This window comes from Aristolochia californica, unplaced genomic scaffold (assembly GCF_029961685.1).
Source record: "Aristolochia californica isolate CCGP_79_NKW_82.1479 unplaced genomic scaffold, dmAriCali1.0.hap1 SCAF_14, whole genome shotgun sequence".
NCBI lineage: Eukaryota > Viridiplantae > Streptophyta > Magnoliopsida > Piperales > Aristolochiaceae > Aristolochia > Aristolochia californica.
This window is the reverse complement of record NW_027181815.1, coordinates 23,480,953-23,553,041: the sequence shown is the minus strand read 5'-3', so window position 1 is coordinate 23,553,041 and position 72,089 is coordinate 23,480,953. Positions and strand designations below refer to the sequence as shown.

General features: G+C 37.3%; 3 protein-coding genes across 8 annotated transcripts in view; 1 reads left to right on the top strand and 2 right to left on the bottom strand.

The window, feature by feature from the left end:
• The first annotated feature begins 12,174 nt into the window (after positions 1-12,174).
• Positions 12,175-39,124, top strand: LOC137950571 (TOM1-like protein 5). Of its 3 annotated transcripts, none has more exons than XM_068797118.1 (10): positions 12,175-12,390; positions 13,437-13,603; positions 23,887-23,965; positions 30,127-30,225; positions 30,334-30,447; positions 31,776-31,942; positions 32,741-32,816; positions 32,912-32,997; positions 36,495-36,656; positions 38,180-39,124. In XM_068797118.1, exons 2-10 carry the CDS (start codon positions 13,503-13,505, stop codon positions 38,493-38,495), a joined length of 1,200 nt encoding a protein of 399 aa, XP_068653219.1. In that variant the 5' UTR covers positions 12,175-12,390; positions 13,437-13,502; the 3' UTR covers positions 38,496-39,124. The 3 variants fall into 3 exon arrangements, with proteins under 3 accessions (XP_068653219.1, XP_068653220.1, XP_068653218.1); XM_068797119.1 differs by having other exon boundaries at positions 12,175-12,507; positions 31,776-31,933; XM_068797117.1 differs by having other exon boundaries at positions 12,175-12,507.
• An 18,208-nt stretch (positions 39,125-57,332) lies between these two features.
• On the bottom strand, positions 57,333-60,524 carry LOC137950394 (uncharacterized protein C57A10.07-like). The gene is made up of 4 exons (XM_068796838.1): positions 60,460-60,524; positions 59,570-60,244; positions 58,115-58,239; positions 57,333-57,780 (listed from the first exon to the last, which is right to left on the bottom strand). The coding sequence occupies exons 2-4, from the start codon at positions 60,156-60,158 to the stop codon at positions 57,460-57,462; spliced, it is 1,035 nt and encodes a 344-aa protein (XP_068652939.1). The 5' UTR covers positions 60,159-60,244; positions 60,460-60,524; the 3' UTR covers positions 57,333-57,459.
• Positions 60,525-69,686: 9,162 nt separating this feature from the next.
• The window catches only part of LOC137949987 (zinc finger CCCH domain-containing protein 38-like), a 16,088-nt gene continuing 13,685 nt past the window's right edge, over positions 69,687-72,089 (bottom strand). For all 4 annotated transcript variants that reach the window (XM_068796292.1, XM_068796293.1, XM_068796294.1 and 1 more), the window contains 2 exons: positions 70,417-72,089; positions 69,687-69,861 (listed from right to left, as the gene is read on the bottom strand). The exon at positions 70,417-72,089 is cut by the window's right edge and continues 278 nt beyond it. In XM_068796292.1, the coding sequence (XP_068652393.1) occupies positions 69,832-69,861; positions 70,417-72,089 (1,703 nt within the window). In that variant the 3' untranslated portion in view covers positions 69,687-69,831. The remainder of the gene's footprint in view (positions 69,862-70,416) is intronic.

The following is a 72,089-nucleotide window of genomic DNA, read 5'->3' as shown; positions in this document are numbered from 1 at the left end:
TATTGGAAGATGTGCCACATTATACAAAAAAAATATTTTATACATCATTCGCAGCAAGGTGGGAGTTCATGTTTGTTCTCTCACCCCCAACATGAGGGGGAGTGTTGGAAAATAGGGCCCAAGCCTACACGACCAAGGAAGGCCCACATATCCAAGTGTGTTAGAAGATGGACCCAAGCCCATAAGACCAAGGAAGACCCACACATCCAAGATATGTGAAAGATGGGTTCAGGGTCCATACATCAAGAAGAAGGCCGACAAGCCCATACAATGATGGTAGGATGGTAAATAAAGAGTCATTTCATAGAGATGGCATTGATGTAATTAGATTAAAGTTGAGGGTTAAACCCCTAATCCCTAAATCCTAAGTTTAGGGGTATTATTGTAATACAGTAGTTTCATTAATCTATAAATAGAGCTTCAGGGGGAAGGTTAGGAAATCAAATCCATTACCCTTCTTCCTCCAATTTTCTCCCAATGGGTTTCTCTCCCTTTTTCTCCATTAGCTAAATTCACGGAGTCCTGAAAATCAACATGGTATCAGAGCAAACCACTCAGTATGTGAGCATCCACCTAAATTATCCACTTGTAGAACCACAAAAGAGAGCGGGCCTACACGTGAGGAGGAGTGTTAAGAAATAGTCCCACATGGATTAGTGAAAACAAAGATCTTGAGTTTATTAGCTGGGAAAAAGGTTTTCTAAATGGCTAGTCATTTTGGGATAGGGCCTTCGACCCAATTGCAGGAAATCAGGTGGAAGAATTGTATTCATTGGACACTTAACAATATCCGATTTTTTTTTTATCTTTATGCATTAGACTTTTATTTTCTTTATCACTATGTTACTTCATGTGTTAGTGGCATTAACTATTTTTAAGTGTTAAGGTAAAGGGAGGGGGGATTCCCACTCCCTTTTTTTCTTCTCCTCTCCTTTCCTTTTCCTTATTTTATCAAGAACAAATTATGTTTGATTCATTTTATACTTTTTACGAGCTTTAGATGGCTGGAAGGAGGAAAGGTAAAGACATAATGGATAAAACTTCAAAGAGAACGTATGACTCATGGACGTATCAGGAAGATAATAAATTGTTTGATTTTCTCATTAAGGAAGTCAATTTGGGTAACAAATTACCCAATGGAGTCCGGAAACATGAAGTTTTCAAAGAATGTGTCAATATGTTTATTTTGGACACAATGAACCAAAAGACAAATGAACAGTTGAAAAACCGCATATGGACTTGAGAAAAAAACTATGAGATCGTGACAACTTGCCTCAACACTAGTGGTTTTGGGTGGGATCCAACAACTCAAAAAGTCACTGCAAGTAAGACAATGTGGCAAGATTACATAAAGGTTTGTAAATGTAACATAGAATGTTATGTTTCTTGCATTATTAGTCTGGATTTTAAGTTTTTTAAGCAATAACTTTTCATGTAGGAGCACAAAGAAGTTGATAAGTATAGGCGGGTAGGTTGTTCACTATATGACAAATTGACTTTAGTTGTTGGAAGTTCTATTGCTGACCCACATCTTCTAAACACATTTCATATCTTCCTTAATTAATAAAGAATCTTAAAATCAAGTCAAGTTTCAAGAGAACGTAGACCAGATCAAAATATCTTCTAAAAAATGAAACTTTCCTTCTATATACCATGCGCCAAGGAAACTTTGCCAAATCATAGCTATCAAAACTTTCCTAGGTTACAACCTTTGACTCTTGAAGAATTTAGGTGACAAATCTCAGAGTATAAACCAATATGGGAAGCCTTTAACGTGAAAAATTACAACAACTAACTTTCCCAAAAAAAATCCTTCTTGTGGCAATTCGAGAAATCACCACAAGTTCAAAAAATCAATGAAAAAGAACTCAACAATAAACTTCAATCTTCAAGAAGGTCAACACATGTAGGCATGGATTTTTATCATAAAACACCACGATTAAAACAAGTAGATAGCAAGGCTTGATTCAAAAAACTAATTTCAAAGACTTGACAACAACATAAAACATAAAATTGTTCCTTTTACTAAAGCTAGCATGAATTTGACTAAACTGAAAACAGCAGGCATATGCTAATACATAAGAAATTTTCATTCAATTCTGGATTGAGTCATGCTCAGTTATAGTCCTCCTTTCCAAGATTTAGACTAGTAATTATCTGAAATAAAAAAATAAAGAAGAATTTATCTTTCCCATGAGCATGAGATACTCTTCTTCGAACCTTGTTCAAGTAACAAACCTCCACCGAGAAGATTGATGGAAAACTTGATTAACTAGTCACTTAACCTTGGGATCCTAAACCCACAACTCTGATATTGTTAACGTTCTATTTCCTTGTACATAATAGATTGTAATCTCTTTAATTCTGTGATCACGGTCCTAACTTTAGGATCTTACTATGTATGGATGATTACGATTATGTACAGTGGCTATTTATGCCTGACGATGAGAAGAGAAATATATAAATTCAATACCTTATTTTTTACTTGGTATTAAAGCGTCCATTGAAGGCAGATACAATTCTCTGATCCACATTGAACAGAGTCTTCAACCAGTGCTTTCAGCCATCGGTGAAACGGAAGGAAAGCTTCCGATTAAGACATGCAAACCAGAACTCTGTTTTTTCTGCCGCTTTCGGAGAAGACGAGTTCTGCCATAACCCTTGAAACAGCCCCTGCACGAGCCATCATTTGCTGAATTTCCACCGTCGACGACATTGGATTGATCGTCGTAACCAGAACTCTGCTTTTTTTCTGTCGCTTTTGAAGAAGATGAGATCTCTCGTAAGCCTTCGTAATCCTTCGTCGTAACCCTTGAAACAGGCTCTACACGAGCCATTGACAATTCGACTTCTGGGGAGTGAAGAGAAATCATTGTGAAGCTTGTCATCAGAGAGAAAAAATTTCAGACGTGAAGTGAGAGGCGCGGGGAATAAGAAGGTAAAAAAAAATTAACTTAGGTTGGCTGATTTTTTAGCCAATTGACCCAAACCGGGTTTGGTCTCGCCGAGTGACCCAAATGGGGTCTCATCTGTTCCACTAGGTCAAGTTCTCTGCCGAGTGACCCAAAGCGGGTCTGGTCTGTTCCACCGGGTCAACCCAACAGCAGGAAGAGGTCCATTCTGCAGTGACCCAAACCAGGTCTGGTCTGTTCCATCGGGTCAACTCAGTAGCAGGAAGGGGTTTGTTCTAATCACCGCTGATCTAGTCTTCTTGAATCATGTCGATGGAATCAATACCAATTATTCATGTTCAATCCAAAAACTCTGGTTTTATAACCAACTTCATTCTTACGGAAGTTAACTACGATGTATGGTCCCAGATCATGGAGATGCACATTGCAGGATATGAGAAGCTTGAATATATTATGGGAAAACACCACTCCCACAAGATATTGATGCTTCTTATGCGAAGTGGTATGCTGAAAATCAAAAAGTCAAAGGGTGGTTGCTAACCTCTATGTCACCGGACATCATGAAGCGCTACATTCGACTATGCACCGCACATGAAATTTGGAATGCTCTAGCCAAAGCTTTAGATGATGGATCAGATGAATCACAACTCTTCTCATTGAATCAGAGAGGTTTCTCTACCAAACAAACCAATATACCTTTATCAACATATTATGGTGATCTTGTGGAAATTTTTCAAGAACTTGATCATCGAGACAGGATTGTGATGAAAGATCCTGATGATGTTATTGCCTATAGAAAATTCGTTGAAATATTGCATGTACACATCTTCTTGAATGGATTGGATGTAGAATTCGAACAAGTTTGAGGCAAGATTCTCACAAAGGACCCGATATTGGATCTTGAAGAAGCCTATGCTTACGTACATCGTGACTCATTTCGCAGAACCGCTCTAAATGGTGAAGTTGATCATATTGAGTCTTTTACAATGGTGGCACTTCGAGCTAAGCCTAAAATAGCTCAATCAACTGGTCCTACCGTTGATCAAAATTGGGCATTAGGATCTCAATATCGTAGCTATGAATTTGGAATAGCAAAATCAGAGCATATTTGTACTCACTGTGTTGAAATTGGGCATATGAAGTCAGATACCTAGCCAATACAACCCGAAAAGACTAGCCGTTTTAAGGTGCGGAAAGCCAAGTACCTAACTCAGACCACAAACTCTAACAAGAGTGGACGGAACCACTCTGACACATACGAAATCCTAAACCAAATAATCAGGCTTCAGTTTGCGGTAGTTGAACCTTCCACCCCCAACACGCCTGAGGATGCCTCAGCCTTAATTGCTACATCTGGTAAGGTTCTTCACACTTTCGCTCCTAGTAGTAATAGTGAATGGATAATTGATTCTGGGGCTACTGACCACATGACCTTTGATAATCATCATATTCTATCTATGAGACCATCAAAATAGCATATTGTATCCACAAGTAATGGTACTCCCTCTCCTGTTGTTAGAGAATGCTCTATTACCCTCACTGAAAATCTGAGTCTTGATTCTGAATTAGTTATCCCAACCCTCAATCATAAATTATTGTCGGTGGCTCAAATAACTCTCACTCTGTATTGTACTATGATTTTTTGGCCTAACATTTGCGTTTTTAAGGACATTCGAACTTGGAAGACAATTAGTTATGGTACTAGAAGGGGGAAGATCATTATGTTGATATGATGTCGGCAACTTCTCATCAGTTAGTTCAAGCATTTTCCGTGAATAAATCTGTAGATTCTAAAATTTGGCTATGGCATAAATGGTTGGGTCACTCATCCTTTGGATATTTAAAGAAATTATTTCCAAAACTCTTTACTCGATTATCTATTTCTGAATTTAAGTGTGATGTGTGTGAATTGGCTAAAAGCCATCATGTTCCATTTCAAATAAGCATGAATAGGAGTCCAGCACCCTTTACGATTATTCACTCTGATGTATGGGGTTCAGAAAATATTCCATCTCTTAGTGATAAACGGTGGTTTGTTTCCTTTATTGATGATCACACTCATATGACTTAGATTTACTTAATGAAATCAAAGAGTGAAGTCACTTCATTGTTCAAACAATTTCACATATTGATAGCCACTTAGTATTATTCTACAATACAAACCCTCCGCAGTGACAATGGTAGAGAATTTTTTAATCAATATTTTAAAGAATATCTAGATGATCATGGTAATACTCATCAAATTACTTGTTCTTACACCCTTCAGCAAAATGGGGTTGCAGAGCGCAAGAACCGCCACCTTTTTGAGGTTGTTCATGCTTCCTTATTTGAAGCTCATATTTCAGCTAGTTATTGGGGTGAAACCATCACATCTGCAACTTATCTTATCAACCAAATACCCTCGAGTGCTTTAAAATTTCAGACCCCCATGAGTGTTCTTCATGAGATCATAAGTTCACCTGCTGCGCCGAATCTGTCACCTAGAGTTTTTGGGTGTGTAGCTTTTGTTCATCTTCATAAGCCAATGCAAAATAAATTGGAACCCCGAGCTCTCGAGTGTGTCTTTATTGGTTATGCTCAACATAAAAAAGGTTATCGTTGTTATCATCCTCCCTCTCACAAATTGTATGTCACTCTTGATGTTGTATTTTACAAAGATAACATGTATTACACTCCCGAGTCTTCAATTCAGGGGAAAAACATGATTGAATTGCAAGTCCTTAATCATCATTTGGACACCTTGGATATTACAAGTGGTGAGTATTTAGATTACAATGAACATCAAAATGATACAAATGAGCATGATTCATAGGATGGAAATAGTCAAAACTAGATGGAAGTGGTGCAACTAGAATCTCAGCTAAGATATTCCCAGTCGATCACTTCCCCCCTTCATAATGTACCAGTGGATCAATTGCTTCCTGAGTCCGAGTCCATATTTGAGCCTCAGGTAAATTCTGAAACTCAACTAAAAGTGCTACCTAATCGAACTACAAGAAGAAAACCTAGAGTTAACTATGAACCTCTTCCCATCTCTAAGTCTCAAGATCCCATGAATAATTTTGTGTCTTATCATAGATTGTTAAAGGAAAGTGAAATATTTGTGAATCAATTATCTGCTATATCTATTCCTAGTAGTGTGCAGGAAACCTTGAAAGATCCTAAGTGGAGAGAAACTAAGAATAAAGAAATGAGGTCCCTCCAAAAGAATTCAACATGGGAAGTAGTTGACTTACATGCAGGAAAGACACTAATTGGATGCAGATGGGTATTTACCATTAAATATAAAGCCGAAGGCACCATTGAAAGATTAGAAGCTAAACTTGTTGCCAAAGGATATACTCAAACCTATGGGATTGATTACATGGAGACATTTGCACCAATGGCCAAGATCAATACTGTTTGAATTCTACTATCACTAGCCGTGAATCTTGACTGATCCTTATATCAAATTGATGTTAAAAATGCATTTTTGCACAAAGTTCTCCAAGAAGAAGTATGTATAGAATTACCTCCCAGATGTATTATGAAAACCAAAGGAAGCAAACAAGTATGTAAACTGAGGAAGTCTCTATATGGTTTGAAACAGTCCCTGAGGGCGTGGTTTCGAAGGTTCACCAATTTTATGAAGTCTATTGGATACAAACAAAGCAACTCAGAGTACACTCTCTTCTTAAAATCTAACAAGGAAACAATCCCAACTCTCATTGTGTTTGTTGATGATATGATAGTAACTGGGAATGATCCTGAAGAGAAGAAAGCATTACAGAGTCATCTTGCCAGGGAGTTTGAAATGAAAAATCTCAGTGACTTAAAATATTTTCTTGGTGTTGAAGTGTCCATATCGAATGACGGAATTTTTCTATCGCAACGAAAATATGCTCCGGATTTGTTGAAGGAAACTGGTATGACAACATGTAGTTCAGTTAGTACTCCCATGGAAGAAAATCTAAAACTGGGAACACGTTTAGATCAAGTCCATGCTAACAAGGAATGTTATCAGAGACTAATTGGGAGGTTAATGTATCTTGCACATACCAAACCTGATTTGACTTATGTACTAAGTGTGGTGAGCTAGTTTATGCACTCTCCAAGTGAAGAACATATGAATGTCGTCAACCATATCTTGCGTTACTTAAAATCATCTCCACAAAAAGGAATTTTGTTTAAAAAATGAGGCGACTTGAAAATTGAAGGTTATACCAATGCTAATTAGGCGGGGTCAATATAGGATCGACGATCTACATCTGGATACTTTACATTTGTAGGTGGAAATTTGGTCACTTGGAGAAGTAAGAAACAAGAAGTGGTGGCTAGTTCATCAGCTGAAGCTGAATACAGGGGAATGGCCAAGGCAATATGTGAATTATTATAGATCAAGAATCTGATGCAAGAACCACACATTGATCAGACAAGTCCTATGAAATTATATTGTGATAGCAAGACAACATATGATATTGCCCACAACCCAATACAACATGATGGAACTAAACACGTTGAGGTTGATAGACACTTTATCAAGGAAAAGTTGGAAGCAAGAATTATTGAAGTCCCTCATGTTCGGTCTCAAGATTAGCTTGCTGATGTGCTGACTTAGGCAGTGTCTAACTGAGCTTTTAACAATTATCTTGACAGGTTGGGCATGAGTGATATCTATGCACCAACTTAAGGGGGAGTGTTAACATTTTATTTCCTTATATAGAATAGATTGTAATCTCTATAATTTTGTAATCACGGTCCTAACTTTAGGATCTTACTATGTATAGATGATTATGATCATGTATAGTGGCTATTTATGCTCGACGATGAGAAGAACAATATATGAATTCAATACCCTATTTTTGACTGATACTATGTTGGATTTAGGATCTCGTGATGTTTAACATAAAGAAAGCAAATCTGGTGAAGAGAAACTGAAAAAGAAGAGAAGAGATAAAGGAAGAAAAAAGAAGAGGAGGAGAGAAAGTGGACGACTAAGAGAGACATTGAGAAAGAGGGAATGAGGATTAGGATTGAGTGACTTACCTAATCCTCCCCCTCATCATCTATTTTATAATAGTGAAAATTTAACTATTTACATCAATACCCTTACCCTAAGAAAGATGGAAAAGGGGTAAGAAAAGAATAGATATTATATCAATGGCACTATAAGTACATTACTTCTTCCAACAAAAACAAAGCTTTCCAACTGGGGATGGGGACTCGACCCAAGTTCTTCAAAACCCAGGCGAGGCCAGTTGACTCAAGTTGGCTCAACCCAAGGCCAAAGTTGGACTCAGATGGTGTGGGAGGGGACTTGTCGAGAACAAAAGAGGCAAGTTTGAGCCCTCCCCATGAAAATCTGGATTAACCTGACAGAGTCGTGGGTTGACCCACTGGTCGGAAAACCATGGTTAAAAAGCACTTGTGGATTAATTACCCATGTAGCCCTAAAATAAGGCATAAAGATCAAAGTACCCTTGGGTTTCAAATTGATACTTATGTCTAACTGTAATATCACCAAAAATAGCATTTGTCCTAAGTAATAAACTCCATTCATGAACTCTAAAAATTTGCACAAATTGCTAGAAATGTTCCTATAAAATATTGTCCTAGTGTCTTCTGAGTGTGAGTTAATCAGAATGACCCTACACACATAACATGGGCCCCATGTCATAACTGTTTAGATAATCCCACATTTAAGTGAGTCCGACATCAATTATACTCATAGACCTATATAATAGAGGATTTGATTTCTAACTGAGAAAAATAACCTGTTCAAACTTTCATGAAACATGACAAACAATTTTGAAGAGTGAATTGCTTTCATATGATATCATTCAACGACTCTACAACGAACGTTCTAAATGTATATAAACCAAACCCGTTCAATTAATGATGATTGTAACTATTTCCTAAAAAAAAAATATATAATGACTTAAAAGTTGAAAAAGTAAGTATATGTGAACCATGATTAAAAAAAACATAAAAAAAGGGGTTGTTGGGCAAGGCAATGAGACATGATTGATTTCAACAATGGATGAAAAGAGGAAGAAGGCTTGTCTCTAACATGGAAAAAGAGAGAATAGGTTTTAAAAAAGTAAGAGAGAGTCTAGCCAATATGACATGACATGAGAGATCAATATTAACAAAAGTACATGAAACATGATTAATTCAAAGTGCATAATAGACACAAGACCTTGACAACAAACTTGCCAAAAACTAACATCAAAATCAACTTGAAGATTAACCATGTATTTGACCATTTTATTTACCATCAACTTGCCATAAAATTTAACGACAAAAATTGTCCATGCAAGCTAACGAAGAAATTAGACCAAAAAAAAAAAAAAGACCAAAGATAAGATAAATCTCGCCAATATCCCCATGAACACTACATTAGTAGATGTGTTTACAATGATGGATGTTGGTCACACCAAAACAAGCGTGATCCTTTGTACTAAGAGAATCACAAGGGCTCACATGCCTTCTTTCAAGACATATTGTGTATGCTCCTTCCCCATTTCAATATAACCCTTTTAAGGTGTTATCACGTCACCACCATCCACACCCAAAAGGACAACAAATTGTTCAAGTGAAAAGCATCCTACATGGCCACGAAACCCACTCTTTTATGTTGGATCCAGAATTTGGAAGTTAGAGAAATCAACAAAAAAAATTTCCACAAGTCCTCTAAAGAGACATCAATAAACTCTAACAATCTCATTTGCTAAATTCCTATACTTTTGCTTAGCAGCAGTTTGTCCAACAACTTCATCTACAATACTCATTTGCTCATGTGAAATACCAAAACAATAAACATTGAGCCCTAGTAGGAGATTGTAGTTGCAAAGTAGAGCAATGACACCAATCCCAGTCCCAACCTAGTTGGTACACATAGAGCGAACAAACTTACAGTATATCTAAGAACCGAATTAGATTCCTCTCAATCTACCCCAACATTGCTTTCTCATTCTAGGTAGGGAATTTCTGTTGCTCTTGTTGCTCCACACTTAATGCACCAAATTATGCTCTACCAATGACAATGCTCCTAGAAACAGTATTAGGGTTTTGATGTTGTGGCATTTGTGCGCCATTTGAGTAACTCATAGCAAAGGGCTATTATCAAGGTATAATTACAATAATTATTTCATAGTTGAAGGTGGGGAACCACTCAACTGTCAATTGGGGTTGAAGTTGCCCGATGGAAAAAAGCTAAGGAAATATAAATCAAAACCCCAATAAAGGACAATTGCTTGGTATCTACCACCTCTTAGACCTTTCTTTGCCAATTGCCACTTGAGATCATAACATGAGAACAACTTTAGAAGACTTGAAAGACATGGAAGAACAACTTTAGAACTTATCTCTTATGGATCAAATCCTTGTGATATTACGTAAAATCAAATGATCGAAGTAATAGAAAGAGAGGAGAGAGTTTGAGAAGGGGAAAAAAAGAGACAAGAACTACATGAAAGAGAAGTCTCTATACCTCATCCCGTGATCCCCAAACTACTTTTATTAATAACTTAATAGAGGCAACAACAAAAGGATAAAAATGCCCCTCTATAGACCGAAGTGTAAGACAACTAATAAGCAATCGAAAAAAAACATGAAAAACTAACCTTTAACCTTATAATTCAATTTCCAACTACTAGAGACTTTTTAGTGCCAACATATGCTAAGAAAATTACTAAAATACTCTTGAAATCTAACATAAGCTATGTGACATATTTGGTGTTCTCTATTTGCATTGAAGTGTGGGCTATATGGAAGTAAAGAAATAAGAAGAGATTCGCCCAAGAGTAATTATATCCTTATTTTGTCTTCTCCTACATCAATGATCAACTAATTGAATATGTCCATGAGCCATTCACCTCTTCGTTGGCAAAAAAACATTTTTTTTTGCAAACTGGAGGCTCCATTGACAAATTCCTCATTAAAGAGACCTTGAGTGGTGAAATAGATTCAACCTTTGGCAAGAAGTTTAAATGGCAATTTTGATGGGTCTATTCTAGGGCAACAATCTAGTGCGTTTAGAGCATAGTTATCGTCCAAAATAGTGATGGCTAGCCTATAGTTTGGTTTGTTGTGCTACCTACTTTAGTGTAACAATCGTGTTGAGTTTGCATGCACTGCCTTTGTATCCTAACACACTATTAAGTTAACAAGCACAATCTTGTATCAAAAGGTAGATTAATTAGTTGTAATCTTGCCATGTAGGAGAAATCAATGTTACACTAGGACCAACTTGATCTCCTTTTAGAGTGCATAAAGTCGTTGAGTTGCTTGCTAAGAGTGCACTAGGTAGAGTGCTTAATTCAAAACTTCATACTTTTGTCTAGTATGGTGGAGCCCCATATTTCATATATGATGCCCTCAAAGAGGATGTGGGTAAGCAAAATCCTACCAATTATATTCCTTCTCAAGTTTAAATTATAGATAATATTAACTATTTGTACAATTGGCATGAGATATTACTTTTTGTGCATAAGCATAAGTGTGGGTGTTAGGTAAAAGCTATACCAAGGTTTGGACCTGTATTAAAATGGTTAGGGTACTAGAGGGAGCTTGTAGGGTTATCTTAAACAATGTGGTGTGATCCAATGTTTCGTTTGACGAGTTCTTTTATTGGAAATTTGAGTTTAAAACAAATAGATGAAAGTTTATAAGCCAGTTGTTATAATTTAGAATCGGGATTGAACTTGGGTCCCTAAAATTCTTGATTGGTGGCTTAGAATAGAATCAGAATTAGGTGAGTTACGGAAAGTCAGGAGGGAGAAGATGTTTGCCTAGAATTGAAGGAGTGAGTCCAACCTCCCTATCAATTCTCTTATTGAACATCGAGTTGACCCAACAAATTCATGGATGGATTGACCTGGCTATCGATTCTCTTGTTGAACATTGAGTCCACCCAACAAATTCATGGGTTGACCAGCATAGTTAGAACTCTATATGCTTGTGAGCCAATAGTGAAAATTTATTTATCAGGTGAATTTAATGTCAATGGAATATTTACTATTTAGAGCATAATTAGAAACATATCCTTAAATATTTGAAACACTATGGAGTATAGAGTAACATTTAATTTCTCACAAAAAAACTGCTCTCTATCCTGCGCTGTTTTCCAGCGTTAAAGAGAATCTTACGTGCCCCCATCATAAAATCCTCGTTATCACGGGGACCCCACAAAATCCACCTGTCATTCATTATTTACGTCGAGACAGGTTCATCAGGTTCCTGCCAGCCGTGCATCGAAGACTTGACTTGTAGCAGCTAAACCCCGGGAGTCGACCTTCCTTCCTAAGTACCGCAAAAGGCGCTCCAGCGTGGCGGGGAGACATCGGGAAACACTCTGTCCTGCAGCTGTTTCCTCCTTTCTTTATTTGCTTTTTCCTGCTCTCACTGTCTTCTTCGTGGCGGTCCGCGGCCTACCGATGCGATGGGCCTCTTCCTTCCTCTCTCCGGCTCTGAAAGCCGAAAGATAACCCTAGCTGAAGTATGAAATTGCATCAAAGCTCGATATTTTGGGATTTTTTTTCGTGTTAGTTAGAGGTGTTTGTTTCGAAGAGTGGAGATTCGGGCGACGCCTTGATTTTGAGCTCCGTATTCTCAGGTGCTTGATAGTTTCTGATTGCGATCTGCGGACTAGTGACCTTAGTTGTTATGCTCGTGTATTGTATGGAGTTGGTTTTTTCCAGGTTATGATGGAACAGTTTTTGAGTGTGGGCTTATGTGCTCGGATTTGAGTAGAGTATGTCCGATTGCTTTCCAACGTGGCTCCTGAGTTTGAATTTCGTAAATTTGTCGGAATTTGGTGAGATGTCAAATTTTCTTACTGGCATCGGGGTACCATGCGCGTGTACTTATTGTGACTTTTTTTTTTTTATGTTTATAGAACTGATACTGCTTATGTGTTTTAAAGTTTTGACAATCCTCGGTTTATGTGTTTGCATTCCATGATTTGCATACTGGATCTGCTGCCTGTGCTGATTTATCTTATTCATGATTCTCGAAACCGAAAATCTGTACCTTATCTGTTCAAGTTTCCTACTTCTATTAACAAGAAGTGCACTGTCAATTTGTTTGTGTATATACCTTATGGAAAAATTACCCGAATCCTTACAGTCTTACATTCTACTAATTAGCTCACTTAATGATGCAACTAGAATAACACTTGGAAATCACTTTTCGAGCTACATCATTTTAGGTGAAAGTTCTATATTAGTTGATGACACATTTCAAAATCCTGGGCTCCAGTTAATGTTTTTGAAGTTAAAATGATTTTCCTTCTTTTGAAATCATTTCTTGCACGAGCATTGTCTCTCTTGCCTCACTATTAATTTTTAGTGATATCTGGAGTGTTTATGTGTACTAATTTAGTGTCACTTTTGAGATCAGAATTCGTTGTAGCTTTCATTACCTTCTGCGGAATGCATATTAGGAAGCCAAATCTTAGGTCTTATGGATGCTTGATGTACTCCTTTAGTGATGATATAATTGAATTTCATAATTTCGTCTTATTTTATCGTGTTCTTGATACAGAAATAGTTTGCCTCCAGTGTATTTGGTGGTTCTCATCTACATTTAGGTGGTTCGGGGCTTCAAAAGATGGCATCAGAACTTGTAAACTTAGCAACTAGTGAGAAACTGAAGGAGATGGACTGGACAAGAAACATTGAAATTTGTGAATTGGTTGCTAGTGATCACAGGTATGTTCAGGATGTTTACTGCTTTTCTTGTTTTAATTCTCTCATTCGTGAATGAGATGTTTGCACAATTTGTCTTTTCCACCAACTGCTGGTTGGTGTATTAAAATTTATTTTTAGCTGGTTTCTTTTAAATATGTGCTCCAACTTGAGGAGGAACGTTTGTGAAGATTCTGCCTATTTTTTGTTACTTTTGTATGTGTTGTGATGCACCACTAACCATACCACCATTAGTACACAGACATGCACACAACCATTCCCATAGTCTAGGAATAAGTTTGTGTTTTGTCTCTTTTCCTTCTCTATATTCTTACCTTGTCTCTCTTATCTTTGTATGGAATCTTGATTTCCAATCTCCAATAGGATACCATTTTAAAGAAATTGTGCCCTCGGGCATTTTAGTCAAAGGGTATTCTGTGGTATATTTTACCCTCTCTTATAGGATGTTATATGAGTCATTGTGTATCTAGCTTAATGCTGCACTACTTACTTACTGTACCACCATTAGTATACACACACATGCACACCCCTTCCCATAATGTAGGTTTACTTTTTGTTTTCTTTTCTCCTTCTTTATGTTCTTACCTTGTCTCTCTTTCTTTTTTGTGCCAAAGTTTGATTTCCAATGTCAATAAGCAAACGTTCTGAAAAGCTCTGTTGGAAATTGTAGCTTTTGGGCATTTTAGTCATTTTATTTGAAGGGTATTTGTAGTACTTTCAGCCCCTCTCTCTCATAGAATGCTATATGAGTTGCTATGTATTTAGTTTATCCTATATTTATTAGGCTATACACTTTTTTTCAAGTAATTTGGAGAGAGAGGGGCATTTTTATCTTTTTGTTTTGTAATTTTCACACATGTAATTTAAAGGAGAGATTGCTTTTGGAATTCTTGTGCCATCTCTCTTTCTCCAACCTTCTTCTCCTTTTTCTTTCTGTAATATTTTCTCTTTCTTTCCTGTAATCTTTCTCTTTTACATGCTATCAAAATGGGGAGCAAGCGTTTGGTGAGGCTTTTCAAGAATTTTTAGCTCTCTCATTCTGCATCAACTATTCCTGTGAGCAAGATTAAATTTTTTTTGCTGTTCTAAGGAGTTTCTAGGTAGTTTTTGTTAGAAATTAGATGCCCAAATTTCAAACTAACGAGAGTAATAATAATAAATACGGAAGAAGGGAAAAACAAACACGAAATAAAGACAACAAGATTTATACAAGTTCACCTCAAGGTGAGACTACATCCTGTCTTCCGCCGTTGCAGTAATCAATTATGAAGATGAAATAGTTTATAAGAGAAATCGCATACTTATAGGTGTTTCTCTTTGACCTCTTGGGCTGCAACTCGAGACGCTCCTCGGATTAAGATGATAAAAACCCTAATAGTAGCGTCCCTCAATTATAAAGAGAAAATTAGGGCAACCGTGATACAAGAGTAAAATTCCCAAATTGCCCTTAATGAAACAACAATCAATATATTGAAGATTTTTTAGCTCTCTCAATCTGCCCCAACTATTCATGTGAGCAAGATTCAGTTTTTTCTGTTGTTCTAAGGAGGTTCAAGGTAGTTTTTGTTAGGAATTAGACGCCCTAATTCTAAACTAACGAGACCAATAATAATAAATGTGGAAGAAGGGAAAATCAAACACGAAATAAATACAACAAGATTTATACAGGTTCGCCTCAAGGTGAGACTACATCCTGTCTTCCATCGCTGCAGTAATCCACTATGAAGATGAAATAGTTAACAAGAGAAATCACACACTTACAGGTGTTTCTTTCTAACCTCTTGGGCTGCAACTTGAGATGCTCCTCGGATTAAAATGATAAAAACCCTAATAGTAGTGCCCCTCAATTATAAGAGAAAATTAGGGCAACTGTGATATAAGAGTAAAATTTCCAAACTACCCTTAATGAAACAATAGTCAATATATTGTGGATTGGACGGGGGCTCCGCCCTCGCATTCCCGGGAGAGGGGCTTCCTACCCCCATTCCAACCCCCACGACGACCTGACCGCGCATGTCGATCCGCGACCAACTCAGCGTAGGGCGTTAATTAGGTGCCACAACTTAACAGTTTTTTCTTATTGAATCACGACCAATCAGTTGCCTGTCTAAGGTGGATAAGTCATCCATGTATGACTCTTAGGGGCCCTTGTTGGGTTAAATTAAGCTTGTGAAGGGTGAGCTGTACAGGTCTCCGAATCTCTGTTTTACAGACAAGATGCAGCTATTTTACTGCTTTTGGATGAAACTTGCTTTTGGATTCTGTTTCATGCAGCATGGAAGAGTTATATGTTTGGTTAGGTGAATTGTGTCTTAGATTAATACTGAAATTATATTTGAAAGTCGCATGTCTGTTGTGTGTAAGCTTGGATGTGAGGGGGTGTGTTGAGTGGGAAAAAGTACCACATTGAGAAGTGTTAAGAAAAATGATTGGGTTATAAGGTTGCGTAATAGGCTTTCTAAGTGGCTAGTGATTTTGGGATATAATTGGGTTCAACGCAACAAAGGATGAAGTTATATTCATGTTCTGGCCACCAGCAATACACTGGATGGTAAGGACTAGCTATTGTGGTCTTGGGCTGTTAAGATATACTTTGAAGAATCATCTCATATGAGGTGACTCCTTATATCTTCCTACTGGATTCAAAAAGAAAAAAATGCATTAATTATAATATTATTCTTAAACAACATGGAGACTAATGAAGCACTCTTTTGGACAACTGAAAAATGCATTAATTATAATGTTGGTCTTAAACAACATGGAGCCTAATCAAGTACTCTTTTGTAGAACTGCTAAGGGCATTTGAGACACACTCAAGAAGAGGTTTCCACAGGACATGGAATCTATCAAGAATTTATGACCTATATGATAATTTTTTTGCTTGCTAGCAAGGGAACATGTCTCCTTACAAGTTCATCCGAGAAATGGCTGCAATTTCTGTCTACCATCCATTTACTAAAGATGTAAAATAAATTTGAAGATAGCTAGAAACATAGCTTTTTTTTTGCTTGCCTTGGCGACTTGAGTTTGAGGCCATTAGTACTCAAGTGCTGGTTGGTACTGAGGAGCTCTTGGTTGAGGACACTTGTGCTTGGTGATGTGATTTTTATTGTGAAAGTTAGATTTGATGTTGTGAGGGGGTCATTTGCGCCATCCTTTCCATCTCTTTATCTTTTATTTTGTATGTCCCAAAATTTCCCATTTGTCTGATTCTTGTTAGCTAACTAGCTAAGTGTTTTTACTGTTTTATGACCTTATTTCCCACCTTTTCTGTCTTTTAGAATCTCAAGACAAAGATGACGATTAGTTCTGGGTGTGAGTGCAATAGCCTTTTTCTATTTGAAAGATGTTGCTGAATAGAATCACAAGAGATTGCAATTCAGCCTTTCCGTATGAGTGTTTGTTAGCCCAAGATTTTATACCATGTAATCCCTCTAGTTCTAGTGATAACGAAATGATAGCTTGAAAAATGGTTTAATTGAGTGCATTCAGCACAATCCTTCTGGTAGTAGCTTTGGATCTTTGGCTGGACAACAGAGCAAAACAACCAAATTTTTTAATGCTGATGAAAGACCTCTATACCCCCAAGTTGAAGAATTGTATTGCTGAGAAGAAACCTAGTCTAAGTGGAAGAGGACCTTTGAAGATCAAGTTGTGTTTATAGTTTTGTTTTATGTTAAGGTTTGGCTTCTCATTCCAAGACATAGCGAGCTAGAACCTTTAAGTTTGTGGAACAACCTTTTTGGAGCACTTAGATTATTGTTGTTTACAATAACTAAATTAACTCTAGACCCACGAAAGCAAGTTTTGTGGATATTTAAAATCATGAAGTTGCTTGTTGGCAGGGGCACAATTGATTCTACCTGAAGCAAAATGGAGCAATAGCTCTTGAGTTTGAAGTGGAGTAGACTCTAGTTGGCAGAGTTGACTTTTTTATTTAGTTTGCTCTGTTTAGAGTAGAGTCAACTCTTGGTTTAATTAGAGTTGGCTCTACCTTCCTGCCAAACTGGCTTTACTCACTGTTTCATGTAGAGTTCACTCTAGTTTTACCTAGTGTTGACTCTAGTTGTCGACCCCTAATATCTTTTTATAGCTTAAAACATGTACAAGGACAATAATGCCCTTACTCAAACCCTTTTTAACTCCTATATTACACCTCCTAATTACATAAAACTTGAATTACATGAACTAACAAACATACTGAATAAGATAAGACTATTCCTAGGAGGTGCAGATAGTGAGAAATTACCAAACTACCTTTCTAAAATATTTTCCAACATTCCCCCTCAAGCTGGAGCATAAATATCCATGAGCTCCGGCTTGTTACAAAAGTTCCCAAATTGCTTTTTTTTCCTAGTTCCTTGGTGAACATATCAACAATCTGGTCATTGAACCGAATATAGGTTGTGGCCACTTCCTTCTTTATAACTGCATCTTTGAGAAAGTAACATTCCACTTCTATGTACGCTTTTTTTTTTTTTTTTTTTTGTGAAAAGTTGGGTTTTTAGCAATGAAAATAGTTGTTTGATTATCACAGTACATAGTCATAGGCCCATTGTTCTGTAGATTCAATTACCGTACAAATGATCTCACCCACATCAGTTCATTGACTGTATGAGCCATACCTATATACTTAGCTTCGGCATTGGAGCGGGCCGCCACATTTTGTTTCTTAATTCTCCAACTTATGAGGTTTCCACCCAAGAACACAATGTTGATTTTGTGTTCAATTTAGACCCAACATAGTCAACATCTGAGTATGCTTTATCTTAAGATGATCATGAGGCTTAAAGAATAACCTTTTTCAAGAGAACCCTTTAGATATGTTAGTATTCTCTAAGCGGCTTCAAGATGTACTTTCCATGGCCGATCCATGAATCGGTTGACCACTCTAACTGAGAATGATATGTTAGGACGGGTAACTCTAGCATAGATTAGTTATCCTACTAACCGGCGATAAACAATCTTATCTTTAAGTTCATCAACCTATCCTCTCTATAAGGATCATGACCCACATCCATAGGAGTCCCTACTGGTTTCACTCCTAATAGATTATTCTCCTGTAACATATCAGTGAAATATTTTTTTGAGTGAGTACAAGTCCTGCTTTGCTTTGGTCTACTTCTATGCCAAGAAAATACTTCAGGGGAGCCAAGTCTTTCATTTGAAAATGTTGTGAGAGATAGAACTTTACTTCTTCAATTCCTTTCAATCACTTTTAGACAGAATAATATTGTCCACATACACTAGCAGGACAACAACCCCAGATGATCTCTTCATTATAAACAAAGAACGGTCTTCGAGAGAATTCATAGGACATAACCATCTTGTTGAATTTCTCAAACCACACCCTCAAACTCCGTTTAAGTCCATAGATTGCCTTTATGAGTGCATACTTTCCAAACTCCCCTTGAGCAACAGACTCAGGAGGTTGCTCCATATACACCTCATCGAGGTCGCCATACAAAAAGGTATTCTTGATATCAAGTTGAAATAACGGCCATTCTTAGTTAACTGTAATAGAGGCAAGAATGTGTACAAAAGACAGATGAGCGAAAGGTGAGAAGGTCTAAAAAATATTCACTCCACATGTCTTTGGCTATTAGTGGTGTCTTATATCGTTCAGTAGAACCATCGGCCTTGTATTTGATAGTGTAATCCAGACGATACCCAACAACAATAGCTTTGGAGGACAAGTCGCATAACACCCATGTGCCTCTATCACATAATACCTCCATTTTAGCATCCATAGCTGCTTTCCATTGAGGTGATGATAGAACCTCTTGTATAGAAAAAGGAACAATACATGATGACAAAGACAAGGCAAACTTTTTGTATTGATGAGAAGAAATCAAATGAGATAAAATTGAACAATGGATGTCTAGTGGATTTATGAACATCTTTTCGAAGGGCATTAGGAAGGTCCGAGTCACTTACCTCAAATTAGCAGACGAAAAGGATTTTGGGTTCAGGGAGAGAATTTATCTGTAGGAACTGTTGGTGAGTGAAGGACTGTCCTCTACAGAATTTGGTGCAACAAATTCCACATTTGGAGGGAGAGGAGTATCTCTAACATCAGTAGAGAAGATGGGAAAATTTTCAAAGAATGTCGCATCAGTGGATGCAAAGGTTTTCCTCGTGGAAGGACAAAAACACTTGTATCCCTTCTTTGTAAGAGAGTATCCGAGGAAGACTCATTTCACGATATGGGGAGATAATTTATCTGTGGTTGAACCAAAAACATGTGCAAAACATACATACCTAAACAATCCTGGGGTCAAGTTATGTATGGAAATTGATGATGTAAGCATCTGGGTGGGAATTTTTCCTCCAAGGACAGAAGAAGGCGTTCTCTCGATAAGTAGCACAATCAAAATTGCATCATGCCAATACTATTAGGGAACATTCATATGAAGGAGCATAATAAAAACAACTTCCAACAAGTGGCAGTTTTTACGTGCAGCTATCCCATTTTGTTGAAGAGAGAATTTTCATTGGTAGAATTGATAAAGTATTGTAGAATCTAGTTCTTGAAAAGTTTCAACTAAGCCTTTAACTTGAAAAGGGAACATGATTTCAAAGTCGGTAGATTGATCATGTTCTAGTCTTGCTTATCCTGTATTCTTGCCTATTACGTATCCTTCTTCACTGCCCAACCAATGTTGGCAGCTATATCAAAAAAATTATGAGAAAATTCCTCCAAAATGGGTACTTGAGTTGCATAGGTTTCCTTTGTCAGAGAGAAGATGGGTGAGCTTGATGCATTATGGCATCTCGTAGGTGGCTAGCTCAGATGTCTATCGATGGTTTGGAGATACATCCACAAGAACTTCAACCATTTCTCCTTAACTGCATTTAGTTTTGGTCTGACCTTTGACTTCTAAATGCTCCTAAAGATCCAGTACTCTCACTTTTACAGGTTGGCCAGCAATCCAGATGCCCTCCTATCCAGCTTTCTTGTGAATGGTTCTTTTCAAGGTGTTAATTAGAGTATGCACTTCCGTTGTGAGTTCGATGTTTTGGAGGCTGTCAAAGTCAGCAACTTAATTTTCCAGCTGGACCAATTGTAATCAGTTCTCAAACGAACAAGTTGATTTGGTGCCTTTCAACTGATGGGAAGTTCATTGTTTCATCATGTTATGGGTTGTTAGCGCCTAATGACTCATCTTCTTGCATAGCAGCCATAACCTGGTCTCTTTCTTGACCTCCAAAACTAAATTATTCATGTAGAGCACATCGCATGGAAAAGTCCTTACAAGTGACAATCTGGTCTTACGAGGAACTTACATTCCCAGCTCTTCATGTTTATTGTGCAGCCTCATTGAGGTGGTAATTGATCATCTTCTCCATCGCTGTTTCTCTTGGCAAATCTGGTGCAACTTCTTCAGCTTGTTAAGGATGCCTTTGTGCTTACTGAATTCCCTTGATGCATTAACCTCTCTTTGTGCCGGTTTGCTTCTTCTTTTGCTGGTAAACAATGCTTAAAGCTTGTATGACCTTCATTCCTTGGGTGTTTGGAATGATACGAATTGACAATTTTTCTAGCAAATTTCTTCCCCCTATTAGATAGTTGCTTAGAAGATCTTCTATCATTACCTTGCATTTGTTTGTGGAAATTCCGAGTGTGTTGTTTGGTTTGCTCTTGCATGTCTGGCCTTCCTAGATGGTTATGTGGAAGCCCCCGAAGACCATTGAACTCAATTTTGATGGCTCTTCCATGGGCAGTCCTAGTCCTTCGGGATTTGGACGAGTTTCTAGGAACCCTTTCGGTGATATTTTGGCTTCCTTTGCTGGGGCCCTTGGTTCCACTTCAGCCAAGTTGCAAGCCGTTAGGCATGACTTCAATCATGATAGATTTCATGGGAGTCTCCATGTGGAAGGTGATTCCAACTGTGTTATTAGTTGGTGCATGGGGAAAAAGTCATTGTTTTTTTGAAATTCAAGATCTGTCCAACATCGACTAATAATGTTATTGATTCTCTTGATAAAGAGGGGGTTTCCCTCCAATCCCTTATTATAAGGGATCACCTGTTCTAATGTATTTTGCTTTGCCTTCGGGCTTAATGAAATCACTCTTTTTCTTAAAAAAAAAACAATGAAAAAGAAAAAGAAAGGTACACTCGTAGTTGGGTAGCTTTACTATGATTTGAATATGGATAACATTATCTTTTCCATATCCATTTATAAATACATGGGCAAAGCGAAATATTGATAATCAAGGTGAAATTGCCACTCCTATTTGCAAAGTAAGCCTTGTTGTTTCCATGGTCGAATCAAACTATGGATGAGGAGATGAGTGCTTGGATGTCCAGGCAAATGTGGGTATGAAACCCATAAGATGTTTGAGAAGAAGAGAGTAAGTGAAGTAGGAGAAGGGAAGAAATTGTGTCAACAATGCAAGTCTCATGAGGGTCTAATTTGACTCCTAATCCTTTTATTAGCTAACAAGTTTATTACTTTGTCATGACCATTATCCATCTTCCCTTACTAGTCATATACGACCTATAATAAAAAAAAAGCATAAAATGTGAAACTCTACCAACTTAAGACATAAAGTAAACTATGAGGGACAAAAAATTACTGAAATGGAAAATGACTAAAATACCTTCAGAATTGTTAATAGTGGGCTTTATGTAACCACCTAGTTGGAGTAGTTGTGGTTGGGTGTACGCAAACTTTACCAACTTAAGGCATAAAGTAAACTAAGAGGGACAAAAAATTACTGAAATGGAAAATGACTAAAATACCTTCAGAATTGTTAATAGTGGGCTTTATGTAACCCCTCGATGGAGTAGTTTTGGTTGGGTGTAGACTAGTCTATATCATTAAATGCAATCTCGGAATTGTAAACAGGTATTGGGGAAGACTGGTAGTCCAAGGGGTACATATGGGGTTTTAAATATTTTGACACATTCTCCCAGGTAGCCTGACTAAGTTCTGTTAGTATTCTCACTTGTGTGCAACAAATAATGTGTTCCAATTGGATGTGGAAAATGCAATTTTTTTATTGAGATATTATAGATGATGTTTATATGGAGCATTTTTGGGGTATGTTCTGGGGGAGACTAGGACAGTTTGCGAGTTGAAGAAGGCTATATATTACCTTAAACAGAGTCTGGGTGCTCGATTTGAGAAAATTGACAAGGCAGTTACGTTATTTGCATTTTGGCACAGTCATTTGGATCACTCTGTGTGTACTTTAAGACAAGATAATGGAGTCGTGATCCTAATTGAAGATGGTGTGGCCATCTTGGGCAGTGATACTTAGTGGATTGAGGAAGTGAACAATCACCTTAAGGGACATGTTCAGACTAAAGATTTTATGATACTTTGAGATACTTTGTAGGGTAGCTGAACTTGGCTTTTGGGGAGCTTGTTTTAGCTATATTAATTTAATTTTTATGTACTTCAATCTTTCCATGAACCTCAAAAAGCATGCCATTTATTAAAATGAAGATAATTCAGTGAGCAGTTCCTAATAGAGAAGGGTTAGCTAGTGGAATTACTTTTGCCGGCATGCCTTGCATCCTAAACCGAGTAGTCTCTACATGGTGAACCCATAGTTTGGTCAAAACTAGAGTGCCAACAGTTTCCCTTGCAGATTTTGGGATTCACATGGGTTTGGAAATCAGTAGACTGCGACTTTTCATGCTTTCTGCATGACAGTTCTTTTGTAACTCTGAAGTTGAGGAGATTATTCATGGTTCATAGATGTTGTGTTAACAACATTTTGAAGAGCATATTTGGACTTCAATATATCACCAAGCTTTGAAATGGTTCTATTTTTTTGTAGAAGTTTATGTCACTTCTTTTTTGCTAAGCACCAACTGAGATATGATTTATTCGCTTTTTGTCTTGTTTATCTCTGCCATCTTTTCTTTGGCGTACTGCCTCATAGGAGTCTGTCTATTACAACTCCTAAATTGCTTGTGGTGGGTGGCTTTTGGTCATTCCTAAAGCTGGGTAGATGTGTTACTGCTTAAAATATAACTCTTATCTACTGCTTTATCATTCAGCTTGACCTAGTTCATTTTTCTGGTAAAATACTTGTCTTCTTCATATGTATGCATTTGTTGTACTCATTTCTTTTTCTTTTATCTATTTTCCTTAGACAAGTTGGCTAGCTTCTCAATTATTTTCTCAAAGTTCTTTTATACTCGTTATTGAAGATTTATCATACTCATGAGTGGCTCAATCGATGCCAATTTTTTTTTCGCAATAATCTATTCCTTATCGTTTTCCATCTATTATCACTTATTCAAAAGACTTGCTTTTTGAATTGTCAGGCAAGCTAGAGATGTCATCAAAGCAATAAAGAAACGGTTGGGGAGTAAAAATCTGAATTCTCAGCTTTTTGCTGTCATGGTAGGTGCTAGTTTTGATTTTATGTCCTTCTGTTTTTTTGAATGTTGAATATGCATGCACATACAACCCGTAACCCCTGGTGATTCTTGAACCTAAAACCTCACTCTGGAAACCTTCCCTCCCTCATGAGACTATTGGGCCAAAGGCCTTATTATTCCTTTTTATGTCCTCATTTTAAAATTATGATAGAATTCAGAATGTCTGAAGGGCACATAATTACAAATAAAGTAATAGGATTTATGAAAAATAGGTGATTTGGGGAGAAAATAGAAGAGAAAATGGATTTCTGAGAGAGACAGCTTTGTTGACTTGGAATCCGAGCCAGAAAGGCCCTTCCTGCTTCTTTATAATCAGGGTTTAAGTGAAATTTTACAATAGGACAAAAATGCCCTTCAATACTCAAAATTACATATCTCCATGTCTAAATTGAATGAAAGTTTAACTAGAGATAAAATAAGACATTCTCTATCTAATAGCTATACTATAAGAGAAAAATGTAATATTGAAAATATAAGAAATGACCAAAATACCCCTGAACTTGTATTTTAACAATTTATTTATCAAGTACACTACTTACAGAAGTATTTTTTTGTGTAGTATATTAAAAATTTAAATAAAATGAAGTTAATCTCATCTAACAAGGTTCATTAACCGAATCATGCAAAAGATATGGCTGAAGTTAGCCCTTGATCCATTACTATTACTGGAAAACAAACTATGAATCCAGACCTCCTCAGTCAGGATTAGCAAAATGAGTATGTAAAGAAGCAATCACAAATATTGGTCCAATGCGTGCTCATTGGCATTGCAAAGCATACTGTGGGGTTTGAAATTGTAAAAAAGCCTTGCCTGTGAAACTGATCTATTACGGATTGTGTCACCCAATGAAGAGGGCTGTAACTGATTTCAGTGAGTTTTTCAAGAAGAGGTAGAGAGGGACATTCAATTATATGAAGTTGTTTGGAAGATGCTACTGTGTACCAACCTTGATAGCCCAGAGAAGTTGGTTTTACCAAGCCAACTTGGGGATGATTGGCAACTGTCACATCATACTGATTAAATTCTTTGTTATAATCTTATTCGTGCTCGCAACAACTTGTGATGCTTAGAGGAATAATGGTGAGATCGGGATGTTGATTGAGGCATCCAACAAAGAATACAAAAAAAAAAAAAAAACATGCTAAGAACATTAATTTTGGATTTTAGAGCTGTACGAGATTAGGAAAATTGGCATTTTTGATTTTCAATCTCTCTGACCCTGGAAGTACTGCTATTATTCCGTCAAATTTGATATGTCCAACTTAACGAATTATGCTTGGAGAGGAAAGTACTAGTTTCTGTTCAAAATTTGTAACTGAAATGACAAAGAGGTTTAATTCTAGGATATGAAACCTAACCTCCTCAATGAAGGAGAGTAGTTACCTCTCAATTTTTTGTCCTATCTGAAATTAAAGAGAGGCATCTTCTCGCATAATGGATGATAGCTTCTCACGACAATAGCATAACTATGGCAAATAAATGGCTGACTACCAAAGGCAAACGAGTATGATACCCTTTTTTTGGAAATTAGTTTTGTGAAGTTGAGTCCAAAATGACTAGCCAACTTAGGAAGCCTTTTTTTCAACTAATAAACTCAACATCTTTTTACTCACAAATCCCTTAACACTCTCCCTCACGTGTATGCCCTCTTTTGTGGCTCTACATGTGAATAATTTGGGTGGAGGTCCACATATGCTCTGATACCATCTGAAGTTGGGTCCAAGGCCCATCTCAAAATGACTAGCCAACTTAGGAAGCATCTTTTCCAACTAATAAACTCAACATCTTTCTACTCATTAATCCATGTGGGATTATTCCTTAACAAGTTTTTTGTACTTTTTGGCATAATATAAGGGTAGTACATTCAAACTGTTCTTTTGAGCTTGGAAGCCACCCCCTTAATCTAACTGCTTCTTTTTTAGAACTTGTTTTCTCAAATTGTTCTTTTACCATTTCACGTATAGCAACTCTTTTCCTCATGAGGGTTTTGGTTCACATTTAGCTCCTTGACAGAACTTTGGGCTACATCTGATATGCTTCCCTGCAGGTGACATCCACAATGTACATATACATTTCTTCTAGAACTTGTGGGCATTGATTTCATCTTGACCATCAGCCCTAGGTTGAGAGTTGATCTAATATTTTGAGTTAGTTTTTATAAAGCCAAAATTCTATTTTTATCTAGACTTGCTTGTCAGAATTATATGGCGTAAAGTTACTTTTTTTAAAATTTTCCCAAGAAGGTGGTAATTTTATTTAAGAACTAAAATATGAAGGACTTAAAGAAGCCTGAATAGTCAAACAAGGCTGTACAGAGGGAAGACCTTACGAAGCATATTAATCAAATTAATGACAATAGCTAGCTGTGAATGGCCCAATTTTGTTAGATTATCCACCTCAGAAGTTGCAGATCTTAGGATTTCTGATGAAGTAATGTCTGGAGTAGTAGTTATATCCCTGATTTCTAGAAACTGCTGATCAAATCTTCAAGGATACTCCACTCCCTCCTTGGCCTTAGTTATTACAGACTTGGGATCCTTCGTGGCATGGAGAAATAAAATAACCTTGTACAGTCTGAACATAGTCAGCATTTACTGAATCAGCTTCACCAAGATCTATAGGAAGATAGGAGGGGTGATCTGGGGCTATCCCAAAACCTGCAGGCACTGGATTTTGTTTTCGGGGGTGGGGTGGCGGGTGGAGGGTGTGGTGATGGTGTTCAATCCATGAGGTTCTCAGGTCTGCACTGACCAAAAACAGCAAGTGATCTCAAGATTCTGCTTTTAAATACAACAGTTGATTCTTTCTGTTGCTTCATAGTGTTGAAATACCAAACTCTGTAATGAGGAAAGCTCTGTTGATTGCTTCGATTCTTCTTATCTACTAAAATGCTTGAGCTCTTTGGCATGGAACCTCCCTCCTGTTTCTGGAGTGACACATGAGATTATCACATGACTATTCATAGAAATCTTCACAGTTTGGCTGCACCCCTGTAAATGATACCTAGAGGAGCTGGTTTAATAGGTTAAGTTGGCTACTAGAAAAAGAAGCTTGCTTTTCCAAGACCAAATGTGTTTGTCAAATTTCTAAAACAGGTTCCTCAAAGATTTGGAGAATCAGTCAGCAAAACGGTGGGTAAAATTTTAGGCATTTGTGAAAATATTCTAGAATTAGTTCTTTAAAGATTTGGAGAATGTGTCTCAGAGAAAGAAAGCCACAGTAGGAAAGAAAAAGTGAAGGGTGGACTAGGAGCCTTGCAGATTGACATCCAAGGGTGATTAATATCTGACACATGATCTTTTATGGGATGCTGCAAGCAAGAGAATACTGGATCAGTTCACTGTTTGCCTGAAAATGATTTTATTGATGGAAGGGTGTCGAAAGAAGTGTTACAATGTGTAGAACGAAGTTTTTTGTATTTCTTTGATGGGCATACTTTTTGGAATTTAGCTTCAGTTCCATTTGTTTCTTGTAACCTCTTCGGTTTGTCTTCTATCCTGGGATCTGCACATTGATCATGGAAATAGATACATTCAGGGATGGATTGTCTATAAACTGGATAGGAGGATCTTAAGAATTAGACATTTAAACATTGTTTGGAATATTTGTTTTGGTATTTGAAGTCCTAGAGTTTATTGTTGTCTTCTGGGCTGTTTCACAGATCTAACACATTTCGTTCCTTGCAAGGGCTCTCAACAAATAATTCTTTGGAGGTGCTTTTCTCTCTTCTACTACTAGAATGTGTGTTTCAGCTGATGTGCAACTCCATGCATCCTTGCACTTTAAGGAAGCAGTAACAGACATCAAGAAATGATGGACCTCTGGTGAATGGAAAATTTCTGAAGCTATTGACATGCTTCTGAGTTTCCTTCTAGTCCATGGTACTATGCTAAAAAAATAATTCATGTTGTTATAGTAAAAGTGAGGGTTTTGTTTTATTTCATTTTTGAATGGGTGGAAGATTCTATCACTTACAATGTTTAGCAAAAATACAAAAGAGTGAAGGCCTAAGCTACAATGGGGATGAGTCTCCAACTAACAGTGAGGGCTGGTCTCTCCTTCCTCTGTTAGAACATCCGAGATATTATTCACAGCACCAAGTGTATGCTTCCTTGATACAACTGCATAAGTACATAAATCGGTTTTATAAAAATATAAAAAAAATTCCTCTGGGGGAGGGGGTGTCCTATTAACTTTCATTATGTAGAAATTCTACTTGTGTTGTCAGCTGAAGGCCTCATGAGCTGTTTGTGTAGTGATGCTATTGAGTAGTAACCAGAAGAGTCTAAGTGTTCATATTTTTTCATCTTTACCTCCATCTTTAAGGAACTAATTATCCAATTTTTGCAACAGGTTGACATTGTCAGTGATTTTATGGTCTTTTAGGGATAGCCTGAATTGATGATTCCAATCGGAACCTGAGGCCCCTTGGCCCTTAATCTCATTGATGTTAGCACCTTAGAGTCTTGAGATTCAGTATAGTCTAGGGAACTGGTTTGGACTGGAGTTTCTGCGGCATAGGTCAGTCCAGAAGTGGTCTTGAGTACCTGCTCTTTCATGATCTCTGATATATGATGTAAATTGAGTCGATTTTAATTATGACATTTCATTGGCTTGATGCTCTGTAGTGTGGAATGTCATGTGGAATCCAGCATTGTGCTTGCTAATCATATGTCTTCTCCATAGAGAAGATTTAGATACTTAAAACTGCTGCAGCCACTATGGTAGAAAAGCTTCATTCAGGAGCCTGAATCTCTTGATATTCCTGACCTCTTTTGCATTTGATCAACTTCCTCCCACTTGAGAGTAATGGATGGTGGTACCTCTTTGAAGCAACCCCCCTTGAAAACATTCCTCTAAAGAGATGGCAACCTGTCAGCCACACTCACACTGCCAGGGCAGGGGAAACAAAAGTAATTTGGAATGCCTGCCAGTGAGGACTTTACCAAGGTGGCCTTTTCATGAACGAACTGCTCTCCAATCTTTCAACCACCAGCTGCCAAAGAGATTCATTAGGTCTACTCCTGAAGGCAGGAGGACTGAGAAAACTTGAGGGCAAAGATGAAAGGCTACAGCCAAGAAATCTTGCGAAGCCTTCATTTGATTGATTGATATTCACTCCATGAATCCCAGATTTTGACCAGTTTATTTTTCTGTCCTAATATTAATTAACAGACGGAGAGCAAGACTTTCACATTTATTCCTCTAGGGAGTTACTACAGAAGCAGATTGTTGTCTGCAACTGAAACCCGCCTTTTTTGCAGTGTCACTTCAAAGAACGAGTTTGAGCTTCGCTTACAATGTTGAAATGCAAGGGGGATAGTGCAGCCAACTGTCTTAAGCCCCTCGAGTCCTTAAAGTACCTATTCTCTGTGCATTTCAGGTGGAGAAGAATTCTGGCTGTTAATCCAGCTCATCCACTACTGGCCAAAGCCTTTTTTTTGCCATTAAAAAGTCCAAGAAGCTCTGGTTCAGCTTGTTAAGTGCGTTTTCTGTGTATAATTTGATGAGAATTTCTGGTTTCACCAATTTCTTGTACACATCCACAAGCTCATATGCGAAGAATGCTGAATCTAGGATCTGCTTACCCTCAATTAAATCACTTTGAGAATCGCTAATAACCTTTAATGTGGCTGCACTTTTTTGAGTCTTCTAGCAAGGACCTTTCCCAACATCTTGTAAGGACTTGAGACCTGTGCTGATTGGTCAGTATCCATTTGGCAGTGCGGCCCCCTTCCTTGGAATTAAGGTTATAAAGTGAGACTTGTTTATAAATTTGCAGAAAAGATATATTCTAACATGCATTGGTGCTCTATGATGCTGTTGTTTAAGTTAAGGGGCTTGTTAGCCTAGAAGGGACTCATTTTTTGTCTCAAAGTTGTAATTTTGTGCCTTCTCTTTTGGAGGTTATTTGTCCAATAATGTAGCTGAAATTCAGAAATAGATGATGACTATTAGTAAGATCCACTGTAGGAATCACTCATATAGCCTTATTCTTCTTACAAGTGCATTGGGATCATGTAGTTTTTAATACAAGTGAATAGCTGGATAATGTGAATTTCTTTCATTTTATAGAACAAAATATGGCTTCTTCCACTGATTCACTTTTTTGAGTGCTGCAGTTATTAGAGATGTTGATGAACAATTGTGGGGACCATATTCACCAACAGGTGATTGAAACTGGTCTTCTCCCTATCCTTGTGAAGATAGTGAAGAAGAAGGTGAGTCTGATCCTAGAATAATCAAGTTTTATATGGAGCAATACGTGCTTGAGTTTTCGCTACATGCTTTACAACTCACAATAATTTGGTCTTTCTTCTGTTTTGCAGACTAATCTCCCTGTGCGGGAGAAAATATTTCTTCTCCTTGATGCAACACAGACATCCCTTGGTGGAGCTTCTGGAAAGTTTCCTCAGTATTATGCTGCATACTATGACTTGGTGGTGGGTATAATATTTACTTCTTTGCCCCTCAAATTTTCTCTTGATATGGTCTTAACATATGTTGTGTCATATGAATTTGAACTCGTGAAGACCTCAGCTTTTCTAACAAATCCATGTCCTGAATCTTACGTCACAGGTCCTTATAATATGTATACAATGGGATGAATCCATGCTCTCATTAAAGCATGAAAATCTCTAGATTGAAGCACTCGCACATGGTGGATGATCTTACTAATGAACTGAGCAGCTTTGATTTGATTTCACATCATGGGTCCTTAAAATATGTAAATTATGGTTCTGCTGCCATATCATATGCCTCTTGGCCTAAGGCATTCTAAAATCCTCAATATGGGTGTTTTGTCTCTTGAATATTGATGCAAGAACGCAATGACTCAACAGCTTGGAATTGTTTGATGAACAGTTACTCTCTGAAACAAGTGCCATGATTCTGATGCCAATGAATTTAATTAATTTTTGGATTGCATTAAACTACATTTCTCTTGGGATAAACTTTGTAGATGGATTTGTATAATTCTTGATTTGTGTTCAGAGTTGTGTCATTTCAAAAGCATGAAAATCTCTAGATTGAAGCACTTGCACATGGTGGATGATCCTACTAATGAACTGAGCAGCTTTGATTTGATTTCACATCATGGTCCTTAAAATATGTAAATTATGGTTCTGCTGCCATATCATATGCCTCTTGGTCTACAGGCATTCTAAAATCCCCAATTTGGGTGTTTTGTCTCTTAAATATTGATGCAAGAACACAATGATTCAATAGCTGGGAGTTGTTTGATGAACAATTACTCTCTGAAGCAAGTGCCATGATTCTGATGCCAATGAATTTAATTAATTTTTGGATTGCATTAAACTACATTTCTCTTGGGATAAACTTTGTGGATGGATTTGTATAATTCCTGATTAGTGTTCAGAGTTGTGTCATTTCAAAAGAAAAAGGCTCTTTTTTAAATGAGAAGCGATCTTCAATAACTTGTAGTGTTAATTTGAAAACTCTGCACTACCATGGCACATCAGGTGAATCTGAGGGAATCAAAGACGTTTGATCCCCTTTAGTAGCCTCTTGGCTCACTGTGAGGGCTGCTATATTATCTCTGATGTATTAGCTAAGGAGCGTGTCTCCTGCCACCCTCCACTGTGGTTGGTGACTGCTTCCTTATTGTAGTGTGAGGGGTTTGCTTCTCCTTCTGTTTGTTTCCTATAGTAATAAAAGCCATCCAGCATTTCAAAAAGAAAATTGTTGTTGTAAATTGTAATATGTTATCTTGACCAAGTTGTTGAAGTTCATGACGAGTGGTTCTACTCAGTGTGCCAGGGTACAATTTCCACAATGTCCTCCTGCCCAACCTGCAGACCAGTCATCTGAAGATGCTAATTTGAATAATTTGCCATCTGTGAGATCTGTGCCTCCAAAGCTTGATTCTGCGGTACAACAACCAGTTCCTCAGTCTGGGTCTGACTCAAGGTATAATAGGTAAATTGTCATTTTACTGTACGTGTCCCAAAAATCTTTCTTTGGAGTCCATGTTTTAAAGTTAAAAAGTATTTGAAAATATTTGTTTAGTTATAGTAAGGTTTTCTTTCACACCCATATAAGCATGCTTACCCTCCTCCACTTTTAAATAAAATCGAGGAAATTATAAGTGCCCCCTCCTAGTATCTTTCTGGCTGTCATCCTAAATTAAAATGTCAAAATGTCTGTGAAATAGTTATGATTTCTCTTCTGAGGCATGGCCTATGGGTGATGTGGTGCTGCTGTCTGATGTCTCACCTGCTCCATTGATGTTGAAATGGAGAGCCATCACTGGACTAGTGGCTCACCTTGAAATGATGAAATATCAAAACATGGAGAGCTGTTTTCAGGCGCAATTTCGTCTTTTCCCCAATCCAACTTAATTTAACCGTGTGATGGAGATGGTCAGGGCTGGCTATAACTTTTTCTATTTTTAAGGTCAGGTTGTCATTATGTTATTCTAAATGGCGTTTCTATAGAGATCTTGATTCTACAAAAAATTTAAAAGATCTCCTGCTTGTAAATAAGCTTGTTATTTGTGTGCCTTTTTCATTTAAGATTAAATCCAACTTTATGCAAAGAACGACTTTTGCTGAACAGAGTTTGTTGTGATCTGCTAGGAAACCAATTGTATTGGTTCAAGTTATAGCTGTTTCAACTTGCTTTGTTATCTAGAGAAAACTTGAAAACTAATTTAAGTATATACCTAATTCTCCTTGCAGTTATATTGTTTTCCCCTGTTGTCTGTTGTTTTTTTAGTATCATTCTCAAAGCTACTGCTGCTATGGACGTTTTAAGAGAAGTTCTGGATGCTATTGATCCTTTGCATCCTGAGGTATGTGTTGGTTGTCTGAGTTGAGCAATTGTGATTTGCTCATATTACCTAATTTTACGATATAAAACTAACATATGACATCAAACTTTTTGCAGGGAGCAACTGATGAGTTCACACTAGATCTCGTCGAACAATGTTCATTTCAAAAGCAAAGAGTAGTGCATCTTGTGATGGTCTGTAGGTGAGTCCTTGACTTTTGTTTTTTTTTCCTCTATAGATATATTCTGAAATACAGGCAACAAAGGTCGCATATGGGCTCTGTTAGAGGGATTATCATCATGTAAGGTTACAGGAGTTGTTTCACTGCTTTCTGGGGGAAGCAGTTCTTAACTCCTGAAGGGAACAGCTCCTTGCTGCTGTCTTTCAGAGCATTATTCAGGAGCTTGTTTGTGAAATACCTGGTGTGTATGAGTACCCACAAAAGTTGAAATGCTTAGGAGTCATTGAAATGCACAGGACTGGCACTCAAAGTGCTCAAAGTTTGAGCACAGTGCTGATATATGCAGGTCGTGACAATTATCTGGTTGCTAGTATAATTAGGTTGAAACTGGAATCTTTTGTCTTCTGGGATCAACGTTTCTTATCTAGTTCCGTTTACATTTCTTATTATTTGTTTGTCCTTGGAGAGAAGACTGTAGTGAATGTAGTTTGGATGACTCGAGTACAAAGAGATAAGAGTAAGAAAGGATATAAAATGCCCAGATTGCCAGATTTGGAGTACCTCAGAATGATTTAGGACATCATTGTTCATTCTTTAGGCATTAGGCGATTTATTGTTCTACCCTATAACCTAAGCACACTTCTTAACGCTTTTTTTTTTTTTTTTGAAAAAGATGTATATATATATATATATATATATATATATATATATAAAAAACAAGAAAATACAGAAATTACAAAGAGGGGAGCATCTCCTTGACAACCGGCGATTGTAGGGTAGCTCCATGTTTAGCAAGCGCATCGGCTGCCGAATTTGTGGATCTCGGAATGTGAGACCAAATACAAGATAAAAATAAATTAATTTCAATAATCTCCTAAAAAATGTCCCAATGGCGCCACGGGGGAGGGGATGCACGCTTGCACCATCTAGTGACCACCTTCGAGTCCCCTTCAATATGGAGGGGACCTGTGCACTTATCTCTGAAAACGCGGAACCCATTGAGGAGACCATGAAGCTCCGCAGACGTAGAGTCGGTGATTCCTAAAGGGCCATCATATGAGTAAAGTTGGTTGCCTAGGTGATCCGAAATAACCCCGCCGAATCCAGAAAGCCTGGGATTACCAAGAGAAGAACCATCAAAGTTCAACTTAAGGTAGCCAGGATCAGGAGAGATCCATTCATGTATAGTCTGGACATTTGTCATCGAGTGCATCTTAGCCAAATTAAACCAGTTCTCATGGATAGGGGTCCCCAAAAATGAGGAGAAAGACTTCTTCGTCAGGAGCCAAGAAGAAATATGCCCTACCACTCGATCCACCACCCGGTTCGCTAATTCGATTTTACCTTCAAACCTTCTACGATTGCTCTCATTCCATAGACCCCACGGTATGAAACTAGCACAAGCCGAGAGCATCATCTTTTCAAGACTAGGAAGGGACATACCAAGTAGCAACTTACTGAATGAGAGCAAATCGGCCGCCATACAGAATTGAATCCCCAACATGCTAAGTATGGATGTCCACACTTTCCATGAGAAGATGCATTGAAGCAGAATGTGACTTGTGGACTCAACTTCTATATTGCGAAGAGGACATAAGGGGTCTACTGAGGGGTGACCTCTTCTTCTAAGCACGTCTGCCGAGAGAATCTTGCCGTGACAAGCACTCTACATAAAGAATTTAATCTTAGGAGGAGCACATAGACGCCATACAAAAAAGATCTCATGATCCTGATGAGGAGCATTCCAGCCATTGGCGAAACTGAATGCAGTTGATACTGAGAAGATGCCTTTTTTCTCTGGCCACCAAACGAGCTTGTCTGCCACACTTCTTAACACTTATCAATGTGGGACTTTTGCCCCACTCAACACCCCCTCATGTATATGCTTATACAGATAATGGGCCTGAGATGTTGACAACACACGGAACACAATAAGCTTGCAACAAACCCAAAACTGAGTCATGGCTTTGTTAGGAATTAGATGCCCTAATTCCAAACTAACGAGAGCAATAATAATAATCACGGAAGAAAGGAAAAGCAAGCACGAGAACAAACAAGATTTATCCATGTTCGCCTCAAGGTGAGACTATGTTCTGTCTTCCACTGTTGCAGTAATCCACTCTAAAGATGAAATAGTTTACAAGAGAAATTGCTCACACTTATAGGTGGTTTTTTCTCTAACCTCTCTTGGCCGCAACTGATGCTCCTCGAATGTTCAAACCTTAATAGTGGCACCCCCAAATATAAAGAGAAAATTAAGATAACCGTTTTACTAAAGTAAAATTCCCAAACTGCCCTTAGTGAAACAATAGTTAATATATCAAGGACCGGGCGGGGGCTCCGCCCCCATAGCCCCTGGAGGGGGCTTCACTCCCCCTTACAACACCCACAGTGACCTTACTGTGAAGGTCATTTTGCGTACCAACTCAGCGTTGATTAGGCTCCACAACTTAACATGCTCATGTAAACATCTTGCTCTGATACCAATAATGGATTGCATCTAGTTCCGTCCCAAAGTGACTGGCTACTTAAGAGAGCTTATTGCCAAACTTTGTAACCTATCCACACTTCCTAACACTTATTAGTGTCGGACTTTCCCCACTCAATATTTTATTTATTTAATTTTTTGGAGAAAGGGCAGATTTCACTAAAAGCTCAAAGGCCAAAGAAATTACAAGGTATAGGAGAGGGGGTCCTTGACAATGAGAGATTGGAGGAATACCCACTCTCAAGAAAGAGATTCAGCCACAGATTTGGCTGATCTCAATACATGAATCAATCAATTCTCTTTCTATCAATAAAGTTTTTTCATTTACTTGAAAAAGGAAAACATGAATCAATCAATTACATCTGAAGCAAGGTCCATGGCTTTGAAATAAAGAGGTCGTAGCCTTGAAAGGGGGAGGGTATCCACTGGAGCACAAGTTATGATGACAAGAGTCTCTTTCAACCACGGGGCGGCTTTGAAACCTTTCTTTAAAGAGCTTGAGGCCTTGCACAAGGACTGAGAGTTCAGCAACCGCGGAGTCAGTCCACCCTGGGGGACCTGCAATGGAGAGGAGCACTTTGCCCGAACTCGAGCTTAAAACTCTCTCCCAGTTTATATCAACAAAGTTGCTAAATTGTCCTTAACTGATTCAGTTATTATTCTTTTACCAACATTCATCACTGTTCATACATCGTCTCTGATTTTTTTTTTCACATACTAATGTCTTGGTGTGTAAATTTGGTCCAATGATTAATCTGTAGGAATAGACAGTCATGCATTTAACAATGAAAAATTCAGTGGATACTTGTTCAATGTAAAATAGCAATGATTTGTTAAGGGATGTGGAGATTGTAGTAGTGGCTGCATCTTTACAATACTTGTTCATGTGGTCAAACTATTGAGTCTTGTGCTACAATATAATAATGGAAATAATGGTTTTGTAATCTATGCTCATCAAATCTCTTTATTAATGCTTATTTAGCTGACAGGAACTCTGTTCTTTCTACTCTGATGCTTCTTTCTAAACCAGGGATGAGAAAGTGGTTTCTCAGGCAATTGAACTAAATGACAAGCTTGACAAGTTACTTGCTAAACATGATGCACTTCTTTCGGTTCGTGCTACTTCTGACGCAATTTCTTTTAATCATGAAGAGGCTGAAGAGGAAGAGGAAAAGGACCAGCTTTTCAGGAGGTGAATTTTTCCTATTATGATTTGTGATTTTCTGTCCTACTATATTTCGTAAGAAAATAATAGAAAAATGTTGCTCCAATGGCTAGTCCTATGAGAGTTGATGAACTTTCCATTTCAGTTAGGTTGTGAATGCTATCCTAGTTGTAGTTTTGAGATTTCTAAGGCAGCTCTGGTACTGACATTCTCAATATATAGTGTTAACTAAAAACAAAGAAATGTGAGAATTTGGTTTTATAAATCAATTACCGACTGGGTTGTGAAATGATCATGGTTGTAGGCTTGAAGTCTATACAAAAAAGACTTGCTCTTAGTGGAGTTTCTATGTGGGTCTCAAGGTTCGGTCAAGTAATTGTTCTTGTTCTTGATTACATGTATAAATAGGCTGGCTAATGATGTACAGCATTGGCCAAAAATTGGGTCTTTTTTTCCTCTCTTACCTTTACTTATATTTGTTCTTGAATTACATGGATAAGTAGGCTGACCTATGATTTTCTGTTGCACAGCCAGCAGTTGGGGCCTTTTTACTCTCTTATCTACATTAGTCCACCTGTCCCTATTGTTAGACTGGGCAAACTCTCAGCTCTGTTCTCATTAATTACATGATGAGCTTCCTAGTTTGAAATAAAACCTCGTACTTACTGGCTTATGGACAAGGTAGAAGATACTTAGGTTGTTGAAGTTTCCAAAATACAAAGGGTTACGAGTCTTTTACAGAGAAAAAAAGTCATCTGAATGATTAAGCAGTGCCTACTGACATAACAATTTTCATAGAGACTTTTTTTTTTTTTTTGAAATAGTGCTCTCCATAGAGACTTCTTAAGACTGAATTTTCACTTCACGCTCAGCAGGGTCTCAAAGGCTTCATGTCTTAGTGTTGTAAGAACTGGAGTTTGACTATGGTCTGGTTTAGTTTTGGCCAAAACTGGCTGATCTGGACATGTGGACCAGTTCGACCAGAAAACTGGCCAACCGAACTGATTCAGTTCATTATGTGGTGTCATTTACTTTTTAAAATTTAAATGGTTATAGTGGAAGGAGTAGAATTTGAGCTTTTCCCTTCAAGAAGGATGAAGTCTCTTTTTTTTTTTTTTATATTTGAAATAGTGCTGGAAGGATGAAATCTCTTACCACCGCACTTATGTGATGACTTGGAGAAGTAGTTGTTTTTTCAATTGGAAAGCTTATAAATCAATCATTATTCAGTTATCTGAGGCCTATTATGATGTTATTGTTTCAGCTGGTAACAGAACCTGGTCAGGTTAAACCTGATCTGAGCATGCTATTGATCTGAATACAGTTATTACAATAATAATGATTTATTTTCAGCATATTTGTGAGATAGGAATAGTTCTTGCATGTACACTTTGAAGTGTTTAAAAGGCATGTGGTGTAATGGACTTCCGTTTTATGTATGATCTCGTTGGCAGATGCTATTAACCTGCCTTCAGCTCAAGGTTTTTTATATTTATCTTGTTCCTTATTATTATTGATTTTTTCTCCTTGCTTGTGCCAAAATTTCTCAGATTGCGGAAAGGGAAAGCCTGTATCCAAGAGCAACCAGAGACCTTACCAAATTTGTATGGAACCATTCAGGGTGAAAGACTGCACCGGCCTCTCATACGCCCTCTTTCTATAGAGCCACCATCAGAATCTAATAAGCCAATCTCTCAGTCAGCTGTTGCAATTCCTCCACCTCCTGCTAAACATGTAGAAAGGGAGAAATTCTTCAAGGAGAAGCAGGCAGATGGTACTGCTTTGGCAGGTCACTTCAGGGGCCTCTCATTGCATAGCCTCAATGGAAGTAGTTCACGGAGTGGAAGCATTGATTTTAGTGACTGAATCGAGGCTAGGTAACTTCTTACTGTTTTGTCATTGACACATCATTTTGAGGTAAGTGGAGATTCGAATGTGCCTTAGATAAAAGCTTGGTATTGATCGATTCTCAGTTAGAAACAAGTGAATTGGCCTGCGGCAGCTCTTTGGCTAGATCTGGAAGAGCTTAGCTTTCAGAACAAATTCACGTGTATGTGATTGTGTGGGTAGTTGGGAGATGTAGAACACATGGATAGACTAGGATGTCTTTAAAACTTGTATAGGGTACTGTGACAGTAAATGGACTAGGTGGGATTTATTTTTGATGCGTGGGGGTGGAATGCTCATTTTAGCAGAGAATATGATCTGGTCAGTCATGAAGCTATATTGCAAATAAACTGAAAATTTCTTTGCCAACTTCCGAGTTGTGCGGAATGGTAATGGATCTGTGTCATCTGAAGAGTCGGTATATGTGGCTAGAGCCTGAGCCGTGTACGGAAAAAAAGAGTTACATTTTTCTCTCCGTTGAGAGAGAGTTATTTGTTCTCGGATGTATTTATGCTTTCCTGATGATTGTTTCTTTTATCATATCTATTTATGTAATGATAACGAATTTGTAGAACATTCCTATATTATTTAATTTTTAGTTGCATTTACCCAAGGGTACGTCATTTGTTCGTGTGACTTGTATTTTGATGACCATGTGCATACTCTTATTGCCCGTGGTCCCAAATCTGAAACTTGTAATAGAAATGCTATGCTCGTTTATATTGTGAGCAATTTCCAGTCTGAAACGGATTTTATGATGGCCTTCTATTCAGAAGTCAGAACGTGTCCAGTTTAATCGATAATTGGGCATAAGTCAATCGATTGCTGTAAGAGCATAGGAATTCATAGGAGTTTCTTTGGATCAAGAAGGGATGCATGTTGATATATTATCGAAATGGTTAACTCCGTCCATAAACCTTTTTACATAAGAATTCCACCTATTGCATCGATTGCTATGAATTTGTTGCAAATTCAATTTTATCGGTTAGTATAGCCCTTTGGGAGTAGTTATAGCATTAAGTCTAGTTCTGTTGAAGTTCTGCTGTCAGAATTTTATTGACGGCAACACTTCACAGGAAAAACCTTACATTAGGAGGCCCTGAGAAGTATCCGAACCTTTTAAGATGGTCATAGGTAGAGGAGAGATAGAGAGATTATCCAAATAAGTTTATTTTTTAATGGTTCCTAAATCTCATCTCTCCTAGGTCCTAATAAGGCCGTTGACTTTGAAGATACTATTCTTGTTCATAGCCCCATACCGAACTCGAAGTCCCCACTTGAGTGATTTCTCTGTTGTTGCTATATCTGTATAGATTAATTGCAAATGAGGTTTTGAGTTTCAAAGCATGAGCATGGGTCGTCGACTAATCTATCAAGTTTATTTAGAGATTGGATCAGAAATATACTGGTGTTGAGATAGAAGTAAACCTTGAGAATGAAAAACAACTTTAATATTGAGAAAGTAAGTTAAGGAAGCCAATATGCTTGAGTAAAAATCACTAAGAAAAAATGTGGATGAACGTTGCAATAGCTTGATCACTATTTCCTGTAATAATGATATCATCCACATAGACCAAAATATATAATACAATAGTACTTGTATGAGAGATAAATAGAGATAAATTTGCATGAGAGTTGGTGAAGCCAGAAGTGATAAGAAATTGGCGTAATTCATGGTACCAAGCACGCGGAACTTGCTTGTGACCGTAAATAACTTTGTAAAGTTTACAGACATGGTAGGGATGATCACAATCAATGAAGACCGGTGGTTGTGCCATAGAAACATAATCAGACAAGTTACCTTGGAGAAATACATTATTTACATCTAGTTGTCGAAGTGACCAGTCACGACTTACATCGGCTAAAAGTGCGAATAGTTGCGGGTTTGACAATGGAACTAAAAGTATCATGATAATCAACCCCAAGGCGTTGATGAAACCCCTTGGCAACTAAGCGATCCTTGTTCTTGTCAATAGATCCATCAAATAGATATTTAGTAGAAAAAATCTATTTACAACCAACTAAATTCTACGAGTGATATGAGGGAACAAGTTTCCATGTCCCATTCCTAATAAAAGCATCATACTCATCTAACATAGTTTGACACCATTTGGAATCAGTGAGAGCTTGAGTCACGTTTGTGGGTTCACGATTGATAGATGGTGGAAGTTAGGCTGTGAGGTTTAATTTTTGAATGAGCTTGTGAATGTTGTTCTTGGATCTAGTGACAATAACACAGGAGGGGAGGAGGCAGGTAGGGATGATGGGTGTGGGTTGGCCAATGAAAGAGGTGTTGGATGGTTAGGTGCGAGGTCTTGAATGGAGCTTGCAAAGGGTGCAAGGATCGAAGTTGTGGTTAATGTGTCGGTAACCGGAAGTAAGGAAACAAAGGAACACTAGTGGGAGAATGTGTTAGACGAATGACGGTCCAGATGAGACTCAAGTGTAGTGAAGGGGAAGATTGACTCAAAAAATTTAACATGACGTGACGCATAAAAACAAAAGGTAGTGGGTTCAAGACATAAATAGGCACTTTGGGTGGTAGTGTACTAAAGAAAGACACAAGGACAAGAATGTAGAGTGACTTTGTCAAATGAGTATGTTTTGAGCCACAGATAACAAAGATAATTAAAATTTGGAGTTTAGTAGTTAGGAGGAGTGCCAAAAAGTTTGGCATATGGTAAAAGAAGATTAAGCGTGGGAGTAAGTTGACGGTTGATGAGATAGACAACAATGGAGAAAGCATATGCCCACTAAGATAGACATATGGAGGCATGAGATAGAAGAGACAAACCTGTTTCTATAATATGATGATATCATCATTCAGAATTCTCATTGTGTTCAGGTGTATGTGGAGGAGACGTGAGATGAGAAATATCATTGGTAGCCAAAAAAGAGGACATTACTTTATATTCCCTTCCATTATCAGAATAGAGAGTTTTAATCTGTTTACCGAAGAAGTTTTCAACAAGAGATTTGAACTAGAAAAATGTGTCATACACGTGATTTTTGTTTGAGATGATAAAACCAAATATACTTTGTAAAGTAATCAACAAAAATAACATTGAGAAGATGATGTCAAGAGGCAAAGAAGAGACAAGAGAGGAGTGGAAGAATGATTATTTGTGTTTCTTATTGCATTGACAGGAATTGCAACTGAAAGTAAAATTTAGAGGATGCGCTAAATCTAACTGACAAGTAGAGACAATGTGCCTTAGAATTAGAGAGGACGGATGACCTAAACAATCATGCCATGCAGAAGAAGAAGTCTTGTCATTGAAAAAGGCTACTAACGGTGAAGATTGGGCTAAGGACAACGACCACTCGTACACACCATTTTTAGTTCCACCCTACAAAAGTGTTGCCCTGTGCGAAAATCCTTCACAAAAAAAGAAGCTTGAAAATTATGTTCCATTGTAACCTTCAAAATGAGGTTTTCGTTCGACAATGGAACACAATTTTCAAGCTTCTTTTCTTGTGAAGGATTTTCGAACAGGGCAACACAATTGTCCAAAGAGACTTGTTAGGTGTTCTAAGCGGAAGTATAACTCATTTTGTTATCATGTAAAATAATGAAAACCAAGATAATTTTACCATGAGTCTAACAATTTTCCCTTTTTTTATCATGACAAAATTCCTAGCTTGAAGTTTATATACATTAAAATCACGTGTTGATAATTTTGGAGATAATATGAAGTTGCCAAAAGATCATATCTCTCTGTGTTCCAAAATTCATCAACCATATGAAATGAAGCCCTAAATGTTCTACCAGTACAATATCCTAAATATGGATTCCCCTAGGTTCGTGCATGCATAGTAATTTAACTCCCCCTTGATTTATGTATGCATGAGTCATTGCTCTAATGTATTATTATTTGGTGTATACTAATTGCCCTTTAATCTATGCAACATATTTTCTCCCCTTTTTGTCATACATAAAAAAAGATAACGTTCATGTAAGGCACAAGTACAGATAAAAGTAGATAAATTTACATCCTAGCCTTCTCTCCTGAACTTTCAAGTTTGAATTATTTTTTAATTATTTTCAAGATTTAAATTCATTTTGATGGGGATACCCTTTGCTTTCAGTAATTTTGAGCTTGCTAGTTAAGGAGAGAATCAATCAACTCCTAAGGGCTTGTGGAAATGTCTACTCTTGGTTTTATGGTAGAAAAAAACTCAATTTTAATTTGTTTAATTTGAACCAATTTTCAAGTAAAGTACTGTCCAATTATAATGTGTGTTGGACGGAGATTGGTGAGTCAGGTTCTTGATTGAGATAATGACACTCAAATTGTCATTATAGATAAGATATGATAGACTTTTGAGTACCAAATACCTAAGTATCATAAACAAATATTTGTAGAGCCACTAGGTGTGATTTTCTAGGATCGGGTTGGAATCTAGCACATAAGCAAAATGGTGAGCATAATGCATTAGCTGTCAAGAAAGGAAAAGACCCTACTGTATTTCTATATACTTTCTAATTTTATCGGTCTACTATATTCTGTTTTTTGTTTAAAGTCCAAGGAAGAATGAAAGTTCACCCATCAACTTCATTCTTCATGACTTAAAGAATATTTTCACAAAAGGAGGCGATAGTAGAGCCAAAGATGATATCATCCACATAGATTTGGATAATAATCAAATATTATTCATAACTAATAGTAAACAAGGTATTATCCACACCTTGTTTCTATCCTTTTTGTTCTAAGAATTTTCGAAGTCATGAGTTGTAAGAGTTCACTTCAAATTATATAAAATTTTATGCAATTTGCATATTTTTTTTGGATTTCTCAATGTATCTTTCAACAATAAAGGATTAACTCTCATGACTTTATACCCAAAGAATGAGATTGAGTAAGACTCAAAAGAGAATCTCACAGCTCTAACCACAAACAACATGATTTACAATTTTATCTTGGTCTAAGTTTATAAGGTTTATCATCTACTTGTAGACCTATATGCTTTGTGAAGATCATGTTTATGTGTTCATACTATTTCCATTGAGATCTTCATGAGTCTAGGAAGGGTGAATATCAAAATTTCTATTTAGAATAAGTTGGCAAATTTGAATTGCACTATGCAAATTCAAAATACTCTTTAAACTATTGTAGTGAACATGACTAGAATTACTTGCATTTAAGTTTCTATACAAGTATAAGAATCAAACATGAAAATCATGTATATAATCAAATACTCAAGTGAAAATTTGCATTTGAAAGTTCTATCCCCTTTTTAACTCACCCAACTTATTAGCTCTTATTTTTCAAGTAACAATAATGACAATATAAGCCTAATTTGCCTATACCAAGAGATTGTAATAATGTCTTTATGTTTTTGGCTTATGAGATTTTCAATATACTTTCATAAATTAGGCAAAAGCTATCATCCCCAATATCTAACTTGCAAGATAATGGGAATGATGAATTTTTTTCCAAATTTTTATTTTTTATATCAAATTAATCATTGAAAATACCATAGGAATCCATACCCTTATCCATTCTTTCAAATCCAACTAATAGGTAGGAATTAAAGTCACATAGGAAGACCGAAACATGATTGTTTTCCCCATATAGTTTACATGCATAGATACAACTCTAGATGTCTCTACTTACAATTTCCACATGTCATATTAACAACACGATGGAACACCATTAAGTCCCTAAACACTACCTACCCAATTCTCCTATGGGTAAGCTCCCTTATACTTCATGTTAGATAGAGCAGCAACTACACAACTTCCTTATTCCTCCGAAAAGAATATCCACATAGATAGATGAGTTTTTGCCCAATAAATCCAACTTCTGGCCAATAAGGAATCAAAACAAAATAGACAAATGAAAAATCAAGGGGACTTAGCTTCACAAGGTTCCATACTCAATTTTAAGTTGTAACCAAAACATACATTTAAACTTACTGATATTCTTGCCATTAACAAAAGTCATTCATCACAAGGACGAAATTATTATTTAGCATCCAAATAGGGAATTGATCCCTCACAACAACAATCTATTTACAAGTACAAACTTGATTTTGAACATGAATAACTTACACATTTACTTAGCATATCCATATTTTTATTTCATAAGATGAAGATCAATGTAATAGTTACCTTACACACACATACCCTTTTTGGTCACCCAAACAAGGCCCTTATTTCCTCCATTGCAGATGGAGCTCCATATTTCCAGAGTCATATTTAATAAAAATCAGATTCTCATTTCATAAGATGAAGCTCAATGTAATAGTTGCCTTACATATACACATACCCTAGTTCTTCACCCAACAAGGTCCATATTCTGCCCGACTATAGATGGGGCATAATATTTCTAGAGTCGGACTTAATGAGTCCACATTTATAGTATTGGCTAGTTTCATATCTCTCAATCGGCATTCTAAAAAAGGTTAAGATCCCCCACTTGGCGTCCCAAGTGAAGTTCACATCATATTGCCAATGTCCTAATAAGGTCCACATTATCTTGTTCTGGTTAACTAGTAGAGGTCTAGACTCCCTACTATAGATGGGGCACAATTATCTTCTGTTGGCCACCCAGTTGAGGTCTAGAATTTCCATTGCAGATATGGACCACTTATCCTCTCTTGGTCACCAAGTTGAGTCTCAAACTCCCTATTGTAGATGGGTACAAATTTTTTATATGCACATACATATCCCATGTACTAAAAATCCAAATGTTTAAATCCACACTTCCACATGAAGTGAGGCCAATTTAAGATTTAAGTCCAAATCCAAGATTTCTTTACATACCACAACATACAATAATATCTTATAAATAGACACAACATATGCACGTATAGGTTCTAATTCAGTAGATGACAAATATATAAGACATAATTTTGTTCCAATTCACTTTGAAACCTTATGGCAACTTATGGCCTAAAACTTCTAAGCACATTTATAAAATACTACAAATCCAACCAACAAATATTTGCTCAATCATTTACACTAAAAAGATAGGTGTAAGTATCTAAGTATAAAATTTCAAAGGATTCCATTCCTATAAACAAGAGTTGCTATTTATCTATAATCCACAACTCATTCCACATGGTATCAATCAAAATTCAAGGTTATGTTAAAGCCAAAAGAAAGAAAAATATTTTTGGTAACTTAAGCATAAACAAGGTAATACATGATAGTGCTTCAACGCTCTTCCAAACATAGGGTTAACACCATAATCCATGCCATTGGAACCAAATCAAAGGGTACTCAACCTTTGTCCATATATCAAAACCACATCATGTATCCTAATCGGTAATTTAAATGACTTTAGAAATAATATTCAACATGTAAACCTAATAATTTAACTCATAACTTCAATACATGATAATTGACTCAGCAACAACCAATTTGAAAGTATCAACCTTTGCATAATTCCTCGTTCTCGTCTTGTTTAGAAATCAAATCATTCTTAACCAAACCTACTAAATAAGGAATTCACATTAATCTATAACTTCTTAAATAAGACTTAGCAGCATCACTCACTTAAGTCATATCAAAATATTTTATCCAATCGAGAAGTTTATCCATTTTCATGGCTCGTATCTGAATCTTTTTGTTTACTCACATTAGTAGTAATCAAATACAAAAAATCCAATAGGCTAATATGCAATGTGATGGATTTAGGATCCCATGATAACAACGTAGGTAATCAGCACAGGAGAGAGAGAAGCAGTCGAAGGTAAGGTGAAGGAGAGAGAAGAGGAACAAGAGGAAAAAGAGTCAGAGAAGAGAAGAGAGAGTCCAAAGTTGAGAGAAGGTTTGAGTGAGAAGGAGGGAAGGAGGATTAGATTAAGTGACATCCTAACCCTCCCCCTCAATGTATTTATATTAATGAGAAAAATAATAATTACAACCTTACCCTTTACCCTAAGAAGAGAGAGAAAGGGACAAAAATCAAAGATAAATTACATCATGACACTATACTTCGATCTCAACTTCCAACATTCCCCCTCAAGTTGGGTGAGAGAAAACATCGTAGATACCTAGTTTGCCACATATAGTGGTCTGAATCTTAAATGTGACTGGTTTTGTAAGTATGTTTGCCACTTGTCCTTGAGATGAAACATATCCGAGAGATAAGATACCAGCTTGAAATTTCTCTCGTATAAAATGACAATCTACCTCAATATATTTTGTTTTCTCATGAATGACTGGATTTGAAACAATATGAATGGTTGCCTTGTTGTCACAATATAATTCTATAGAGGCTTCTTTATAGAACCCCTATTCAGTAAGAAGATATCTGATCCATATAACTCACTGACTGCGTGGGCCATAGTTTTGTATTATACTTTTGCATTGGATCTAGCAACAACATTCTACTTTTTGGTTCTCCATATAACCATCTTACCTCCAACTAAGGTACAATACCTAAGTGGACTATAAAACCTTCAATGTTGAAATGAGCATGATTTTTATGGAGAGGTCCCTTCCTCGGATCTCCTTTTAAATACTCGAATATCCTGTCTAGAAGTTGCCAATGGGTAAGTTGTGGTTTATGCATATACTGACTAACTACACTTACTGCATATAATATATCCGCTCTAGTCACTATGAGGTAAATAAGCTTTCCCACAAGTCTCTAATATTTACCTATATCAATATTTTCACAAGAGTTTGCGTATAACTTTGTATTAGCCTCCATAGGAGTATCTGCAGGTCGACATCCTATCATCCTTATATCCTCAAGTAGATCAAGAACATACTTTCTCTGAAATAATACAATCCCATGCTTTGACTTGAAGACCTTAATACCCAAGAAATATTTCATAAGTCCAAATCCTACATTTTAAATTCTTCGCATAGATTCTTTTTGATTTCTTTTATATTGTCTGCATCATTGCCAATTAACTGCCAATAATACTCTGCCCTTTAAGGTATTCTTGATAAAGATGGAATGATCTACTGAGCACCGGTTAAATCAAAACAATAACATTGTTTGGCTAAATTTTTCAAACCAAGCCTAAGGAGATTGTTTTAGGCCATATAAAGACTTCATCAATTTGCATACTCACTCCTCATCAACCACAAATCATGTGGTTGATGCATATATATTTTTCACTTAATATCACCATTCAAAAATGCATTTTGCACATCCAATTGATATATCGGCCAAGAGGAATTAGTAGCGAATGATAATAGATCAAGAAGCTCTTTTTTAACATCCTAGCATGGCACGAAGTTTCTCCAAATCTGATCTCAAAGCTATATTTTGGTAGCTTGAAAGCCATCTAGAAGACAAAGATAAGACAAAATTCTACATACCCAATGCCCACTACCAATGGAAAATCATGCCTTGTAGCCTAAAGATAATTCCATCCCTTTTTCAAAAAGCAATGACAAAGGTATTTTCTCCACTCCTCCAAAATGTCTTAGTTTAAATTGATGACCATTTATATCCCCTTGGCCCCAAACACAACCCGCTCTATGAGTTGCTTAAACAATATTCTCCATGGTCTCCAACACACAAAAGTTGTGCAATATCTCAAGGTCTCAAAATCACTTCCCTCTTCCAACTACCAAAAGACGCGAAGTGGCTATTACAAAAGGATGTCAATAAAAAATATTGGGGAGTTGTTCTTTATGAAGAAGTGAATGGAAAAAGAAAGATATGCGGCTACAGAAGCAACATGTTCAAAAAAGTAGAAGCCAATTACCTCTCTATTTTCAAAGAAATCTTAGTAGATAAACAAGGTATCGAGTCAGACACAAATTTTTAGTTGTGATGAACACTAACCAAATTCCAAAGATGCTCTAACTCAAAAACAAAATGTTGTCTAACTCATACTTTTTGAGATGCGTAACTTGGTTAAACACATCAAAGGCAAAGAAAGCTTCCAAATTTTTTTTCCAGGCCACCCCAACACAACTCTCCAATCTGTAACTCCACAAAAATAGAGTGGTTGTGAAGTAAAGTGGTTGATTTTAGTGTATGGTTGAGATGTAAAGTAGTTGGCCTCCAACTACAATAAATAAAGCCTCATATGTTGGCTAGAGGCATAACGAAAATGATAAAAAAAAAAGAAAAAAAGACAAAAAAATAAAGCTTAAGTATTCTCTTTGAGTGTGTTCTTATTGAGTTTATTCTTTTAGTAAATAAGCTTGAGTATTTCCTTGGTTTCTTCGTCTTCTTCTTCTTTCATGTCTGACTAAATCCCAATTGTGTATCATGCACCCTATTTTCAAAGGCGAGATGCAAAGCTCAAGGCTTGCTCTTGATTAGTAGTCTTTGTTATTCAAAATTGAAGAAATACCGCATAGGGAACCAGCTCAAAGCATGAAACTACATCAAACAACCAAGTTCAAGTTGTCGCTTGTTCTTCATACTTGCATGTCTTCTATTGTAGAAGATCCATCAAAGCAACACCTACATAGTATACAGGTCATGCCAAAGAACAAAAGCAACTAATCAAGAACCGACCTTGATCTTTGCATATCCCCCATGGAAAACAAGGGTCAAGGATACGGAACTAGAGTTTAGCTAGACATGAATGAAGAAGAAGAAAATGATGAACATAAAAAAATACTCATTCTTTATTAAAAGACGAACACAAGAACAATTAAGCTTTCTTATTGTTTTTCTTATTTTTTTGTATGCCTCTAGCACATATATGAGGCTTTATTTCTAGTAGTTGGAAGCCAACTACATTACATCACAACCACACAAAAACACAACTACTTTATATCATAATCACACAAAAAAAGCATCATAATAGTAAAAAAGCTAGCCACATGATGAATGACTGGAGATATTTTTGTGTTTGGGCCAATAGTGACAAGTTTAAGACTATATGTTGGACCTTGGGATTCAAAAGTACGACATGAGTAGGACTGGCCATGGGCTTCGATAGAAATAGACTCTGGCGATGAATATTGACGGACCTTAGACCTAAGTAATAGAATATGGTAGGTTGGAATAGTAACAAGTTTTCAACTTGAACAATGCTGCTCCTTCAATATGTGCATAGTTATCCTTTAGAACCAGAAGGGACTCTGACTCAAGTTTAGTGAAGGGTTGTAGAAGTTCTTCAACATCAATCTTTTCTAATTCTTTAATTTTAGCTTGGTATTTACCAATGCGTGTTATTAAGTAAAATTTTTGTTCTATTTGTTGGAACTGGTAGATAAATCTCAAAATTGCTCTTTTCATGCATAGTAGGTTCTCACAAGGATTCGTTCAGGAAGAGAGTTGGCTCCCACTGGTGACAGTCAAGGATTTTTTTTAGACCCTTGAGTACCTTGCTACAATGCATGTAGTTGTGCACCATTTCTAGATATGTGATTATAGGTAGTGGAGAATTGTGTGATAAGTATCAGATAGTTATTTTGGATGATGGAAAGTCATAAGGAGATAATTATCATGCATCTTGTTGATCATCTACATTCATTTTTTGTGTGGCCAAAACCATTTTAGCATCTTTGTCGGATTGCAATCTATTAGATTAGTTGTGTCATGGGGCTAATAGATCCATTTATGGAGGTAGTAATAGAGTCATGTTATGCAATATAAAAACAATGGTGTATCTTTCAAAGAGAAATGGCAAATGACTTCCTTGGAAATACTGGAGCAGAAATAATAGTATAAGTTGACGAAGGGATAGTCTAGATGATGGTTTGATTAGGCTATGATTTTGTTATGGTAAAGGATAATTTCAAGAAATTTCCATATGTTATGGAAGGATTTGTTTAAGGAGGGTATTGTTGGTAGTGGATTTGACTTCAAAGGTAAGGGATTCTATGTGGTCGGGATTTGGGGTGTCGATGCTTTATGATGTAGGAGGGAATAGTTTGAGGATATTGGGAGCAAGTTTGGGGAGGAGGAATTTGTCCTTAACCTTGGACTTCCTAGGTACCCATTTTTTGAATTTGCTCCAATATTTTGGGCCATTGGTTTTTAAAAGAATTTGTAGTAAAAATACATCCCCACAGACCATTAGTACCTCATGTTTCCTGGAAACACTTTTCTACTTGACAATATTTACCAAGAAAATTTTGTGGTATGGCAATTTTTGCTTAAAATATTACTTTCTATAACTTTAAGGCCTTGTTAGTGCATATTTTATAGAAAGGTTTGCAAAGTATTTCTAATAGAAAAACCCTCCCTTCTAGGGGACCATTAGTGCCTTATGTTTCATGGAAACACTTTTCTAGCTGAAAAAATTTCCCAAGAAAATTTTGTGGTAAGGCAATTTTTTTCTGAAACAAACTACTTTCTACAACTATAAGGCCATGTTAGTACATTTTTTTTCAGAAACATTGGTAAATGTATTTCTTGTAAAAATACCTCTCTCGGGACCATTAGTTCCTCTTTTTTCATGGACACAATTTTCTAGATGAAAATTCTTACCAGGAAAATTGTGTTAAGTCATTTTTTGCAGAAATAATTTATATATTTGATCAATGACCTAGATGGAGATGATGTACTTTTTGAAGATGATTGTTGTCCACATGTAAGAGAGGTAGCCTATTTTAGGGGATAATCTTGGTAGACGAATCCCTATCAAGTCCACTTAAGGTTTGACATGCCTTGAGGATATATAAACCAATGAGGACATCATTACAATGTGATTAAATGTAGCAAGATATGGAGTAACTTGGGAATAACTCAATGGTAATGGGTTGGGTGATGACTTTAGCTACGCTTGTGCTCCCCCTGCAACTTTGAACACCGTATGGTAGAGTTGTCATATGTAGTGAGGGAGGCATGTTGACTTAATGATGGAAATCTTTGTGCCAGTGTTGAACAAGGCATATATGAAAATTGGCATAGAGTCATTTTGAGGGAAAACTTTGATTGTATCCAAGGGAAGTGTTTTGTCTAGGGATGACAATTGGGGGTCCCGTTTGTAGACCACAAAGATGTCTGAGTGATAATTCTTTGAATCATAGTCACGTTCTTCATTAGAGTTGGAATAGCTTATCATAAACAGAGCATTTCGATCATCTTCATCAATGAGAGAGAAGAGGGACTCTAAATCATCTTCGCGTTCCCGTATAGGTAGAGACCTAGCATAGGCAATTTTGTATTTTATCCTTCTTTAGGAACTCCTTTGCAAAGTGTCCTTTTTTTCACAATTATAACACCTATTAGTGGTCTTGCCTTTTCTAGATTTCTTGTTGAGGAATTCTCATTTCCTTATGTTGAATCATTCATTGGACAATTTTTCATCATTTTTTCAAGATTTCTTTTTGTAATATTTGTCCTTGCATGAGCAACAATTTTTCTTGCATCCAATTCGATGGTCAGTTCAATCACATGATTTTTCAAGTTTTTGGTGCAAAACCTATCCAAGGTAAGGATGCAATGCTAGAACATCTCACCCAAAGTGACTGAGGCCAAGGGAATGCCTTTGGTATCTATGATATTTCTGGCTTCTATTAAAGAAGTATGCATGGTATTTTATGTAATTAAGTGGAGTGGCATAGAATTTAATTATGTTAAAGTTTGAGTTCCTTTGTTTCTTTACATGAATTAGGACTCCAGCCCTCTCATTTATATATAATGAAGTGAGGGGAAGACCCAAGGGACATTCTCTCTTTTTCCCTAAAAACCCTAATCTCTCATCTAGGCCGTTCCCTCTCTTGGTTGCCTTTTTTTTTATCTTCTTTCTCTTCTACTTCTTCTATTCTCTTCTTTTTCTAAACTCTAGGCCTTCTAGTGGTGAAACCCTAGAATATAACATAGTATCAGATTAAGGATTCTAGGTTGTAGAAGTAAAAACTGCTTAAAGGTGTTTAAGTATGCAAATAAGACAAAATTTTAGCCATTAGAAGTTATAAAGTGCTGGTCTTTTTCAATTTTTAGTGAGGCCCTACATCAGATAAGTTGTTTAAATTCTTGTTTTTCTATCTTAAATCATTCAAAGTCATGTGAGGAACAATCCCAATTCGTTTTCAAAGTCAAATCTCTGTCCTATTCAAAATCGAGTTGTGTTGAAATTGGGTGCATGGTTGAATTCCAATTTTTGTGAATTTCTTGTTGAGGCTTTGTGTTGGCTAAAATTATATACCATAAATTTCTAATTACGAATTTAAAAACTCCTTTTGAATCCCAAATTACCCTCCTTTATATTCTGATGGAATTGATTGTCTAATCTCTTAAAACCCTAAGTTGGGGTTTGAAGTTATTTAGAAAGTTTTTCTTGTTCACAGTGTTGAGGATTACTTCTAAATCAGCAACTTGTTTTGTTTTTTCCATCCTATTATTGGTGTTTTCAAGGCTGGTTGAAGTGTTGTTTCAAAGTTATAGAGGTTCATGAAGGCTGGCCTCACTTGTGCCCTCCAATTGCTAGCCTCACATGCTCTAGTTTGATGTTGTTTCACGAATTATATCTAAAGTTGTTTGCTTGTTTTGGTGATTGAAAAAGGCTCATCATTTACTTCTAAATTTAATGAAAAGAGTTTATTTGTGTCCTCCTTTTAAGGGGGGGACCTTGTGTTTTGTTTATTGTGGCTGAAAATTCAAGTAACTCATCTTCTTCCTTAAGTTATGCTGATTTTAAAAAACATAATCCATTGAAAATCACTACTATTCCACTCAAGGGTTTGAGTAATTGTGTCTTGGTCTCAATTTGTTAATCAAATTTTTATTACAAGGGACACCTTAATCATGATGGATACTTAGACCAGCCACCTTCTCATGTTGATGATTCTTCCTATCACAAGTGGTTGAAGGAAGATACCTTAATCATAAGTCGGCTAATCAATAGCATGGAGGAAGTGGTTGCCATTAAATTATTCACTTGACTACAACTAAAGATATTTGGGATATATGTTTTCAATTATATTCTACTCCCGATAGTCTTCAAAATATTTATGACATATTTTAGGAGATGTTTAAGACAAAGCATGAAGGAAATCTCATAAATACTTTGCCAAGTTTAAAGTCTACTTCAAGTTGAATAGTTGATCATCTGTATTCAACTGATATATCAACTCAAATAAAACAAAGAGAAGATTTTTCATCAGCTATATGCCTTGCAAATCTTCAATCTTACCTAGATTTAGCAAAAACTCAGGTATTCAATTCCTCTACTAGACCTTCCTTCAATGATATGTCTGCAACAATGCTTAGGACATAGACGGCATAGTGGCCAAGTATAAAGTGAGGTTAGTTGTCAAAGGTTACACTCATTCTTACAATATAGACTATGAAGAAACGTTCTCCCCAATGGCAAAGATGAATTCCATATGTATTCTCATTTCTCTAGCTGCTACTTTCAAATGGCCTATACATCAATTGGATGTTAAGTATTTTTTTTAAATGGTGATTTGCCAGAGGAAGTATATATGAGTCAACCACTTGGTTATGTGGTTGAGGGGGAGAAGGTATGCCGATTAAAAAAGGCAATTTATGGGTTGGAACAATCTACTCATGCCTGGTTTGATAAATTCATCTTTGTAGTTACTCAGCTTGGGTTCAAATGATGCAAAAGTGATCATTTGGTGTTTACAAAAATACCGTCCATGGGAAGATTCTCATGGTTGTGTATATTGACGACATTGTCATTACTAGTAGTGATTATAATGGCAATCAAAAAGTTAAGCAGAATTTGAACAAAGAGTTCTAGACCAAAGATTTAGGACTTCTCAAATATTTTTTGGCCATTAAAGTTTTCCAATCCAATTATGACATTGTTCTATTACAAAGAAAATATGTACTCAATCTCTTAAAGGAAACTGAGATGCTTGCGTGTAAACCAGTTGATACCCCTATGGAACCGAATGTCCAACTATGTGCTGAAACTGGTAATGATGTTGATATTAGTCGGTTTCAATGGTTGGTTGGGAAGCTAATTTATCTCTCAGTTACTAGACCTGATATATCATATTCAATTAGTGTTATTAGTCAATCCATGCACCAACCTCAACAATCTCATTAGATTAAGTTGTTAGTATAGAATGAATTACACTTGTTTTGAATCACATCAGTTCATTGACTCAAGCAAAAACATGGGGAAAGCTGATTTAGACCTTTTTTTCGAATCATTCACATGAAGCGTGGGATGCGCATTTCTACCCCCCTCGCGAAAAAATATTCCTTCCGCTCGGCCTTCCTCCCCCAATTTTTTTTCTCTTATCCCTCTCCTCTTCCTCTCGACCTCCGTCTCTGTCACATAGCCTCTCGGCCTCCCGACCTCTCTTCTCTCTCGGCCTCCCTTTCTTCTCCCCCTCGGCGTACTGTCGGAGCACCACCTCCGTCATCGTTGCCTACTGGCCCGCTGTTGTCTCCCACCGCTGAGGAAGATGACACGCGCTGTGTGGAAGACGAAGTTTAATTTTTTCTAAATTAGGAAAAATTAAACCAACGTCATAAAAATAATAACTTATATATTTTATTTATAAAATAATTATTTTTATCATTCAAAATATTCATTTTATAATTACTGTATTAAATTAGTGATTTAATAGTCATAATTAAAATATTATTAAAATAAATATTCGATAAATTATTTTGGTTTAATTATCCCATTGCTATAATTAATTAAACCAATGGTTTTAAATTTTGTGATAATATATTATTAATTAATAATACATAAAAATATATATTATGTTATTGATAAATATATATATATATATATATATATATATATATTATATTAACTTTTTTACTATTTTATTAAATTAGTGGTTTTTAATTTTAAAATATATCTTATGTTATTAAAAATTTATTTATTTATTGTATTCGTTTATCATTAAGTAATATAATATAGTTCTTTATTAATTATGATATTAATATATTTAATATTACACGTTAAATCACTTATAAGTGTTGTAACCATGTTTACTTTGGTTAATTATCTGTTTAGGTATATGTTCTATTTAAGTATATTATAAAAGGTTACTCATTCTCTTGTTTATATCATACTTTTTATTTGGGGGCACTAACACTGGAATCTGTTTTCCAGTATACTTGAACTCATCTACACTAACACCCAATGATGAGTTAAAGTTGAATCAATTAATGTAAGATGGATTGAATTCTTTACTTCATTTCAAGTTCATTGTGGACTAACGCCCCCTGAAGGTATTGTATGATTGTAGGAGGTAATTTGGTCACATGGAGAAGCAAGAAACAGAATGTTATGACAAGGTCAAGTTTTGAGACTGAATACAGAGCTATGACACATGCAGTAAGTGAACTATCCTTGGGGAGAAGATGAAGAGACTTGACTAGGATGTTTCTGTTCCTTGGGGAATCTCCATTGGAGGGAAATAGAGTGGAGGGAAAGGCGCTATTTGCAGGGTTGATGGAGGGGAAGGTTGAAGTTGTTTCGACAGGGGAGGAAAGGAAGGGGTGGAAGAGAAGATGGAGGGGTTGGAAGAGCATGAGGTGTTTGAGCCCTTTTGGGCATGGCGTCCTTTCAAGATGTGTGAGCTAATGTTGCAGATGAATCTTCTTTGCTCTTTCATGGTGAAGAGCTCGGATGACTACTAGAAAAGTGATATCGTTGTAGTGATGTGGACCAATTCTGTATGGAGGTCTTAGATCTTGCCCTTACATTCTATGATTATGTCGTGGCGAGACTTATTGTTATGCAACATGTTGATGTTTGGAGTTTTTCAATGTAGAATTGCACATTCGGGTGGAGTGATTGCTTTTTGGAAGAATATCGTCTTATGTCTATCATCTGGATGGATGTCAAGCTGCAGGAATCCGACTTAGAGATCAAATTTGGAGAAAAATCGTGCATTGCTCAGATGCTCGAAAAGAGCTTTTTGGTTGGGTAAAGGAAATGTTTCATCTTCTAAGAAATGGTACAGTGACTTGCAATTGATAACTACCTTTGCTTTTCCTCTGCCCTGCTCTGCTCGTTTGTTGACATAAAATGCTTGGCATACCCACTGCAAAGTTGTTACTTCAATCAGCCCTTTTTTCAACACAGTGCTTGAAAAGAGCTTTTTGCTGAAGAAGATTGCATTGGAATCAGGCAGGGATTCTTCTATGGTGTTTTCATTTGCAGATGTGGGAAGGGCTTGGGACTGTTGGCATTTGGGGGTAGTTTCATATTTTCCCCTTTAACAGCTCAAAGTGAATGTACAGTGGAAGAGTTTCATGAAGAACACATGGAAATTACAGAAAGACAATTAGTCGTGTTTGCTACTCTCCTTTTTAGTTGCTACAGTATTCCAACATGTCCAGTCTAACCAAAGAGAACCCAGTTCCAGACTGCTTGGTAGGACAACAATGGAAAAGACCAAAGAAAAGAAATTAGGAAGAGAAGTCAGCATCCGTTTTTCTCTATTAAGCTCCTGCATTTTCCATTACGTAAGGTAGAATGAGAAACCAACACAGTATAGGGGAAGATTTCAAACAGGTAAGGTGAACTTCCCTTCCCATTCTCTGCTCTTTTCTCTGTCACTAACTGTTTGAATTAACTATACAAGAATACTGAGCTCGTTTTCTGTCTTCATTTTCCTTCTGTATTCTTCTGCTTTTTTTTTAGAGGGCGTGGCACGATTCGAAGTCGCGACCTGATGCTCCTGGTTGTAAAGAGAATACCATCAGACCACACGGTCTTAGGTTCTGTATTCTTCTTTGAGCAGACAAAAAATGAAAAGAGAACATTTTCTCTTCTTTTTCGTCATTCGTCTTATTGTCTTTTCTCCTACTTTCTTCGCAATCAAAGAACTCTGAACGGAGAAAGTTAGGTGCATAAACAACCGGTCAAGATGGCAGATTATAGCAAATTCCAGGTCTCGAAGGCTTCTATCAGGAACAAGTTAAGATGGTAAAGATGACAGTCCCGACAGTGCTATAACTCAGTACAGGTTACTTGCATTGGACAGAAAACTTTTAACTCTATACCTGTAAAGCTTCATTTTCATCATTATCATTCTATAAGCACAACATAGTGAAACATGGACAAGGGATATTGCAGAATAAACATGACAATGGTTAAGCCTCTGAATTTTAGATTGTCATTGTGGCCAAGGAAGTGTTCCTGGATAAGGAGCTGAACCACAATAACTGAACAATCCCGTCAACTCAGGGCATCCAACAGGATAAGGGATAGAACAGTGAAATGGGTCTCGAGTAACCCTCTTCCGCCAAAGAGATCCTGAACACCCATATGGGTCTTCTAGAAATTGAGCCCTCACTAGAGCTTCACCTTTCAGGGCTGCCTCAGTTGAAGTAGAAGATGCTGGAGTACCAACATAATAAAACCTTGCTTCTGGGAGCCCAATTGCAGAGCGGTGCAGGTGTGCAAATCTCTCCTCTTTGAAATCATAACTCACAACCTAGTGATAACAATAGAAAGGACATGAAATTCTTAAAGTTATATGTTTATGTTGCAGACAGATTTATAAACTATAAAAACAAGGACAGTCCCTAGATGAACAGCAATGACTAAAAGTAGATGTAAACAAGCATATTCAACTCTTTCGTATGTTATCATTTATTACTGTTTTCCTAGAAAATGAAGACCTATTTCAGTGATAAGAAAATTTAACTCTATCAGTAATTGTCATAGATTATAAAACTTCCGTAGCTGCAGCATTTTATAGCAACTATAGTCTCTAAATGCAAGACAACTGAAACATCAAAATAGGAGATGTGAAAGAAAAGACTTACTGTTATGTTATGAGGATACATGCCAGTGAGCTCCCGAAACCGGCAAACACTAAAAAGAAGGTTTTCAAAGCTGTCTCTTGCATGTTCTTCAGTAAGAGCCCTTGATCTGACAGATTCTTGCTTGCCTACAAGAGAAATGGAAACTCATACAACTCAAAAAGATAATTGAAACCATTAAAAACCAACCTGGTCTACGTGAATAGGACGAGGTAGTTGGCATGTTCCAAATGTTGCAAAAAATCTGGATATTATGCGCAGAAAACAGAAGTATTTCATACTAGTTCAAAAAGTTGCAACCATCGAGATCCTAAGCATGTATGTTTTGTTCTCTGTTTGGCTCTCTGATCAGAAGCATCTCCTTGGAGTTTATAAGTAGATAAATGGTGCATCACGATTCAACAGAAAATCAAATAGGTGGATAATGATTCAACAGAAAATGAAATAAATCTAAGGATCCCATGCCATGTGATAGGACAATCGTCAACAAGAAATACTGGAATGTAATCTTTTGAGCTAGATACAACCAAATCATTTATCTGATGTTCATGTTCACCATAACAGTCCAATTCTTGGATTGAAAGATTTTTTTTTTTTTTTTTTTTTTTTGAACTCGTTGGATGGATAAAGTCATTTGGAGGCCAAACTGCATCAGTGACTAATCTAAGAGATCACAAATGATGAAACTAGTCTTTAATGGCAACATCAGGGCTTCTGTTCTCTTTCTCTTTTTTTTTTATGAAAGTGCGTATATTGATAAAAGAGAGACTTACAAACCTAGTTAAGGGCCTGGCTCCACAACAAAGTGTTAGAGAGTATGATAAGTGGTTAGCAGAGCTTCTGTTCTCTTTCTCTTTAATCTCATTTTCACCCTTGGAGAGCGTTATTGCTGTTATTTCTTTTGAATGCTTTTAGGACTTATTTCAATCTAGTACAAGATAGGATTGTTATTCAATATACAGTAAAATTCCCCACATAAAAATTTTAGATCTTTGATAGAAAGCAGTGGTCTGGAATTGTTCAACAAAATCACCAACTTCTTTGTTTTGTATGAAAAGTCCACCACATTGAAGGGAAATATTTTATCAAGAGGAAAAGAATTGATTCAGTACTAATTTGGTGTAGACTTTCATGAAGATTCAGTAAATATTAAATCAGATAAAACAGACGATAATCTAAATTTAAGAGTTCTAGATTACTTCATCTTTTGGTTCTTTTTTTCTCTACATACATGTATGCGGGTCCTTAGAATCTCTTCATGAAAGCAGATCTATTAGCACAACCTGCACAAATGTTATTTTTTCTTCATCTTTTAATCAAATAATCCATCTTTATAAGACTGTTCGTACATACATTTAATTAGTACCAGATTTCAGTGAAACCAAAGTACTCTTTTTTTTTTTTTTTTTTTTATATGAAACCAAATTACATTATAAAATTGAAAAGTAAGTAACTCACCAAACCAACTCCTTGACTCAGCAACTGCCCAGTAACTCTGTGCCTCACTTTGTGGCCCCGCATCTTTCCGAGTCTCTCCACCACTAAACAAAAGCAAAGCTCCCTCATCTTTTGCAGCAATCTCAACACCTGCTTTAATATGTGTTAAGAAGGTAGCAGCTTGCCCTGGATGCTTCTGATATGGCTCCAGAAACCAAGAATCTTCCTTATCGACCTTCCCACAACTACTGGTATAAATAGAATGTCCAGCTACCATGACAAGATTTCGCAGATTTGCAAAGGGATAAGAGCTCGAACTCAAATCAAGTTTCTTTTGGGAACTTGTCATTCGAAACCCATGTTCATAAGCAGAAAGAATTAGCAAAATTGCAGCCGCCAAGGATAGCGTAATGAGAATAATTAGGAGAGGATGGAGCTTGTAATAATAATGCAGGCCGTTAACAATTGATTTGAGCATACTAACCAAATTGGAGGACGAACCCTTGGGTCTTCGTGTTTTTTTAAAGTTTCCCGATTCTAAATCAAAGTCCCCTCGCGGGTAAGCAGGAAAGGACTTGGGGCTCCCCTGCCCAAATGCCTGGATATTCATCGCAGCATCTATTCCACCGTGCGGATTATAATAGAAAAATAAACCACAACCAGATGGAAACTCCTAGTCGATGGACGAGAGAACCTCTGGAACGACCAGAAGGAGACAATCAATCATATCCACGTCAAATTAAAGCAGCATCTTGTATAAGGTCACTTGATCCATACTAGGTAGCCAGAATCAAAGATGAAAATGTCACAAACACAGTTTTTTTTGCAGGAGAAAACAGTGGCATGAGGTCGAATATTTGTTTCTCAAAGGGCAGAGAAGAAATGGTGTGCCGGAAATCAGGAAAACAGACCTGAGTTAAAGGATCCTCAATGTGGAAATCAAGGAACGGAGATTCCCCTGAGCAGGCTCTGTGTAAGACTTTTACGTTCAAATACAGGAGGAGATCTCTAAGGATAAAATATTATAATGATTTTTCAAATTAAAATAACAAAAATAATACTTAAAAACAATATTAAATTAAACTAAAATATTATAAAACATTTAAATCTATTCATTAAATAATTTTTATTTAATTTAATCTATCTAATTATGCAAAGAATCATCGAAAGAAAATTTTTTAAAAAATTAAAATATTATTTTTTATTTTCCACGTGTATAAAAATATATTTTCTCTCCGATTTTCCACCGGAATCCAAACGCAAGAGTTTCTTTTCTTTTCTCTGTTCTCCTTCTCTCTTCTCTCCCTCTCTCCGGCTTCTCTCCTTTCCTCCCTTCTCCCCCTATCTTCTTCTTCCCCTTCTTTTCTCTCTCGCTCTCATCTGCAAATGCCGTCACTGTTTTTAATTCCTCCATTTACATTGGTTCTCATCCCCTATTTTCGTCCTAAGTCGAGTATTTCTACGTTGGAATCCTCCATTTTCAGTCTCGATATGCCGCCAGACAACGGTTGTTCTCCACGAGACCTCTCAATTTTTTCTAACTTTGACACCGTTCATTGATTTTCTAACATCTTTGCTGTTGGATCGGTGTCGCCCTTGCGGTATCTGCTTTGTCGTCGAGGGATTTACTTCACTGGAGTTGATGAAGAGGTGCTTCTTTCTCTGTCTCAAGCCGGGGTATTCTAATAAAGTGGAAGACGTTAAATTCGAATTTAGGAATCTTGGAAGAGAAATATTGAAGCTGGATTAATCCCAATCCCAGGAGAATTTTAGATCTCCCAATCCCGTGTTTGGCAGCAATACCGAAGCCGGATTGATCTCAATCCCGGGGTATAGAAGTTCGTCTTTTACTCTGGAGTGGGTTAATAATCGTGGGTATGATGGATTGAAGGCATCTTGTGGACCTGGTTGGAAGAGGTCGAAAATTAGCATTGCAGATGCCATTCTTGAGGCATGCAATAGAGACACCCATTTCCCGTAACTTGTGACCTTCCAGTAATTGTATTTGATAATGACAAGTCGAGCAGATAATCCAGTTGATTACATTGTTTGAGCATGCTCGCCCATTATTTCAGTTGACACCGATTGTTGGGCTTGATTAAAAAAGCTCCACTGTAAACAGTAAGCTGCTGCCGGCTAAAGTAGAGTTTTCATGAAGATAAAATCTTTAATTATTTTTATATTTATATAGTTGTTGAAATGTATAGCTGTATAGCATGATCGGAGGAAACTGTATAGCGTGATTGTTTCCTCCGATCCCGTGATTGTATTCTTGATTTTATCCCTTGATTTTAGGATCTAAATTGATCCTAAAATCGACTTGTAATGTATTATAAATAACCTCCTAACGGAGAAGAATATATCGTCGAAAAATCATTCTTTGAATCTCTGTTATTATTTTCGGTTCTCTCTATTTTACATGGTATCAGAGCAGGAGAATTATCCTCTCTTTTCCATCACCGAAAGTCGGAGCTAAGTGCTCCCGTAATCGTCGAAGGAGGAAGTCGGAGAAAGGAAAAAAAAACCGTCGGAGTTGCAGAACTCTGTTTTTTCTGCAACTCCGTATTCCGGTTGTCCCGACGCCAAAAGAACGTCGCCGACGACCGACGACGATCACTGAAGATCGAAGACAACCGCCGACGATAGTTCCACCTTCCCGTTATTACCGCCGATCATCACTGTCGCCGAGGGAAGCCGAATTGCCGAAAGAGAACAGAGTTCTCTTACGACGGTCTTGTAGTCGAAATCATGTCGTCGACGAGTACCGACGAACGCCGACGACAGCACCACCACCCTGTTGTCGCTGCCAACCGCCATCGTTGCCGACTGAAGCCGACGCTCCGCTACCGTTGCCGAAGACGAAGGTATTTTGTTTTTTGAAACTTAGGAACTACTGTTCCTTTATTTTTCCTGCCGACCGAACCGACCCAGACCGGCGGGTCAATCGAATCGGACCGAACCGGTCTAAACCCGAACCGGATCGGACCAGCACTGGAGCAGACCAGAATTGAATCTGCCCAGATCGTACCGAACCGGACCAGATCGAACCGAACCGAACTGAATCGAACCGGACCGGATTAGAAAAAAAAAAATTCAGATCGATGGCCACCACTACAGGCGCATCCACCGAACTTATCCCATCACCACAGATTATAGTCCACCAAGACAATTCTGCTTTTCCAACTGGAATTATCCTCGATGAGACCAATTATTCATTATGGTCCCAACTCATGGAGATGCGAATTGGCGCACGCAACAAAGCTGGATACCTCACCGGTGAAACAAAAAAACCAGCATCTGGTGATGCCAATCTTGGAGCATGGATTACTGAAAATCAAAGAGTCAAAAGTTGGCTTATTGACTCCATGAGTCCATTGCTCATGCAGCAATTTATTCGCCTCTCCACTGCCAAGGAGATATGGGAAGCAGTATCAAAAACATTCTATGATGGATCCGATGAAACTTGTATATTTGAGCTGAACCAGAGATCTTTTTCTACTAAACAAAATGGTAGACCATTATCCACGTACTACAATGAACTGGTTGCAATTTTCCAGGAGATTGATCATAGAACTATATCTCAGGAAGGAACAGTCGAAGGGCTAATCCAGTTGCACTTTGCAATGGCTAGGCTTCAGGTTCATATTTTTCTTAGTGGGCTTGACTCCGAGTTTGATCAAGTTTGTGGAGAAATTTTGCGAAAAGACCCCAAACTTGATTTGGATAGTACATATGCATATGTCAGAAGCGAATATCAACAGAAACAGACAATGGGGAGCTATCGCCTAGTCTCCGAGAACTCGGCGATGTTGGTCAACCAAAACCGACAAGGATCATCAAGCAGTCGGAACCCTCAATCCTCTGGCAAAGGTAACAATCGTGTATGTATTCACTGCGAAAAAAGAGGACATTCACAACACCAGTGTTATGAGATTATTGACTATCCGGAGTGGTGGGATTTCTCAAAAAATCCCCGTAACAAGATTGCTGGGAAAGCTATGGTGACATCCACGGAAGATAATCAGGAGCTACCTACTGCAAATGTTGCCCATCCAGGTATTCTCGATAATGCATTAGTATTTTCTGTACATTCTAAGAATAGACCTTGGATTATTGATACAGGTGCATCCGATCACATGACAAGGGATCCCAATCAATTACAATCCATCCTACCTTCTCCATAATCTGTTATTTCAACAGCCAATGGTAGTACCTCTCCTATTACTGGGGAAGGATCTGTTATATTATCCAATAATCTGACATTAGATACTGTCCTTGTGGTTCCCTCTCTTGAATATAACCTTTTGTCTGTTAGCCAAATTACTTCCACTCTTGCTTGTACTGTAACTTTTTGGCCCTCATTTTGTGTCTTTCAGGACATTCTAACCCAGAAGATTCTTGGTTATGGTGTTAGACGGGGCAAACTCTACTATTTGGAGTTGACAGAAAATGGGGGATCGAAAATCAGTCAGACAAATCAAGCTAACAGTGAAGATAATGCTCAAACAACTGTATGGTTATGGCACCGATGATTAGGCCACCTTTCCTTTGGTTATCGTAAGAAATTGCGACCTCAACTTTTTTCAGGTTTGACTGATGTGCATTTTCATTGTGACACATGTGAATTGGCTAAAAGCCACCGTATTGCTTATTTTCCGAGTTTGAATAAAAGTTTCGAACCTTTTGCGGTTATTCATTCTGATGTTTGGGGTCCAACCAAGATTCCCTCTATTTCTAGAGCTCGTTACTTTGTGACATTTATTGATGAATGCACTAGAATGACTTGGGTATCTCTGCTTATCCAAAAAAGTGATGTGTGTCTAGCATTTCAGAAATTCCATACAATGATACATACTCAATACCAAAAGCAGATTCGTGTTTTGCAATCTGACAATTGTACTGAGTTTGTTAATGCTTCTCTCAAAACTTTTCTGACCACTCATGGAATTCGTCATCAGACTTCTTACACCTATACTCCCCAACATAATGGATTGGCAGAAAGAAAAAATAGACAACTTTTGGAAGTAGTGCATGCCTCTCTCTTTGGCATGAACATGCCTCGATTTTATTGGGGCGAAGCTATCACATCTGCTGCCTACCTCATCAATCGAACACCTTCTAGAGTACTTGATTTTCAAACTCCTCTACGCAAGCTGCAATCCCTGATTTCAATTCCCCATCTTTCGAATCTTGAACCCCGAATTTTTGGGTGTACCGCTTATGTTCATATCCCAAAGATCTTGCGAAATAAACTTGATCCATGTGCCTAGCGATGTGTATTTGTTGGCTACTCTGAATTTAAAAAAGGATATCGGTGTTATGATCCACACACCAACAAGCTCCATGTGACTCTAGATGCCTCCTTCCATGAATCAGTCCCTTATTATTCAGGGGGAGTTTCTTGGACATCTCTTCAGGGGGAGAGTTCAAATGAAGAGAATGTTCCACATGAAACTAACGGAGATGCTGAAAGAGGTGTTGAATTTATTGAGTTAGAAGCGGTGAATGAATTTTTTAAGTGTCATGATATGCAACAAGACTGTGATTCAGTAATTTCACCTAAAGAACCCCCAGAGTTGCCCCCGTCTGCACCAACAACTGAAGAATCAACCCGGAATATTCCTCTTCAGGTAAATACGAATCCTGTGTTTGATGAGTCTAATGAAACATGTCTTCCTACAGAAAACATAACCCCTAGATATCCACAAAGATTGAATAGGGGAGTTCCAAAAAAACAGTATGAACCTGATCTTGAAGCCAAGACCAAATACTCAATCAATAACTATGTGTCATCCCATAGGTTGACTAAATCGTATGCATTTACTGTTGATCAATTATCCAGGGTTTCTATTCCTATTAATGTGCAGGATGCATTAACTGATCCAAAATGGAAAAAAAGCGATGAACGAAGAGATGGAGGCTCTACAAAAAAATGTCACTTAGGAACTTGTTCCCCAACCTAAAGGAGTAAAAACAATTGTATGTCGATGGGTGTTCACATTGAAACTCAAACCATATGGAAGCATTGATAGATATAAAGCTCGACTAGTTGCAAAAGGATATACGCAAAGGTATGAGATAAACTATCAGGATACTTTTGCACCAGTAGCTAAGATCAATACAATTCGTATTCTTATATCTATAGCAGCAAATCGAGACTGGCATCTGCAACAATTTGACGTCAAAAATGTTTTCCTCAATGGAGACTTAGAAGAAGAAGTCTACATGGAACTACCACCAGGCGTAAAAAGTGGTTCTTTGTCTCAAAGTAAAGTTTGTAAATTGAAGAAGTCATTGTATGGGCTGAAACAGTCACCTAGAGCATGGTTTGGGAGATTCTCGGCTACAATGAAGGAGTTTGGTTATAAACAAAGTAATTCAGATCATACTTTGTTTATAAAACACAAAGAAGGAAAGGTAACAGCATTAATTGTAAATATTGATGATATGGTCGTGACAGGAGATGACCCAGGTGAAATGCAAGTTTTATAGGAGTATTTAGCTACTAAATTCGAAATGAAGGATCTCAGACAACTTAAATATTTTTTGGGAATTGAAGTTGCAAGATCGAAACATGGAGTCTTCCTTTCACAGCGAAAATATGTGTTGGATCTTCTAGCCGAAACCGGAATGCTTGACTGTAAACCAATAGAGACGCCCATGGAAATGCATCATAAACTTGGAATTCTTCCAGATCAAATTCCAGCAGACAAAGGGCGTTATCAGCGATTAGTTGGAAGATTAATCTACCTATCCCACACAAGGCCCGATGTAGCATATGCAGTAAGCGTTGTGAGCCAGTTCATGCATGCACCAAGTGAAGAACATATGGAAGCAGTCTATCGGATCTTGAGATACTTAAAGAGTGCTCCAGGAAAAGGTTTGTTATTCTCAAAAAATGGTCTCTCTAGTATTGAAGGGTATACAGATTTTGATAGGGCAGGTGATTAGACAACCAGAAGATCCACGTCGGGTTACTTTACTTTTGTGGAAGGGAATCTTGTCACTTGGAAAAGCAAAAAACAGAAGGTAGTATCAAGATCAAGTGCTGAAGCTGAATTTCGAGGTATGGCTCATGGTGTATGCGAGTTATTATGGATACGGAATATACTGAGAGACTTAGGGATTGAATACGACAAACCTATGAATCTTCACTGTGATAACAAGTCAGCTATCGCAATTGCACAAAATCCAGTTCAAGATGATCGCACTAAACATGTTGAAGTTGATCGTCATTTCATCAAAGAGAACCTCGATGCAAAGATTATACAATTCCCTTTTATTCAATCTGCGAGTCAGATGGCTGATATGCTCACGAAGGCAGTATCAGGGAAAACATTTCATGGTATAATTGACAAGTTGGGCTTGACTGATATCTATGCACCAACTTGAGGGAGAGTGTTGAAATGTATAGTTGTATAGCGTGATCGGAGGAAACTGTATAGCGTGATTGTTTCTTCCGATCCCGTGATTATATTCTTGATTTTATCCCTTGATTTTAGGATCTAAATTGATCCTAAAATCAACTTGTAATGTATTATAAATAGCCTCCTAAAGGAGAAGAATATATCGTCGGAAAATCATTCTTTAAATATCTGTTATTATTTTCGGTTCTCTCTGTCTTCCAATAGTTAGTATAGCAACCGGTCGAAAAGGAATTTGGAGTTTGCTGATTTGAAAACTCCTTCGCCTCGTCGTACTCTTAAACATATGTCGGTTTTTGTTTATTTGATTTCGGAATCAGGAATAAACGACTCTTTTGTTGTTTATTTGTTGTTCTAGACTCTGCTGCTAGACGTTGTTTACATTGACTCTCTGTTGTCGATGCTCCTAGACTTTGTAAATGGTTGCTCTCTGCTATGATCCTCTGCTTCGATTTTCTCCATTTTACTTTTCCTGTTTTCTTCCTATTTTCTCCATCCTACCGACAAAGATCTCAAACCCCGACGACTGTACTTGCTGCTCTTATTGATGGACATGCTTTTCTTAGTGCTATTAAGAGCAATGCCTCTCTAAAGAACAGAGCTTCTGCAACATCACAAAGATCATCCTTGTCCTCCACGAGTTTTGATTATGTCCATCAGAAGCAAAACCTGCAAGGGCCCGAGAATCAGCGGAAAGATTTCCGAGACAGAGATTGTTGCAACCGACATTGGATAGGATTTTGGAGACTCCGTTTAGGTTTGAGTGAGAAATCTAATTCCAGTAAGCAATATGTGGATTACAAACTGTCTTTCTACGAGCTTTACAACCTCTGAATAAATTGGGGAAGCAGATTGTCAGTTTAATAAATTTGGGTTCACTTTGAATAATTGATAGAAGCTGCTCAAAGAGCAGTACATGTGATACTTGAATTTGATTGCTGGGAATTGGGACAACTTAGAGGAAAGCTGATTATCTGTTCAATAAATCATCTGAAACCCATTGAAGTTCAGTTATTGGAATGATTCTTTTTGCATAATTTTTCTCTTTGATCTCTCTTCCCAAGCTATGGATGAAAGTATATGCATAACTGCTTAGTACAAAACAGAGAAAGTTCATGTTAAAGCTGATGTTGTATGGTCAAGGAATTAGAGAAGTCCTTTTACCAGATTTGTGTAAAACTCAAGTTGGGTATCATCATTGTGACAAGGTTTGTAATTTTGAAGAGGAAACAGTTGTCTTGCCTCCATTTCCTTTTCAGATTTTACCGAAGGAAAACAAGTTTTATCCAAATCTAAACTTCTGACTAGCCAAAGTTTTTTTTTTTTTTTTTTTCAGTTCAGGCTCTGCCTTCATTTTTCCAGATAGACTCCAATGGGTTGGCTACTTCCTGAGATTCAAGAAAAGAGAAGGAGCTTAATATATGTGAAGAAAGAACCTTGTCTTCTTCATTAGTGTCTCTTTCTTCCATGTTTGTATTACCCTTAAAGAATGCATTAGGTGTTATTGTTAGTGAGACCCGTTAATAGCGTGGAGTTCTAGCAGCACCCAACTATATGAGATTCTGATATCAAGTTGGTTTGTTGCTCTTGGATTTTGGTATAAAGACAGTAAATTGATATCAAAGCACCTAAACGCTAGAAATAGACCAACAAATAGATGAGACAGTAGCACCAAAGTAGCGGAGCTCGACGATATGGTCAAATACGGTGTAGGAGGAGCAACTGAGGAAGACAAATATGTTGTAGGGGAGGAGGTAGAAGAGGGCTGTATGGATCTAGGGTAACAAAAATCTTGTGCTTATTATTTGAGAAAGCATCTTCACTTTGACTAGTGATTCTAAGATAGATTTAGACCCTTCTTTAACATGGTATCAGAGTGATTATTCATACTTAAAACCCCAACCCAAAGTTAACCATGAGGATAAGCAATAAAGATAACCCGACCCACATGGTGTTAAGAAGAAGGATTTTCACATGACCTATTGCTTAGTTATGGTCTTCTGTTTGGGCTACATTCATAAAAGGAAGAGGATGGTCTTCTATTCCTAGAGATTTCTTAGAATTTTCACCATTGACAGGGTGAGCCTTCTTCTTTTTGTAAGTTGGCTGTTCAGTACAGGGCATTGAATAAGTCTTACACTATACTTGGTCTAATTGGCTCATTTTGAGCTCAGATTAGCCAAACTGAACAAGATTGGCCAAACCAAATTGAATTTTCAAAATTCTGACCCTGTTCCTAAGTTCTTTCTTTGATCTTCCCAAGAACTGTAGAGGAGGTAGGATGGGCAGTTGGTTAGATCTAGTATGAATCGTAGCTGGTATTTGCTAACATCTTGATGCACTCTCTCCCTTTAACCCATATAGCGAAATGTGTCAAAAGGAAGGAAAACCCATGGACCGACTTCATGTCTCCACCCTGTAGGAAGTTCGAGACCAGAACCATGCCTGGACCTGCGATTTAGCCGGATCTACCAGAATTTGAGAGAAGGCGAGTTGGTACTCAGGTTCAGACCTTCCCCAAGTTCACCACCCTGTATCCATGGAGACTCGACCTGACTAGACCAAAGGTCCTCAGTTTGAGACAAAGAACCATGGATCAAACCATAATTAAGTTATTGCAAAGGCCCCGGGAACTTTACTCCATTTGTTTTACCTGGAAAGCAATTAAACCCATGGCTACACATGCAGACCAAATCTCAGTGAAAGTTATCATCTGTCAAAAGAAAAGGATAGACGAAAATAATACATTTGATGTATCTCTTATCTATGATTCACAAGCTGGGTCAGAAGTGCTCGTTTATCAGAGAACACGAGCTACATCAGAGGCGGCTAAACTCGAATATACAAAATTCGCCAGTTCTAACTCTTCATATACTTTTCCACGTATGCCTGAAAGGGAAATAATACAGCAATCAACAGCAATAAAGGATTACTCACTAAATAAATTTGTCTAGTTTCCAAGTATTCTGAAGAAAAAGGACAGATTTAAGCTTTTTCCTCAACAAGGATAAATCACGGTTGCCCTAACAGAGTTCATGGTTCCACCGAATCCGACTGATCGTGTACATCTAGGAAGTCGTTAAAAGGATAGCAAAAATTTCAAATATGATGCATATATCCACAATTTCAAAGCAGAAACAAATGAATGAATTTTGCCAAAGAAAGATCGAAGATTTAACATAGACTGATGGGACTTTGTACTTCAGAATCTAGATTCTTACGTAAGAGAAAAATTATGATTTTCTTTCATTTAACAATCTCTTTGGCAGCCTCAAGAGTAGCCTTATTTTATTAAGAAAAATGAAACCCTTGTCCTCCTTAATTGGAACTTATGCCTGTTTCTTCTTTTAGAATATTTTAAGATAGAAGCCTGATATATAAAATGAATAAACAGATAATCTAAAAAGAAATGATCAGTAAAATGAAAAGATTAACAGCACAAACCTGTACAAGTTTTGAAAGTTTGGGTTTAGAATGTGAGAGATATGAATCGATTTTCTCTTGCGTCTGAGGTACATTAGGGCCAGGTAAAGAGCCTGTCACTTTATCAACCACTTTCTTGACTATGGTTTTGTGTGCCTCCTTGCTCATGTGACCTTCTTTCCAAGTAGGTTTCAGCATCTCCTTCACAAACTCCACAAGTGAAAATTTGAACATTCGAACCCCCTTGGCATCTTTACTTCTCTTACCCTCTGCATCAGTCCCTGCTTCTGTGTCTTTGTCCTCTACATGAATAGCCAGTTCTGTCTCGTTCTGTCCCTGCTCAGTAGCTGCTGCATCTGCTTCACTTACAGTTCCTGTTTCTCTACTCTGTGGAAGTTGTTGCAACTCTGGATTTTCATGCAATGAATGTGGCTTTTCTTCTACAACACAACTCTTGTGAGGGTCACCATCAATTGGTCCATCAGAACCAGAAAGTGGATCCAAGGTCATCATTGGTGTGTTTGATTCTTGACTGGGAGGATGTTCACTGATGTTTTTTGATGATAATTCTGAGGACTGATCATTGGCATTGAGCTTAGCAGCTTCAACGGAGTCAGATAGAGGGTCATAGTGCTTTAAATGAATTCCAGAATTCAGTTCTGGATGCGTGTTGGGAGGGTTTAGAGACGCATATAACTGAGGAAGGTTATGCCCATTTGCAAATATCTGAGCCAGTGAAGCAGAAAGATGAGTTAACTGTGCAACCTGCTCATTTGTCACTAAGTTTGATGCAGCAGGAGCTTCAAAAACTTTCTCTGAAATAACATTCTGATAAGACAATGGTTGTGATTTTGTGTTTGAATAAGACTTCAGGTCCAAACTCTGTCGAACCAGAGAAGACAAAACTATTTGTGGACTTAATACAGGTGGGTTGAAGCTTTGCAGCACTGGAGAATGAACTGAATTATTTTCAGATAAGTGGCTCTCATTATTTACTTCAGCAATTTGAGGGGCTTCATTTGGCAACATTAGCAACTTCATGTCCTTGTTAGGATTTTGATGCTGTACAAAGTCTTGAAGATCCCGTACACTTTCTTCTCTATCCATGCAATGAGAATTCATATCTTTGGTTGCCTCCTCTGTAGCATCTCTGTTACTGTCATTATCTCTTCTTCCCCACATTAAGGAAACAGAAATTTTTTTGTCAGACATAACAGGATTCCTTTGCTCATCAAACGTTTGATTACCTTCAAGACCAGAACCAGCATCCACACCCTTTTTATCACAGCCTTGAAGAAGAGAACCAGGCATATTTTCATCAACAGCATTATTGCCCCATTTTGAACCTTCTCGAGATCTATCCTTCATACCTAAGTTATGACTCCACAAGTCATCCTGAGGTGACCCTGCAGACCCACCAAGTACTGAACCTTGATGAGAAAATCTGCAATTGTCTCCATTACGGCAACAACCTTCAGAAAAATACTTGCATGGGATGTCACTAATTCTACGGGGTTCATGTTCATGCCTCCGGTCATGTCCAGAGGAGACATCAGCTTCTTTTCTGTCATGGGCCCATTGTCGAGTTGGGTTAAACCTGACATTAGCACCATGATGTAGGTATTTGCAAGTGGATCCTCTGTGACATTTCCCTTTCTCAAAATCATGGCAAGGAATCAGAGATCTGCTATTAT

Excerpts from the sequence above, each read along its gene's own strand:
- LOC137950571 (XM_068797118.1), top strand. The coding sequence starts at position 13,503 with ATGGCATCAGAACTTGTAAACTTAGCAACTAGTGAGAAACTGAAGGAG. Across the intron at positions 31,943-32,740 it reads TCTGACTCAAGGTATAATAG|TATCATTCTCAAAGCTACTG; the intron begins GTAAATTGTCAT and ends TTGTTTTTTTAG. Across the intron at positions 32,998-36,494 it reads CATCTTGTGATGGTCTGTAG|GGATGAGAAAGTGGTTTCTC; the intron begins GTGAGTCCTTGA and ends TTTCTAAACCAG.
- LOC137950394 (XM_068796838.1), bottom strand. The coding sequence starts at position 60,158 with ATGAATATCCAGGCATTTGGGCAGGGGAGCCCCAAGTCCTTTCCTGCT. Across the intron at positions 58,240-59,569 it reads TGAGTCAAGGAGTTGGTTTG|GCAAGCAAGAATCTGTCAGA; the intron begins GTGAGTTACTTA and ends TTTCTCTTGTAG. Across the intron at positions 57,781-58,114 it reads TGTATCCTCATAACATAACA|GTTGTGAGTTATGATTTCAA; the intron begins GTAAGTCTTTTC and ends TGTTATCACTAG.